Source organism: Cupressus sempervirens, chromosome 3 (genome assembly GCF_028749045.1).
Source record: "Cupressus sempervirens isolate cs-2001-9-10 chromosome 3, ASM2874904v1, whole genome shotgun sequence".
Classification (NCBI taxonomy): domain Eukaryota; kingdom Viridiplantae; phylum Streptophyta; class Pinopsida; order Cupressales; family Cupressaceae; genus Cupressus; species Cupressus sempervirens.
Genome location: NC_143120.1, coordinates 540,588,128 through 540,653,118, shown reverse-complemented (window position 1 = coordinate 540,653,118; position 64,991 = coordinate 540,588,128). Strand labels below are relative to the sequence as shown.

Below are 64,991 nucleotides of genomic sequence, written 5' to 3'. Positions count from 1 at the left end.
TTGGTCATTCCCATTGGCTCGGGTAATTCATATTTTAGTTTTATTTCTTTTCATTTCACTATCTTAATCATCCCATGGCTTCTTTTTGTCTTTTAAAAATATTTTTTGGGTTTTTTTTCTTGCTATTTTGTTCAGTTTTTTGGCTATTTTGTTCACCTATGTTTTGTCCATTTTCATTGTCTTGTCCTACCATGAAACCTTTAGAAGTGCAGGGGCAGGGATAACTATACATCGACAACATCTAAGATTTTTAGGTAATCTTTGACACTCAACCAATTTGCAACAGTACTACTTTTTATAAAGATAATTGTATATTTTGCATTGAAAATAGTTTTTATGCATTTAGGCAATATTTGCAAAACAACACATATGCCTTCTCCATCTTCCAACATCATGCATATATTCTAAATCCATAAAGGGACTACAATAGGCTTTAGTGAGTTGCAAGGTCTTTGAGCTCCCCTTTGCCAATGCATTTTTATGTATTTAGTTAGTATTTGCAAAATAACACATATGGCTTCTCCATCTTCCAACATGATGCATACAGTCTAAATCCATAAAGGGACTACATTAGGCTTTAGTGAGTTGCAAGGTTTTTGAGCCCCCCTTTGCCAATGTATTTTTAATTATTGTCTAATGTTAGTACATTAGTTTTAAAATTTGTTGCAATATTCTAGGCAATGGTCTATCCATATCTCTCGTGCATAGTAATATTTTTCTTGTCCTAAAATATAACTCAAGGCATTGTAATTCTTTGTTCAAACTACAAATATATCTTAATTCATGTTTTAATTTCTAATAGAACACGTTGCAACATCTTTGGTATAACTATATAGATAACCCAATAATCTATATAGATTGATTGTATACATTTAGTTCACTATTTGTCCTTTGGTTGTAAATGAATTTATTACATAGGTATAATGGTGTTGTTTGTATTCATTAGTGGCATGTGCATTGCTTTGATATAATATATAATTATGATAGATCAATAGCTTAATGTTCAAAGGAGGAAAAAAGTTTTGAAACTTTGAGGTGATGAATTGTCCTCTTCTATTATTTTGTAGGTCACTACTAGTATTGGTTATGGATCACCAAATAAAGAAACTCTTTAAGTATGCATAAAAGTGCTTTGGGCACAAAAGAAGTTGAGATAGCCAGATAGAATTTGGCTTGATCTCATGAGCCTATTCATGTTTGTAAGGATGTTAGAGTACTAGCACATGATTCAATGTCAAAACATTCACCCCTACTTAAAGGCTCTTCATACAAATATATTGTGCATGCTATTTGCCAAAGTTTTACATGGCTTATTGTTAGAGGATGAAAAAGTACTTTGACTAGACCTCCAAACAAATGTATTTACCATAAACTAAACAAATGTACTCAATGATTTAACTGATGATATGCTTGTATGCAATTCTATGTGCTTGGAGCAAGATTCAAGGACATAAAACAATTGCAAATAGGATAGATTCCAATATTACCCTTGATTCTTTTGACTTGGAGACTTGGTGCTCGGAGGCTCCACTAGACCCTCCAAAACAAAAATCTCAGCCAAGAGTGCAAATTTCTCTAGTCACCCTTAAACATCACACACTAATTGAAAAATTAAGCTTGGAAAAAAAAGTCAACTTTGACTATTTATCACTTTTAACCTAGGAATGAAAACTTAGTGTCCAATGTTTAAGAAGTCCAAATTTCTCCTCTTCTAAATTTTTTTGAAATTGGTGTCAACTTGTTCAAGCTCTTCACTAAGAGAAAACCATTCATCTTCTAGAAGAAAGCATTCTTTCCTTAAGGCACGATAATCATTACATGGTTTTATAGTAAGTGATGATGATTCACCCAAGCCACTATCTTGTGGAGATCTTGAAAGTTCAAATCATTTTAAAGGATTCTCATCTTTCTAACTCTTTTTTGATGAGTTTGGCACCTTTGGTGCATCTTCTTGCTATGCCTCATTATATTCCCGAAGTTGGCCTACAGGAGGTGTCTGGGTTGATGACTTCCATTTTTTTACTTTTGATTTAGAAACGTCCTCATCTTGCATTTATAAGAAATCTCACGTCTCCTACAAAACCTACTAATTTAAAAAATTCATAGGTCCAATGATCTATATGGAATATAAATATTTGGCCTTGCTTGCAGTCTTTAGAATGAGACAATGTATTTCAGTGTTGTGCATAATCCATGAACCAAACAAATAAAGAAATACATATACATCAAATAAATGCACGTTTTTGCAAAGAGCACAAACATCTTTAGGAAGATACTGCAATAGAAAATCTCCTCCAAGGTATACGAGTAAATGTTCAAAACACATTAATCAAGGTTTACAAGAGTAAACATTTAAAACATCTCACAATTCATACTTAATTATGATTAAATGTTAAACACTACATGATCTATTTCAAAAGAAATAGTAAAGCCACAACAAACACTATAAGACTAAAATCATAGGGTCACATACACCATGGATTGCCCTCAAAATTAAACTACATTTTATAATCATTATATTCAAGTAAATTTTTGAGATTTTTTTTCTTCCTATTATTAGTTCCTGTCGTGTAGGAAACGATTGTTGAGGGTTCTTACTTGTTATTAAACCTACATTCTACAACCACTCTCTATGCCATTTTATCCCCATTATATTCCTATTTTTATTCATTAATCTTCCTAAGACTGGTATTAAGTAGTGTTGATGTTTTACCATTTAATGTCAAAGAACACTTCATGTTTACCCAATAGTTTAGTATTATTTTAATTTTATAGTGTTGCTATGAAGCATAATAGACTAGTTCTTCAATCACTTTTTTTTAATTAATTGAGAGAAATGAAAAAGAAAAATAGAGAACAAGTAACATAGTTGAAATCAACATTGATCTCTATATTTTCTCGATGAGAGGGCTTCTTTCATGTTTTTTTCCTCGTACTTGTTTTCATTTTTCAAACATAGTGATCAATCCACCATGGTAGATCAATATCAAAGATTGTGAGGACTTAACAACCTAATTGTGAATAACAACAACACCAAATTTAGATGCCTAGCTATCTCTTAACTACTACAATCCAACTAATGTTTTATACTCACATCATCTTCCTTCCAATTTTGGTCAATGTTGTGTAGGAATATGGGGTCATTCTCCTCGAGAGGTACTACTTTACACTTCTTGCTTCGAACCTGTAAGAATTGATTGATGAAACTGTGAATAAATTCTCAGTCCAATTACAATGAAATGTAGAAATTTGATGAGAAAAAATATATAGTCTTTTACAACAATTGTGCTAGCAAAGAATTAAATGGGGCATATAGTGTATCTCTGCTAGTTAAGTTTTTGTCAATGTGGCAATATAAGGAAACTTGTTTAACACATTGCCACATATTTGTACTATCAAGAATTTTTCTTTGACATGTATGTCTATACCCCACACTTATACCATTTGTAATGTGTAATGGGCCCCACCTCTTCAACACTTTTAAACTTTACACTCAAATATGACACAAACAATCATTTTGAGGTGGACATTTTATAAATTTTAAAAAAATCAAATTAAATTCTAAACTTTATTTTATATTATGCTTATATTTATAAAAAAAAACCTTAATGTGTATGAGTTAAAATTGAATTTGCATTCATGATATATTTATTTTTAAATTACTTATTTTATATTCTACTTAATATAATATAAATCAATAAAGTTAGTTTCAAAATAATATAATATATGTATTTATATTATACAAATTTAATAAATTCTTAATGCATTTAGTAATTTAAGATTCTTAGCAATATTGGTAGGCAAGTTGTTATATTTGGAGTTCTTTGGAGAGTTTATCAATTTCCAAGCCTCTCTTGACTATGGTGAATATTTTGTATAGTCCATAAAGGTGAATAATGCAACTAAAAGAGTAATAAAAATATCGAACAAGTGTTGGACTGAAATCTTTCATAAATAACATAGATAATATGTAATTTTGTATTTCTCTAGCTGGAAAATCTGATGAAAATCTTAGTGTTTTAATTTTTAATTTTATGTTTCCTTAAACATTATTTCTAGATTTACATATACTTTATTTCTAACATTTTTTCAAACAAATTAAGTTAAAGATTAAAAAAAATTCTTAGCAAAACTCATAGAAGGTCATAGAAAAGTGTTACATTTGTTACAATCATATTTCATTTGATGTAATTAAGGAAAAAATCTAGATCTCCTAGTCACTAGGCCTCCTATGCAAATGTGGGTCTCCTCAGCACTAGCATTCCACTTCATGTTCACAATTAAATGTACACCTTAGCTCAAATCCTACCTCTAAACCCATCACATTAAAGGCAGGAACTTTGGCGCTTGCGCCCCTTGTCTTTTCTCTCCATCGTCTTAGGAAAATAGCCTTTTGATTGGTTTTTAGTGTATAGTTTTTCGTACTATATTTATCGAGCCTTCATTCAACCATTAAGATGTTACATAACAAATGATGTGGGAAGCTTTCAGAATATCCATAGAATAAGAAGAAGATTCCTTCATTTAAAGACAAGTTCCACGGAGTCCAAATGTGGTGGGACCACAAAAAGGTGGTTGATGAAAGACTAGGTCCCTAGTTCGATCCTACGTGTTTGCTTGGTTAGCAACCCTGATGTATCTATTTTTTTGGGAGTGGGAGTTTCAGATGCCCCCATGGATAAATGTGTCTACTCCCAAGGTACTTCAAGATAGACACATGCGACTTTGCTCCCACACTTGTTTTGTGAAAATAATATTAGAAATTCATATAGGCCATTGTATGATGACTTTAGTCTCCCTTTGGAGATATCTGATAGAATTGGAATGGTACAGAGAAAATTAGCATGGCCCTTGTGCAAGGATGACACACATAAATCAAGAAGTGGTCTAAAAACAATTTTGCTCCAAAATTAGAAAAATAAGATATATGTACTTAATATTATTTTCCTTGAGACTTAATATTTTCCAATATTTCATCCTACTTTATTATTATGGAAAACTAAATGTATTATTAGATCATGTGGGTCATTGCACATGGTTTCCAAGTACTTGTTTTACATACTAGGCCTTACAACAAGAGCCTGTCACAACTTGGCATGATATAAAATGGAAAATGAGTTATTTTCAAAAAATTACTGTCATTGATAATCAAATAAATAAAAAGATAATGAATAAGAATTATTTGGACAAAGTATGTGTTTTAAAGTGTGGCATGTACTTATTAGTATTTGATCCTGACTATGAATGATTTTGATAAGTTAAATAATTCATGTTTAGTTGTCAATCAACACTAACATCAATGGAGGTTTTACAATATGATTAGAGGACAATGGGCATTTTAGAATAAATAATGAAGGTGCTAGTAATAAGATTCAGTCAGTTCACAACCGACAAGTTTTGGTACCTGTGAAATAGCAAAATTTTGTAACCAACCTAATTGTGTACCTATGAAATAGAGAAATACCCCAATATTGGATGACCTTGAATACAATGTCAGTTTGGTTCTTGAAATGATGAGTTTAAAAAGAACCTTGAAGGTGGTTGTTTGGATGCATTGATTGAATGCTTGAGTTGTGGATTATGTTGATGAACCACTAATGGAGTTGGATGTTATTTCCTCTAACATTATTGTTCTAATATTATTTTGTGAATTGGATCATCAAGATCCTTGAGATTATGGTGTTTTCCAGGATACTTTGCATCACAAGGATGGATAAAAAGTAGAAGTTTAGACTCCACACTATACTTCATAGCAATGCAACCACTTGAAATGTTCACCTCCCTAGAAAACACCATTTTCATAGTGATTTATATGCTATGATGTCATTAGTTATTATGATTTTAATTAGAAATATTTTTTGTATAATGTTTATGTAATAGTCCAATTTCTTATCTAATTCAATTTGAATATGATGGATCAAATCCTCTATAGATCACTTCATTTAAAATATTATTATTAATAAAAATGAAGTTTTTCTAAAACAGACATTTGTTTTTCAAATATAAGAAAATCCTAGAAAAGCTAAAAAGTTAATCTTTTTTATGTGTTTTAAAGTGTGGCGTGTACTTATTAGTATTTGATCCTGACTATGAATGATTTTGATAAGTTAAATAATTCATGTTTAGTTGCCAATCAACACTAACATCAATGGAGGTTTTACAATATGATTAGAGGACAATGGGCATTTTAGAATAAATAATGAAGGTGCTAGTAATAAGATTCAGTCAGTTCACAACCCACAAGTTTTGGTACTTGTGAAATAGAAAAATTTTGTAACCAACCTAATTGTGTACCTATGAAATAGAGAAATACCCCAATATTGGATGACCTTGAATACAATGTCGGTTTGGTTCTTGAAATGATGAGTTTAAAAAGAACCTTGAAGGTGGTTGTTTGGATGCATTGATTGAATGCTTGAGTTGTGGATTATGTTGATGAACCACTGATGGAGTTGGATGTTATTTCCTCTAACATGATTGTTCTAATATCATTTTGTGAATTGGATCATCAAGATCCTTGAGATTATGGTGTTTTCCAAGATACTTTGCATCACAAGGATGGATAAAAAGTAGAAGTTTAGACTCCACACTATACTTCATAGCAATGCAACCACTTGAAATGTTCACCTCCCTAGAAAACACCATTTTCATAGTGATTTATATGCTATGATGTCATTAGTTATTATGATTTTAATTAGAAATATTTGTTGTATAATGTTTATGTAATAGTCCAATTTCTTATTTAATTCAATTTGAATATGATGAATCAAATCCTCTATAGATCACTTCATTAAAAATATTATTATTAATAAAAATGAAGTTTTTCTAAAACAGACATTTGTTTTTCAAATATAAGAAAATCCTAGAAAAGCTAAAAAGTTAATCTTTTTTACAAATATGTTCCTGCATAATACCAAGTATTACAAGCCAACTATATTGTATAATATATCAAATTAAATACTTATTTTTTTTATTAAATGATATTTTTGCATCCACACATGAAAACAATTGTTGGCATGTACCAATATAATTACTAGATAAAATAGAGCTTTTCATCATTACACTAAAATATAGTTTATAACAAGAAGACAAAATTATGTCCACATATATATATATATATATGAAAGCTAAAATACATTTAACACATAATTTTTAGATAATTAAGACTATACAATAACTCTCGAAAAATAAATTGTAAATTTTTTCTATTAATAATATAAACAAGGCCTTGGTCATTTACCAATTAAAAAAAAAGCTCTTGAAAAAATAAAAAATAAAAAATAAAATTTTTATGTAATGATAACATTTTTTATTAAGAATTAAAGTAATAAAAAATTTAGAATAGGCTTCTTTATTGTGGGAATGATAATGATCGAAAAAGTGTTAGATGTCAGATTAGTGTCTGATATGAAAAAAATTGCACTTTCTCCATTGACACTCTTCCCTAAACCAAAAACAATAATAAAAAATAAAGCACAATTCACTTAAAATAGTGTAAAAATATGAATTTCTTGTAGACTATTTACCAATCTTACATCTAAATTGTAATCTTTCTACAATGAAAGAGGTAAACCTTAACCGCCAATTATGTTTGTTAAAATATGATTGTGGAAGGGAATTACTATTTCAAATTCATATTAAAATAATTCATCCCTCAAACACTTTGGGTGATATGGATGGATTTGGAGGTTTCATATGTTGAAATTCCTCATTTTTAGTTTTATAAATAAAATATGTTTGGATAAATGGACAAAGCAGTAGAGTAGTTACATCTCTATGGGTGCATTTTCATGGACACTACACTCGGGATGTTAATCTCATTCAATGATTTCCTTGTTATCATACCTTCTATGTCCATCTTCTTATTGATAATTAGTATAAAAATGGAATTTGAATTTAGAACTTAGGATGGAAGCAGTTTGGGGGTTGTAGGTGACATGTCATAACAAATTTGGGATAAGCTCCTGTATTTTGGGATATGGTTTGGGTTTTGGAGATTATCTTCTCTATATTTATTTTTTCCCTTCCATTCTTGATTTGATTAAATAGTGTAGAGAAGACATTGTACTTGAGAAAAAACATTTGAGGATGACTTTTTTCTCCCATCACGCTTGTATGTTTGTGTAGGAGGTTATGGTCTTGTTGTAATGCCCCGCCCAGAGATCCTTGGAACAAGGATAAATAAAAGCCACTTTTTTAAAGCATGGAATTAAACAACATCAACATGTGACTGATCATAAGATCACAATAGAAGACTTAACCAACCAATCCAAGCTTCCAATGAATCTCCAAGCAACACTAAAACCAAAAACTACAATGCTACCGAGGTCATAACCACATTTGAATCCAAAAGACCCCGGATTCAAAAAGTCAAACACTAGAGTTCAAGAAATCCATAAAGGGTAGCCAAGTTACCTCTCAAAAAGTTTATGTGAAGTCAAATAGTTCTCGTGGTCGCCTGAGTAGGTTTTCTCACAAACCCATGTGATACTTTCCACTATAGCCATGTCATAATTCTCATTATAGCAAGGTGATATTTTAATACAATGATGCGATACTTGTGCAGTATCATACACCATTGCTCATAGCTACTAGGTGATACTTTCAGGTACCACATAATAGAGCTTGCTATAGTCATGTGATACTCTTCCAGTATCATATGATAGAACTTATAACTGTTGTGCAATACTTTCCAGTATTAGACGACATAACTCCCTAAGGCATGCAATACTTTACCAATATCACCCAATGCTGAAACACCATTGTCCAGGAATGCAAGGAAACATTTCGATGAATATTCAAAGGGAAAGAGAAGAGTTAGAACCTCCACATCAGGGAGTATCGGATCCACACACTTCAGGCATGGACACTTGAAAGCATGGAACACAAGATGGAAACACAATTATCCATCTAATCCGTAGCAACATATGAAAAACATGTAGAAATCAACATCACAATGTACACAAACAACTAAACTCATGCTCAGTTCCTCCCAGCTATAATAGCATCATGAGACCTCAAGGGCCTTAGACATCCCCCGAGCATAACATCCCAAATTGCCAACAAGATAATTAGAGTTGTCTTATGAGGACATTACTACTACAATGTGATAACATCATAAGAACAAGAAGATCTAACATGCTAATCCAACAAGCACAGATACTCCAACTAATAACGAATCACATCATCTAACCATATGTTAAATCATCATAATAAGGAATGCATCAGTGAAACTAACATCATCTAAACATGATATCCAAGCATTCCAATTAAAGCATAAATCACAAGGAAACATACTCTGAAAACCTGAATATACCAAGTGAACATCCAACATTGGTCTCAACTAGAAATAGATTATTTCTGTACATCGATCCCCAATAGTGGTATAGGTAGCTATGCCTCCCAACCATGTGGAACTTGTAGGCCCACTCCCATTATGCTGATAGAAATAGCGATCCAACCACAAACACACATTCAAAAAAATCCATGGCTAACACTCACGCCAAACAATAAAGATGACTGAATCTAAGATCATGAGATAGTGCAAGTACAATAGGTCCTGGTTAGACACTCTATGGGTCAACTATGTAGGGATTTGATGGAGGGTAAGTCACTTGACATCAAGCAACCCAAGCTAAATATCATGTGGAATCAAAACTCCCTCAAGAAGTCTATTACACCATGTCCTCGGGTCAACTCTGGGTGCTCACATTTTAAGTATCCTCGGATCAACTCTAGGTGCTCACATTTTTATTATCTTATATTTATTACCCAATAATTTATTTAATTATCACTTGTTTAGAACTTCTTCATGTCAACTTGGGAAATAGTCACCGAGGTTGCAAGAGAAGCCCCTCCACGGTGCTGCCCTACATACCCATGCTCATCACACGATGAGTGTTTGTAGGCAAATGCATATTCCCAACCCAACCCCAATGAACATAACTCCACCGATAACAACCGAGATATTGGGCCTTACAAGCACTTGACAAATACATGTGCGCATGATTGTGTGTGTGCGCACTAACAACATAAAGATCATAAAAACAAGGGTAGATGAGAACACGAGCAAACCAACACTCAACTAAATACAAGCTCGGGAGTATAGATGCGACATGCATCCCAATGCAAAATAAAAGTGCAACAATGGTCGGATTGACATCCTACAAATAATCCAAATCCACGACCAACATCATGCCAAGAAAATATGAGAGAACTGGGTGGCACATAAATCGAGGCAAAAACCTCAAAAAAACCAAAGTTGACAAAAATCAATGAAAATAAAACCCATTCTACCCTTGGGAAAATGAGCCACATAAATCCAATAAAAATTGGATTTGAATACCATATGCAAAAATGACCAGTATAACGGTGTGAAACCCTAAACCCCCATCTTGAAAATTAGGGAAATACTCATGCCTGACCAACCAGGTAGAATTGGCAATCATAAATGGAAGGGAACATGAGTTCTCAACCTCCTAATAAAAAACTACAAAAAATGGAAGTAGAAACGAAGCCAAAACAGGAAAACAAGAGAGCCCTACCTAATAGCCAAAAGGGCAAAAATGAGAATCTAAACAATAAAATAAAAATCCCACAAAAGTTATCAAAAATCATGACAATCCAATGTCTCCTTGAGCTAGATCCAACGAAACCAATGTCACGACAATCCCATGCCTATGGTTCCCACAACAAACAGAAACACAATCCTACAAAAGAGGCTTTGGAAATTGCTCTCAATTTTCTTATTTCAGAAACTGAGAAGTGAGGAAGAAAATTCTTTTTTTGGATACTTATTCCCTTTTTGAGTGAATAAAGGATTAGAGCAAATAACCAGGTCACCTAGTTAAACCCTAAATCAACCCAAACAAAAATAGGCTATTCCAAGTAATTGGAATTCATTTATGACAAAGCTCCCGAGAATCAAATTAAATTAAATAAAGGCCAAAATTCCCTTAAACTAAAATCACATAATTCCTTAATAACTTTTGCGACAAATTCGAACCTCTATATGCATAGACACGCTCACGGGTCTAATCACATAATGCAAATGAGTCCAGATTTATTAAATCACCAGAGGCTTTAATTTAAACAATTAAATATGATACATCAACCATACATGGATGACATTGGTTAAATATGAACAATTGAATCACTAACTCCAAGTGCCACTGCCAGGGACATAAATTCTACACACTAAAACACACGATCAAGTGCAATTGCATATAATAACATAGCCAAAGCAAAAAATGCATTAAATGACCTAATTTAACCATTTATTTAATTATACTGAAATATTCCATTTACATTACTCACTTTCACATAAAGTATCATAAAGAAAAAATGAAGTAAATAACCATAGCATCAAATCCAACATATAAACGTAATTAGAGGATATGTCCAAATACCGGATAACCATATATCATCATAAAATATACTATAATCTCAAAAAGGCATCATCATCCATATATGATCAACTGAATAACATAGTAATCTAACATCTATGATACTAGAAATTAAAGTATAATATCAGATCATCAAGTCATCTCAAATGTAAAAATAACATGAGTAACAAGTATCTCTTGGATCAAAATATAACAAGAAACATGAGAGACACTACACTTGTCACGACTTGTCCTATGATGTTCCTATTTTCTAGCTTGTCCCTAGCAACTTTTATGACTTTTGACTTGGTCAATTTATTTTGGATAATTATTTTAGCAATACTAGTTAAATTTGATGGTTATTTATGATTTTTGACATAATTATATTATAATTTTATAAATGATACCACAACTTAATGTGATGCATATGACGATTTTAAGTGAATACTCATGCCATTGATGATGCATAGGATTGATGTTGATGATAAATGCTTATTCTATTAGATATAAGAAAATATAATATGAATCAATATTATTTGTTTATGATGATGATTTTAGACATTGGTCTATTGATGCATCTTTGAGCGTGCCTGAGTGATTTTAGGAAGAAGGCAAGGGTGTGGTCGAGGTAGAGGAGGCTAACTTATCGAAAGGGGTAGGATAGATCATCTAATAGCCTCTAGACACCACATAGCAAATTTTGATTGTTTGATTTATCTATGTGAATTCTTGCATATACTATGTCATAATTCAAGTTTTGTTCCTACTTTAACCTCGTGTGATGTGTACGGGAAAGGATAATTGCTAAATTGTTTATTTTACTCATTATATTGTATGTTCCTTGACAAAGAGGAAGTAAATTATTGAAATGAATTAAATTCATTATTAGATTAATATCAATGTCTATTATATATTATATAATAATAGAATTATTGAAAGGTATATATGTTACACTTAATTCTCCCATATAATCAAAATTAGAAATTTAATGTTTAGTTTATTTTGAACTATTTTAAAATTTGTTATTTAAAAGAAATTAATATAAAAATGCATTTCACATAAGAATGGGATCTAATCTTGGACTCATTTTTTATTTCCCCTTAAAGATTGTCCTTTATAACTGATCGAATATGCATGGAAATTTTGAACAACGGTCACAAATGGAGTTCTATTTGGGAAATTAAATTAGAAAATTCTTGCCACTACCTGTCTAGTACGAACAAACCATTAATTGGGAATCTGCATGTATGTTGGGAAAGATAATAAAAGGAGGGAAGCTAGTCACAACAGGCGAGAAGGAATTTTAAACAAAACACAATAAATACTCGGAAGAATTTGGGGGGAGCAAGGAAAACATTGTTCTTTTTCTGGTCTGATTTTTGGAAGACTGGGAAGGAATCTCTGGGGAAGCTTGGAAGTTAAGGCGACACAGGTTGTTCAGCCATCTTCTGCTAGGTTTCTGTAATGTTTTATCATAAAAATCGCTGTTGTGTTTCTTTTGGAACTTACCGGATTACTATTAAAAAATCTATAATACAGTTTTAATTCTTTTAGCTGTTATCGCAAATTTCCCACTAGTTCGGACTCTGTGTGTGAGGCTGGAAATTGCTTTTCTAATATCTGGTTTGGATAGGTATGAAATCGTTTTATGTTATTGTATTTTCTACTCCTTTAGGGGCTGGAACCGTTGCCCAAATCGATGAACTATTGGATGTTCTACTTCTTTGGTTTGGGCACTAGTTACTGTTATTTTGAGACCATTTAAATGATGAGATTGCTCTTAAAACGTGGGCAAGCAGTAATTTTGTTGGGAATGTTGAAAATTGTGACAGCCTAGTGGTTTACCTGTTGGAGAATCGGTACCATGCCTTCATTTTTGTATTCAATAATAAAATAAAATTAAATCCTGTTTGAGTAATTTTGATGGACTACTTGCTTGGTCTATAAGAGCAGATATTACTTATAGAATTGAAATCCGTTCAGGATGATATGCAAATAAAATTAATAGTTGTTTTATTCATTGTAATAATCAGAAGTGTGTCTTATGTTACTTATACCGTGAAGAAGATGGTAAGGATAAAAATGTCTAGTATCGATCTGCGGGGAGATTATCTATAAATGTTGGACTAATCTGAATATGTCTAATGTGCAATTAAGTAGATATTGCCTGTTTTCACCCCTTATGCTAAAAGATAGACAAACTTGTAAAAACTCATATCTTTATGTGTGTGGCACAATATCATAAAGATTAGCTGGAGGCTATGGTTTATGTAACGGTTTCGAATAGGAATAAGTAACGGCTTTGACAGTGATGCCCAATCATTGCTGTTTCTTCCTCGTCTTCCACTGGGTGTGACTGATAAAGTAATATGTAAAACTAGTTTTGAAGCTGCTGATTATTATTGTACTGTGTTTTATCTAAATAAGAGATTTTTCCCCTATTTGAAGAATGGACGTAGTCTACGCATTCTGGATGAACCACTATAAATCCTGGTGCCATTCTTCGCATTTAGGTTGTCTGATATAGTTTAGATTTATTTTCATTTTCTGTATTTTGTTTTAGCTCAACATTTGGTATCAGAGCTGGTTAAGCTTGGTTTGATTTTTTGAAAATCGGTGGAGATTTCTCAGTGCCATGGATGATGCAGATAAAATGAAAAAGTTGAAAAATTTTCTGGGCAAAATTTGGGGCTATGGAAAGTGGAGATAGAGTCATTGCTTATCAAGCAGTATTTGCAACCTGCATTGCTTGGTAAAGCAATGGTAAAGCAAAAGACAAAAGTTCTATGTCGGATGAGGATTGGGACAAACTTGATTTGAAAGCAAGGGCAACAATTTTTCTAGTACTTTCGAGCAATGTGCTATTTAATGTTTCAGGAGAGAAGAAAACAAAAGAGCTGGTTAAAAAATTGTCTTCGTTAACTGAGATACCTTCATCATCAAAGTTTTTATAATGAAGTTATACAATCTGAAAATGAAAGAAGGGGGAGTGATGTCTAATCATCTAAATGAGTTCCAAGTATTAGTTACTCAACTGATTTCAGTTGGTATATCTTTAGATGATGAAATAAAAGCCGTTTTATTGTTATGTTCACTTTTGAACAGCTGGGAAGGGGTAGTAATGGCTGTGAGTAGTTTAGTAGCAGCCAAGAATAAGGTGAAATTCGATGAAGTTGCAGCCACACTTCTCAGTGAAGACATTTGAAAGACTAACCAAGAATCTTCCTCCGGTGATGCTTTGACAATTGTGAGCACAAGCAATTGAGGTAAAAGTCGGGAACGAGGCAAACATAACAACAATAGAAGAGGCAAATCGTCTCATCATTCAAAGTCAAGAGGCATAAATAGCACTGTTGGCTTTGTGCTAAACCAAGGCACACAAAGAAGCAATTTTGGAATTATAAAAAGGCCCAAAACAAAGTGATGAATGATGGTGTACATACTGCAATAGTTAAAGATGATGGAGTTTTGGTACTTGCATCTGGTGACACAAATGCAAGTTTGTGGGTTCTTGATTTCAATGCATTTGTTCAGGCTACTCCGTGTTGAAGTGCATTCACAAATTACCATGAAGGTATGTTTGGTAAAGTTTTTATTGGGGATAACAAAGAATGTAACACTATCGGTAAAGGTGATATTTTATTATTGCTGAAAATTGTAGTAAATGGCTTTTGAAGGATGTTAGGCATGTTCCTACACTTAAACGTAATCTGATTTTTGTGAGTTGGCATTATACACAAGGCTGTAATGTTAATTTTGATCTTGATTCTTGGAGAGTCACCAAAGGTAGGTTTGTTTTGTTAGAGATTAAGAAATTAGAAAGTTAATATGTTTTACAGTGCAATGGTGAAGTGAGAGCAGCTATGATTGTCATAAAAAGTAACGCTGATCTTTGTCACAAAAGGCTTGGTCATATGAGCAAAAAGGGGCTTGAAGTAACGCTTCAAAGAGACCAACTTTTGGGTCTTACATCATTTGATTTGGAGCTATGCAAACATTCTCTATATGGAAAACAAAATCGAACTGGCTTCATAAGGACTGGTCATGAGAGGAGATCTTCTCTATTAGAGCTTGTGCATTCTGATGTTTTTGGTCCTATGGAGGTAACTTCTATTAGTGGTGCTAATTACTTTGTCATGTTTCTTGATGATTGCATTCTAAAGTATGGATTTACATGTTGAATAATAAATGAGAGGTGTTTTGTAAATTTAGAAGTTTCAAGGCTATGGCTAAAAATAAGATTGGGAAGAAAATTAAATGTCTATTAACTGATAATGGTGGCAACTTTTGCTCTTAGGAGTCTGATAATTTTTGTGTAGACCATGAAATTTAGAGGATTAAAACAATCCCTTATATAGCTCAAGAAAATGGTACAACAGAGAGGTTAAATCAGACAATTTTGGAGAGAGCTTGGTGTATGCTCTCCAATGCTGGTTTGGAGAAGGAATTTTGGGCAGAGGCATTGATGGAGCCCAAATTTTTGAAAAATTCAAGGTCTCCATTTGAGTAATAATGTTGCCGATTCAATTATTTTTCTAAAGAAATTAAATTCAATTAGACTAGGATTTGTGTTGTCAATTGAAGTTTTAGCCCATAAAGTGGCAGGTGGTATAATACTATCTCTTAGGGTAGTAAATATGGATCTGAAGAAGTTTGACTCTATTCACCCAAGGTGGAATAAGGGATTGGTCTACATTTTATGTTAAGAAAATGGGTTAACGTCTGATGTCTTGGAGTTTGATATTCCCTCATATACATAATTCATAAACATTGTGCCTTCCATTCAAATAACATTCATTTCACAAAAAAATATGAAAGCATTCATACAAATTTCATTTTCAACAAGTTTTAAATATTTTGCCAACCTAAAAATCCTAAAGCTCAAATTCGCTATACAAAAGCTTTAGACTAAGTGATTAGGTTTGCAGTAAGGTTTACTCGCCTAGGTGTAGCGAAGCCTAAAGTGCAGGGGAATTGAAGTCATTCTTGTTCATTGGCCATAACTGATTGGGCATTCCTATTAGAGAATCAGCAAAGCCCCTAGATTTCCAATCTGTGGTTTTGGGAACCAACAAGCGTGTAATACTATTGCTTATTTAATTAATTGTGCTCCTTGTCTTGATTTTGACATTCCTGATGAGCGATGGACTAGTAAAATAATATCATTTTCTCATTTGCATGTTTTTGGTTGTAATGCTTATGTTCACATTCCCAAGGAAAAAAGAATGAAATTGGATTTTAAATCTAAAAGGTGTGTATTTTGGGGTATGGTGAAGATCAATTCGGCTTTCAATTATGGGATATGGTTGCTCATAAATTAATTTTAAGTTAGGATCTAATCTTCAATGAAAATCTTTTTCATCTTTGTATAAGCTGATTACTACTTCAAATAATGATTTCAAATATAATTTATTTGATAATGGCACACAATATATTTCAAAAGGCCAGACTTACAATGGTAAATCTGTTAGCTTTGTCCCCAATGTAACATTCTCCCCAATGTAACATTCTCCCCAACTCCTATAGTTCAACAATTTACTCTACCAATTGTCGAAAGTTCTCCTCAGTTTTACCTCACCATCGCCCAATACTATTTTTGAGGGACAATCCCCTCTTTTTGTTATTCTTCCATGCCTGTTACCCCGCACTGAGATCATAGACCACTCTCAAGTTGAGGCTTGAGTTACCTCTACACTTGGTGGTGACCAAATTGTAGAGCAAAATGATCTGTTGTGCCCATCATCTTCTTTCATGTTGTATACCATTCTTCATACATCCCCACCTTGGGGTCCATACCTTGAACATGTTGTTGATAGAGAGCACGATGCTTTGCTTTCAAAAATGCCCACTTTTTCTTCAAGTGCACAGGCGCCTCTTTGTTTCCACCACCACAGGATGAAGGTGAGCAGCTGCGCATGATAGTGTGGCATGTCCTAGACAATCCCACACCTTCCAATGTGGCCTAGCATACCATCCACAATCCCATGCAAGCTATTAAAGGTCCTCAAACTTTGTGCACTCTCTTTGGTGCGTTGAATCCACCTCAATTGTAGTTTGTGGTCTCTTTAATGCCACACATTGGACTTGGACATAATTTCAGTGATCACACAGTTCACTGTGATATTCGTGGCCCTACACAAACAAATACATATCAAGCTCCAAAACAGGGGACTGGTAATGTCCAAAGAATTTCTCACATTCAAAATCTAGACATTGAACATGGCAATGGTAATAATTCTTTTGCTGGAAATAGGGCATGAATAAAGTGCATTGTCCATTAAATGAATAGAGTATGCACCTCTGAAGATCTAACAAAGAACGCAAACATCCAAGGAGACTTGATGATTACGAATTACTTTTTTCTTTAAGTTCTGATTAGGAAGAGCCTTAGACATTTACACAAGCATGTAATGATGTCAATTCTAAGTATTGGATGGATGCCATGAAAGATGAAATGGAGTCTTTAAATGCAAATCAAACACGGGATTTGGTTCCTCTTCCACCAAATTGTAAAGCTTTGAAAAATAAATTATACTGGATAAAAGAGGAAGATGGAGGATGTAAAAGATGTAGGGCCAGATTAGTGGTGAAGGGATTTTCTCAACAAAAGGGTGTTGATTTTAATGAAATTTTCTCTCTAGTTGTAAAAATGCAAACGATTCATTTGGTTATGGGCATAGCAACAACTTGTGATCTTGAGCAACTTGATGTAAAAACAACATTTCTACATGGCAATATTCAGGAAGAGTTATACATGGAGCAACTTGAAGGTTTCATTAAATAGGGGTAGGAGCATCTATATTGCAGATTAAAGAGGAGTTTGTATGGGCTGAAGCAACCTCCACAATTGTGGTATTTAAAATTTGATAATTTTATGACACAAAAAAATTTTACATGTTACTAATCAGACCCGTGTGTTTATTACAAGAGGCTTGCAAATAGAGAGTTCGTTATTCCCTTACTTTATGTTGATGATATGTTGGATGTTGGGGATAGCGTTCAAGTTGTTCATGAGTTGAAAATTCTTTTGGCTCTTTGTTTTGCCATGAAAGATTTAGGGGCAGCGAAGAGGATTCTTGGGATGGACATAATCCGAGATAGACAAAAATGGATAATCATATTATTTGAAGAAAAATACATTTAAAAAGTTTTAGAGAATTTTAATATGTCAAATGCTACATTTGTTGCTACTCTAGTGGTTGATCATTTCCGCTTATCTTCTAAGATGTGCCCGTTCACTCTAGAAGAAGAACATGAGATGGATGATGTTTCTTATTCTAAAGTGGTTGGGAGTTTGATGTATGCAATGGTTAGCACATGTTCGAATATTGCTCATGAAGTGTGAGTTGTGAGTGGTTCTATGAGTAATTTGGGAAAAACTCATTGGCAAGCTGTTCAATGGATTCTTTGGTTTTTGAGAGGCACTTCCTCTCATGTTTTATGTTTCACTAGTAAGGCTCCTCATATTTGTGAATATGTTGATTCCAATTTGGCTAGAGATTTAGACAAAAGGAGATCTACTACAGGCTATGTTTTTACTTTTGTTGTGGCAATGAATAGATGAATTTCTCATAAGCAATAAGTTGTTGCTCTTTTGTTTACCGAGGATGAACTTTGTAGTTAATCTCACTTGAGATGGAGTAGTACTAAGATGGGTGACCTCTTGGAAAGTCACGACAATTCACCCATTTATTCTCATGAGAGATGGATTCATGTGTGAATCACTACTCATGAAACATGGGTCAATGAGTTTGACTCAAAAACTACATAGTTAAATCGTAATAGCAATATCATAATTTGATTTGTTGTGGAAATATCTCCTACTTATCAATTGATGAGCTTAAGGGGCTTTCTAATGAATGGTTCATAAGGAAAAACGCTTGGTGAATGTTTTGCAAATGGGGTTGTAGGTAGAATGGGTTTAACCATGGAGGGAACTTCGTAGTTAAGTGCGGTCAAGTTGGAGTAGTATTGGGATGGGTGACCTCCTAGAAAGTACCGCCGCTTCATCTTTGTGAGCATCACCTAGATCCAATGAGGCTAAGTGTTCCATTTATTCTCATGATAGATGGATTCATGTGTGAATCACTACTCATAAAACATGGGTCAATGAATTTGACTCAAAAACTACATAGTTAAATCTTGATAGCAATATCACAATTTGGCTTGTTGTGGAAATATCTCCTACTTACAATTGATGAGCTTAAGGGGCTATCTAATGAATGGTTCATAAGGCACAACACTTGGTGGAGGTTTTTCAAATGGGTTGCAAGAAGAGTGGGTTTAATCATGGAGGGAACTCCATAGTTAAGCGTGCTCGAGATGGAATTAGTACTGGGATGAGTGACCTCTTGGTAAGTCTCGGTGCTTCACCTTTGTGAGCATTGCCTAGATCCAATGAGTCCTAAGTGTGCCATTTATTCTCATGAGAGATGGATTCATGTGCAAATCACTACTCATGAAACATGGGTCAATGAGTTTGACTCAAAAACTACACAGTTAAATCCTGATAGCAATATCATTGCATTGCTCTCACTGAAGGGGCTAGAGAGATGATATGGTTACAATGATTGTTTGGAGAATTGGGTTATAAAAAATGGGTCAATGAGTTTGATTCATAAACTACACAGTTAAATCTTGATAGCAATATCATTGCATTGCTCTCATTGAGGGGGCAAAAGAGTGATATGGTTACAACGATTGTTTGGAGAGTTGGGTTATAAAAATTCCTACTTGACTCTATTTTGTGATAGTAGGAGTACCATTAATTTGGCTAAAAATTCAGATTTCCATAGTTGCACAAAGAATATAGAAACCAGATTTCATTTCATTCGTCATGCTCTTGTAGAAGGAAAATTACAATTAGAGAAGATTGATACTAAGGTTAATCTAGTTGATGGGTTAACAAAGGTAGTATCCAAAGAGAAGTTCGAATTTTATAGAGCTTCTCTCGCCATTGTTACAACATAGCCATAAGCATTCCAAGTAGGTGATATCTCTGTGTAGCTTTGATTGGACTTCAAGTGGGAGATTGCAATGGTTTTGGAATAGGAATAAGTGATGGCTCTGGTGGTGAAGCCCAATCATTTCCGTCTCTTCCTCTTCCATTGCCTTTTCATCTTCCACTAGATGTGACTGATAAAAGAATATGTAAAACTAGGTTTGGAGCTGCTGATTATTATTGTACTGTGTATTATCTGAATAGGAGACTTTTCCCCTACTTGAGAAGTGTATGTAGTCCAAGCATTCTGGATGAACCTCTATAAATTCTGGTGTTAAATTCTTTGCATTTTAGTTGTCTGATATAGATTAGATTTAATTTTGTTTTCTGTATTTTCGTTTAGCTCTACAATTTAATCTTTCAATAGGTATGTCCTTTTAAACAGATTTAATTCTTATTGAGATCCATGATTGCTAATAGGAATATGGAGTGGAAATTCTAGATGTTCTTTTCCGTCTTTGAATAGAATGTTTGCACGTGATTGTAATGTTGACACAAAAGAGTTTCACTTTTCTTGCACCTGTGAAGATGTTTCATTTTCTTGATCAGATAGGTGTCGAATGTGGAAGAATAGGGAAGGGTAGAACTGAAATAACATGTTTTCATTTTATCTGCGAGTTTTTATTTGGGTCTAAAGTTCTTTGACTAAAGGCACTTTTGCATATGTGTTAGATATGCTTGGTTATTTGTTTCACCTCCATGCCACATCTGTGATTATGTTCCACATCTTAGGCACATGTGCTAATATAGTTAGTTTCATGCCTACACCAAATCCAATCGAACCTCTTGTTCTAGTTTGCTAGGCTTCTCAAGTAAGGTCGGGGAGTTCTTCTTGTTAGGAAGAAGCCCTGGGGAGCTAACCACTTCATGGTTGGGCGGTAAAAGTCTCTAGGCTACACTCCCATCTCATGTAATAGATGGACAAATGTTCAAGGGCACATGAGACATGGACTTGTAGATGGACACTTGTTCGAAGGTATTTTGATGTATCATATGATTTGGTATTTTTTTTTATGATGTACCTTAATGATGTACTAATACATGTAACACAAGGGATGCTTGACATGTAGGTCAACATCAATTGTAAAATGTTATGATGTAACATTATAATATCATTAATTCAATTTATAAAATTCTTCTTGTATTTAAATGACTTGTTGAATAATCAATTGTGGACTCCATTTTATTTTGTGTGCTTTCTCGCATTTTATGCTCCTTGATGATGTGGCATGCATAGTTGGATGACAGTCTTTACAGGTCTGCTACAGTTGGTATATTTTATGCACAAAGAAGATTATAGTTGTATTTAGAGAACAATAGCAGTTTTAAGTTGTTTCTCACCTAATATTATAGCATATGAGATTTAATATTTTAGAGGATTATTCACGCCATTCACTGATTTCTGTGGATTTTACGCAAGGATCCAGATCTAAGCTCCAAGCTACTAGACAATCTGGAACATCCTATTAGAGACCGCATTGATTTTTTTTGTGATTGTCCAAGTATGTAATTATTCCTACTTTTCATGTAACTATTCCTACTTTTCATTCTCTGTTGTGATGGTTATGCAGTAACTCATTTCTTTAGTATGGTTTGTTAAAACTTGTATCAGAGATAAAGATGCATAGAATAAAAATTTTATCCAGGGAATAACCCTCTTTATAGAGACAAAAAACCCAACCCACACAAACAAGTACTTAATTGCTCAAAATAAAAGATTACACTTTTTTTATATATAAGAATTTGTATATAATCTGATCAAAATTATGATGCAAAACTATTATCTCTTCTTAGATATCAACTGAAAAGAGTCACTATTTCCCACTCAATACATATGCTGAAAAATATAGAATATATGATTCTAGAAAATTGATAGTATGAAAACAAACACTACTATATCCGTTTGGTTCATGGAATTAGCAAAATTGGTTTTGTTTCATATTCATAATTTGTCAAAATATGGATTTGTATTTCGAAAGAGAGTTTTGGGAAAAATAGTTGGTCCTGTTTGGTTCACTTAGAAGATGAGTGGGAAGATACATCTTATGTGTTTGGTTCTTGAAATTGGAATTGGAATCAGTCCAAGATTTTGTGGGAACCGATCTTGGGTTCAAATCTCTTGATTCCACTTCTGATTATGGCTGAAGATAAACTTCCTTTGTTTCAAAGTTGCAGGCTCTTTATTTAATAGAGGACTATATATTCCATCCATGTGAACAATCTTTCTCTGTGGCTGCCATACGAGGTTCTTGTTACATTGCGGCCTTCACTATGGTTGATCATCTATAGACGGGTCTATAACTATCAACATAGTTTTTTATGTTCAAAAGTTTCCCTACTTGGCATGTCCAATTCAATGGTATGTGTCATTACAGAAAGAACAATCATCATTTCTGGTTTGACATTGAAAGATAAATCTTATGTGCATAAGGAGGAGGTTAGAGCTTATTTGTAGGCACGGAATAATATATGCACTCTGTGTAAGCTCTAGAAATTATCTTTAATTTAATAGCATGGATGATGATGATGATAATGTTAATCTTTTGTATTTCGTGAGTTTGGATCATAATGTAGTTGTTTTTCGAGGCGAAGGGCTGAGATTGAACTCTAGACGCATAGACGTAGAACTCCAAATGCACGAACATAGAATGGTAAAATGGTAGAAACATAGAGCAGTTTGGACATTACAATGCTAAAAAACAATTAGATTACTCTCATTGGACTTAAAAAATGAATAGTTTCTAATTTTTTTTTATCCTCAAAAAGTGAAATTGGAAGTCAATTCCCAATTCCAAGTATTTGGAAGAAGAGTAGCAACTTTCTTTTGAGGAAAAATTAGAATTTTGAAATTCTAATACCATTTCTATTTTGTACACAATGCCAAATTAAACAAATCCAAGTTTGGCAAATGCTAATTCTAGTCAAATTCTTCATATGCTATGACTTATAAAACACCCTTGCAAATAATATACATATTGAATATGGAAGGCATGACCCCTCCTATGTTGTTTGAGGACAATCAATCATTCTTGAGAAGCTAGAGAGCAACTAAGGAAGTCAAGAGTGAAAAATGAAAAAATGCCACTAAGCCAACAAAAACTTTTTGGATAGGATAATCATGAGAAATCCATGATGAGAAAAACAAAAAAGGTAAAGTCACTTGGGTAGAGAATAAGGAAACTCCATGGTGGATGTAAGGCAAAGAGTCCATCGTAGATTGAAGAAATTCCTCTTGCTAGAACATATTGTAATGTCCCCATTTGTTACCAGCATCAAAATTTTAGGGATTAGCCTAATATTGGATCCTTGTAGGCTAATGAGCATGGTTAGAGGGTCTTTTGAGGATTGATTCATCTCCAACATTCAACGATTTATGGATTTGGTTTTCGTTTGATATCATTTGGACTCCATTTGCCATACTTACTATGTATGGTAAGTCAGGGGTAATAGAGATGGACCCTTTCTATTTTTAGAAAGTTTATTTGTTCACATGGGGAATTATGAGGAGAGATTTCTATTTTGGATGACATGGCAATCAAACAAGTATTTGAAGAGATATTAAAGTTCAAGTGACTTAAGTAATTTATTTAAATATTTTAATGTTATTATAAAGTTATTAAGTAACTTAAGTGACTAAAAGACGAAATTGGCTTTTAACTCCACATTGCCTAGTTGTTTGTGTCTTCCCTCATATTGAGGTTATAAAAGCGTGGAGTTACATCAAGATTGACACCAAAAATATATGTTATTTTACAAATCCTAAAGGTTGCTTGGATGTGATTGGATATTTCCTAAGGACGAAACCCCTTAAGGAAAAAAATGGGACTAGACGCAAACCTAGTATCTCACATTTCACTTTAGAACTATGATTCGAATTGATACATTGCAAGCTTCTTATAAGTTGGAACTTTAATAGTAGAAAGGAAGATAGGAGGCACGCACAGGTCAGTAACTGGGTTTTGTGCTTGGACAGTAGGAAAAGAGGTTTGTTATTCATAGCTGAGATAGTGGTGGGAGGACCTTGTGCATGTATATTTTCATGTGATATTGACTCAAACATTATCAGCGTTTTGCCTAGCGTCAAACCGATAGTAGTAGGGATTCACATGAGAGTTGGAGAAAGCTGGATGATAGAGTGAACAATTCCCATAACTGTGTTAATGTTTGGAGAGCCCTACAATAGTCCAGTTCTATGAATACATGTTTGGAATTCACTTATACCACTCACTCCAGCATTGAAGCGATAGTAGCAAGGTTCATGGAAGAGTGAGAGGTATCGGCCAACATTCCCAGTCTTTCCACGAGACCACCTTGCAAGGACACTGTCATCTACAGAAGTCACGGGCCAAGGACAATATGTTGAGACACATTTCTAGCGACTGGTGAACACACTGGAGTTACTGGGAGTTGATAGTTCAAAATTGAGATCATTGAGGGTATGTCGTAGATAGTAGTACAGTTCCCCAGTCATCTGCGATTATACTAGGTTCTACTTATCTTTTGTTTTGTAATGATCCCATTTTTAGCTCTCACGTTCTCCAAAGTCTAAGTGGAGGATAAGAAAAAATTAAATTAATTTTTTATAAAGTCATTCAATTTAAAGGTGACTTTGTATTTAATTAATTTAATTATTAATTACAAGGGAGTAGCTTTTAGAGTATGTATTAATTATTGGAAGGACGGAAGCCTCTCGTGATTTAATTAATTATTGCCAAGGAGGAATTTCTACGGTATGCATTAATTATTGGAAGGAGGAATCTTCTAGCTCTTGCAATTAATTAATGTTTTAGTTCCTTCCAGAAGGATGAAGAAAAGGATAAATAGGGCTGAAAGTCTCATTGCTAAGTATCAGATGATTATGACTTGCATTTGATAAGAGCTTGGATGTGTGAATCAAACTCCCTTCTTTTGGCAATAGAGGACGTTCATTCTCTGTTGTAACATTCTAGACATCATTTCCTTATGGTTTGGCCTTTGGAATACAACTCTTTGTAATTGATTGCAGCATTCTCAACATTAATATAATTTCAGCCTTGGTTTAGCTTTTGGGCATTCCTGGGTGTCCATTACAGTGGTATCAGAGTTATAAATCCTGCCATCCTGTGGAGATCATATTGAGAGATGGATAAAGATGTATATAGTCCAGATCAAGATGTGATGTTCAGATAGTTATTGGGTACATTGGAGAAGGGGCAATGTATGCAACAGGAGCAGAATAGGCGAATGGATATGATGTTGCAGCTTATGGCTAGACAGATGGGCATCAACATTGATGATTTGTATGTTGCTCCAGAGCAGAAGGTAGTTGATTCCTCAAGTGGGATCGAGACACGTATAGAGCCAGCCAGTTATGATGTTGGTGATATGGATGTTTCAGGGAAATCAGTAGAAACATGTGCGCAAAGTCAAGAGACCACATATGAAGCTTTTTTGGGAGATGGTTCTACAGTAATAGTGGGATTAGGAGAACATGAGGATACTACCATATCAGCAGCCACTTTTGTGTCAGTTGAACCATCCAATGAGGCTGATGTTGATCGTTCACCTGAGTGGAGTTGGGCTCAATTTTCACCATCTACAAAGATTCAGTTTTGTGTTGCAGCAGTTGGGAGGAAGAGGTTTCATAGATCTTCTATGGAGCCGCCCTCTGGTGACATCGAGACTTATACTTCATTAGCACAAGTCTTGGGAGCTAACTTGCAGGACATGTGGTTGGTCCTGATGATGCTGATTTGTAGTTGGTTTAATGTCCACAAGGATGTCACATACTACTTCAATTGGGATCCAGGTGGAGGTTGGAGTTCATTGTATTGCCAGATTGCTTGAGGACAAGCAATTTCAAGGAGGGCAGATTTGTAATGATCCCATTTTTAGCTCTCACGTTCTCCAAAGTCTAAGTGGAGGATAAGAAAAAATTAAATTAATTTCTTATAAAGTCATTCAATTTAAAGGTGACTTTGTATTTAATTAATTTAATTATTAATTACAAGGGAGTAGCTTTTAGAGTATGTATTAATTATTGGAAGGACGGAAGCCTCTCGTGATTTAATTAATTATTGCAAGAGAGGAGTTTCTAGAGAGTGCATTAATTATTAGAAGGGGGAAGCTTCTAGCACTTGTAATTAATTAATTTTTTAGTTCTTTCTAGAAGGGTGAAGGAATAGGATAAATAGGGGTGAGAGTCTCATTGTTTGGCATCGGATTATATATCGGATGATTATGACTTGCATTTGATAAGAGCTTGGATGTGTGAATCACACTCCCTTCTTTTGGCAATAGAGGATATGCATTCTCTATTGTAACATTCTAGACATCATTCCCTTAGGGTTTGGCCTTTGGAATACATCTCTTTGTACTTGATTGCATCATTTTTAGAATTAATATAATTTCAGCCTTGGTTTAGCTTTTGGGCATTCCTGAGTGTCCATTACAGTGGTATCAGAGCTATAAGTCCTGCCATCCTGTGGAGATCATATTGATAGCTGGATAAAGATGTATATTAGTCCATATCAAGATGTGATGTTCAGACAATTATTGGGTACATTGGAGAAGGGACAACGTATGCAACAGGAGCAGAATAGGATGCTACAGGAGCAGAATAGGCGAATGGATATGATGTTGCAGCTTATGGCTAGACAGATGGGCATCAACATTGATGATTTGTATGTTGCTCCAGAGCAGAAGGTAGTTGATTCCTCAAGTGGGATCGAGACACGTATAGAGCCAGCTAGTTATGATGTTGGTGATATGGGTGTTTCAAAAAAATCAGTAGAAACATGTGTGCAAAGTCAGGAGACCACATATGAAGCTTTGTCGGGAGATGGTGCTGCAATAATAGAGGGATTAGGAGAACATGAGGATACTATCATATCAACAACCACTTATGTGTTAGTTGAACCATCCAATGAGGAGTTTAATGGTATAAATGCAGTGGTTGATGTATTTTCTAATGAAGCCACACATGTTGATGATTATGAGTTTTCATCAACTACAAATTCGGTTCAATTTTTTGTTGCAGCAGTTAATGTTATTCCTATGTCCATATATTTTGATGTGACAACACCTATTGTTGATACAATTAGTATGAGTACATATGTTTCACCTGTAGCTACATCTTTTTCAATGCATGATGGTGATAATATGCATTCTAGTCCAATATATATTATGTGGATGGATACAGGGAAGAAGACATTTCATAGATCTTCTATGGAGTTGCCTTATGGTGACATTCTGAATTCATCGGCACAAGTTTTGAATGCTAGGCTACAGGGGTTGGTCCTGATGATGTAGGTTTGCACTTGGTTTAACTTCCATATGGATATCACATATTGGGATCTAGGTGGAGGTTGGAGTTCATTATGTTACTTAATTGCTTGAGGACAAGCAATTTCAAGCAGGGCGTATTTGTAATGATCCCATCTTTTGGCCTTCACGTTCTCCAAAGTCTAAGTGGAGGATAAGAAAAATTAAAGTCATTCAATTAAAATTAAAAGGTGACTTTGTATTAATAGCTTCTAGGGTTTGTATTAATTATTGGAAGGACGGAAGCCTCTTGTGATTTAATTAATTATTGCCAAGGAGGAATTTCTAGGGTATGCATTAATTATTGGAAGGAGGAATCTTCTAGCTCTTGCAATTAATTAATGTTTTAGTTCCTTCTAGAAGGATGAAGAAAAGGATAAATAGGGCTGAAAGTCTCATTGCTAAGTATCAGATGATTATGACTTGCATTTGATAAGAGCTTGGATGTGTGAATCACACTCCCTTCTTTTGGCAATAGAGGACGTTCATTCTCTGTTGTAACATTCTAGACGTCATTCCCTTATGGTTTGGCCTTTGGAATACAACTCTTTGTAATTGATTGCAACATTCTCAACATTAATATAATTTCAACCTTGGTTTAGCTTTTGGGCATTCCTGGGTGTCCATTACATGTTTGTAAACTCTTGTTGGTAATGCAAGCATAAATATGTATGTGGAATACATTTATGTAATTATTCCTTCATGTTTCAAGATAGAAAGATATTGCAAGAGGTCTTTTATAGTGAAATAATATAAATTTCGTATTGTTATGTTTTGAATTTTCACGTTGTTTACAAATTCCCTTGGTCATGTTATTGTATTTACTAGAGTTGGATTTCTAACAATAGTATTAAAGCTTAAGACCCGGGTTATATGCTAACTATTTGACAAAATACCTATATTCCAAACTTGATTTCTTTGATCAAAATAAGTAGGGATTATTACAGTGGTATTAGAGCTAGACTTCCTTCCAGCCTGTCGATTTATAATAGAGACAAATTTTTATAAGGATTTATTAGAAATAGTTTAAGCTGAGAGATGGAGATTGTTGAGTGAATTTGTAAGGAGTTGAAGATTTATTAATTTTCTGAAGCTATTTGGCTTGAGTGATATCATATATCTCTTCTTGTTTGATTACAATCATCCTTAATACCGGGTAGACTACTGATGTTGTGTTCTTATATATTTGTTGCAAGCAGCGTGAAATATCATAGAAACTGAAGTTATCTTTTACCATGAAGGAGATGCATGTATTGTGAATGGTTTAAATAGGTTTGGTAGGGTGAGGAGTGTTTATGCAAGTAGAAGTTTGTTTGTGAATGTAGTAGTGCAAAATTGTAGTGTTGGGAGATAGTGGTATTGTGATTTTTGCTATCATCATAGAGGTAATAAAAGCTAAGAGGCAATAATGTTATGAAATGGAGCATTTTTTAGTAGCAGGTATAGGAAAGAGGAAGTGAAACACATACAGGACACTCAAATGGCTTGTAATGAGAATGAACAAGAATGGGAAGTGAAGGAAACTTTGAGGGCTATTTGAGATGGTCAGAGCAATATAGCCACTGCATTTCAGTAGCTTACAAGTGCTATGCAATAGTTAGCCCCACTTCACAGGGAAATCTCAAGTCATCACAATGGAGGTGGTAGTGTGGCAAGATCACTCTGAGCTGCTAGGGCCCCCACACAAAACATTGATAGGCATTTGATGCTCATTTTTAATGTAGAGGAAGAGATAGCACCACCCACAGTACCAAACTTACTACCAAATAATGTTATGGAAATGTATGATGAATGAGATTTATTCCTTGATCTGGTTAAGCAAAATTTATCCTTTGTTTAATACTTAAATAAAAAAAGGGAGAGTTTGTTAGATCTAGAGACAATTGAGAGGACAACGAGATATATGGTTTCTGCCTTTAGAAGGCCGACATCGAGATTGCAAGGAAGGAAGCTTGAGTTTTCTCTGACAGGTATCTATGATGTAGATGTACCTGTATTTAGTACAACACCTGCTAGTCCTATTTATAGTGTTGATGAGGGACCTATTTCACAGGGATCAGTAGATGTGTCAGTACCCTTGGTGGATAGTTGCACTAAGCTTCAGCACATTGAGGCCCCTAGAGTTGTTGCAGTTAGTGTAGAGACAATTGATGTAGTTGTTACTATTGATACTTCAGGCTCTCTTGAGGAGGGAATTATTATTGGAGATTTGTATTGGTGTTGTCATAGTGTTGCTCTAGTGTAGGAGGCAGTTGCTTCCTTAGGTGGGACTGATGCATGTATGGAGACACCTAGCTGTGTTGCCAGTGATTTGGGTGTTACAACATAGTTAGTAGATGTGGGTTCATACTCTAGCATTATTGATTCACAGCTTGGCATAGAGTCATGTGTGCAGAGTCAGGTGACAGTAGTTGAGGCTCTATTAGGTGACGGGAATGCAGATAGAATGGACACCTCTGGTGGTTTATTGGATGATGCTATGAGTTGCATTGGGTATGATACCCCTTGTTAGATATTGGGTGATGACTTTGATGAGGTTTTAGATGAGTCCTAGGATCGATGTTTACAGGATCTTACTATTGAGGTGGAAGCTAAGACATGTGGGGAGATTGAGATTGCGAGGGCTTCTATTTCTTCAGAGGAGTTGTTTGAGGTACATACTAGTTGTATCTCAGATGCAGAGTTGTGCAAGGATGATAGCACATGTATGAGTGATCTTGTGGTGGAGGGTTCTGATTCAGTTTCCTATCACAGTGCAGTTAGTGAGACACAAAGCTTGCATAGGAGTCAGGGGTTACAAAGGCATCATGTGACTTATCAGCTGAAGGTGAGTAATAGTGACATTTCTTCATCTCTTGATCATTATGATGCTATTCAACATATGCTAGCTACATCTGGTTGGGGTGCCTCTATGTCAGATGAGCACGATGATAGTAGTCTTTCCCTAGCAGAGGTTCATGAGCTTCGAGAGGCTGTTAGGATCTTGAAGCATAGTTACTCTCAGTTAGTTGATGACAGAGATTACCTTCTGGAGCGGGGTGGCAACTGTTATGAAACATTGTTAGCGAAAGAGGAGGTGGTTGAGCTCACCTGGGAGCTTGAGGTGATGGTGGACTCTCTTTAGTATACTTAGTTTGGCTCTTCAGGAGTCATAGTCACAGTTGGGTGAGGTTACTGTGGGGTTTGAATGGGTACATTCAACACTAGTGCCAACTCTGTTTAGTTACATATTGTAGTTGGTGGTGAGTTTGCTTCTATGGTTGAGGATGAGGGACGTGATGATGTGGAAAACACGTTTGTCCAGGATATGAGTGTAGTATGTACAGAGGAGGCGAGAGCATCAGTGGAGACAAGCTCTCATGGTGATTTGCTTCCTTCTACTAGAAGTGAATCTATTTCTTCTTTTCATACAATTGGTAGCATTAGACAGTTGGCATTGTCACATTTTCAGAGAGATTAGTTGTGGATTGCGGAGGAGCAAATTGATGCTTCCACATATAATTTCTACTGTACTGAGTCATTCATGGAGTATTTGCTTGAGAGCTCGGATTTGCGGGAGGTTTCATACAATATATCTGAGGGTTCTCTCATTCGGGGCTCTCGTGCTATTTGACGATTGGTGAGGAAGATTGTAGAGACCTCAGCTGCAATGCTTCCCAATAGGGATTTTGTGGTTGGGCTTGCCGAGAGGGTTGTCTAGGATCCTGCCTGACCAATAGTTCAGAGTCAAAGATTGGAGCCAGCTTTTGATTTCCAGTTGGATGACGATGAGCCCTTGACAAAGATTGGGAGTTTTTATCAACATTACACTGTGAGGAGTGCTCATCACTTTTCTTTTGACCCTCAGGTCGAGGACTTGCTTTTCATTTTTATGGATGGTGATAGAAGGTTTGGTATTCATTACACCCGCAAAGGTTGCATGTCTCTGCTAATGGAAGGAGATTTTCAGATACAGGGTATTGTGAAACAATCGGATGTGCTAGTGAATGAGATGAATCAAAATCATAAACGGATGACCCAATCAATTTCAAAGCCAAGATTTGAGCAAAGAATGATATCACTTTTTCTAAGAGCAAAAGGTGATGATACAGTTTCGGTTTCAGATTTGTGGGACACTTCTTATAAGACACTGCATGAGTTGGGCACAATTGAGGTGAAGTTGGGCACAATTGAGGTGAAATGTGATGAGGATTTATGTCAGGTTAAGTTAGATAATGCGGTTGTTGGCATAAGTTCCCCGGATCATGTATTTGATGGTGATGCAGCAATAGTGGGAGTAAGAGCATGCGAGGATACTGTCATATCAGCAACCACTTTTGTGGTTGTTGAGCCATCCAATGAGGAGTTTAGGAGTATGCAAGTGGTTGTATATGTGTGCTCTGATGATAGTACACTTGTTATTGTTGATGAGGTGAGTAATGTAGTGATAGAGTAATGTTATACTATCAATCAACAAAGTGTTGATGTTCACTTCATGAATAGTCCCATGTTTGACATGGATGCAACATTATCTTATGATAATTTGTTGTTTGAGGTTGATGTTGATCACTCACGTGAGTGGAGTTGGGCTCAGTTTTCACCATTTGTAAAGATTTAGTTTTGTGTTGTGACAATTAGTAATGTTCCTGTGTCCACAAATTTTGTCGTGGCTACACCTATGGTTGATATAGTTGGCATGAGTGCATATGGTTCTCCTGTAGCTATTTCTCTTCAAGGGATTGTTGATTAGGATTCCAATCCAGTTTATATTATATGAGTGAGAACTAGGATGAAGATATTCCATGTGGGGGATTCTTCTGGTGATATTCTAACTCCCATCATTAGCACAAGTTTTGAGTGCTATATTGCAGGTTATGTTGTTGGTCCTGATGATGTTAGTGGTATACAATTGGTTCAATGTTAACAGGGGTGTTATGTACTACTTCATTTGGGATCCAAGTGGAGGTTGGAGTTCATTATGATTGTTGGATTGCTTGAGGGTAAGCAATCTCGGGAAGGGAGGATTGTAATGTTCCCATTTGTTGCCAGCATCAAAATTTTGGGGATTAGCCTAATATTGGATTCAAGTAGGCTAATGAGGATGGTTAGAGGGTCTTTTGAGGATTGATTCATCTCCAACATTCAACAATTTATGGATTTGGCTTTTGTTCAATGTCATTTGGACTCCATTTGTCATACTTACTATGTATAGTAAGTCAGGAGTAACAGAGATGGACCATTTTTATTTTTAGAAAGTGTATTTGGTCACATGGGGGAATTATGAGGAGAGATTCCTATTTTGGACAGCATGGCAATCAGACAAGTATTTCAAGAGATATTAAAGTTCAAGTGACTTAAGTGATTTATTTAAATATTTTAATGTTATTATAAAGTTATAAAGTAACTTAAGTGACTAAAAGACGAAATTGGCTTTTAATCCCACATTGCCTATTTGTTTGCTTTCCTTCATATTGAGGTTATAAAAGCGTGGAGTTACATCGAGATTGACACCACGAATATATGTTATTTTACAAATCTTAAAGGTTTCTTGGATGTGGTTGGATATTTCCTAAGGACGAAACCCCTTAAGGAAAACAATAGGACTAGATGCAAACCTAGTATCTCACATTTCACTTTAGAACTGTGATTCGAATTGATACATTGCAGACTTATAAGAAGTTGGAACTTTAACAATAGAAGGAAGACGGGAGGCACGTACAGGTCAGTAACTGGGTTTATGCTTGGACAATAGGAAAAGAGGTTTGTTATTCATAGCTGAGATAGTGGTGGGAGGTCCTTGCCCATGTATATTTTCATGTGATATTGACTCAAACATTATTAGTGTTCCGCCTGGCATCAAACTGAAAGTAGCAGGGATTCACATGAGAATTGGAGAAAGATAAACAATAGAGTGGATAGTTCCTATAACTATGTTAATGTTTGGAGAGCTCTGCATTCGTCTAGTTCTATGACACATGTTCGACATTCACTTACAACACTCACTCCAGCATTGAAGTGACAGTAGCAAGGTTCATGGGAGAGTGAGAGGTGGTCAGTTGACATTCCCAGTCTTGCCATGAGACCACCCCACAAGGACTTGTCATTTGTAGAAGTCACGGGCCAAGAACAACATGCTGAGACACATTTCCAGTGACTAGTGAACACATTGGAGTTACTGGGAGTTGATAGTTCAAAATTGAGATCATTGAGGGTATGCTATAGACAACAATACAGTTCCCCAGTCATATGTGATTATACCAGGTTCTACTTATCTCTTTTTTGTAAACTCGTGTTGGTTATGCAAGAATAAATAAGTACGTGGAATACATTCATGTAATTATTCCTTCATGTTTCAAGATAGAAAGATATTGCAAGAGGTCTTTTGTAGTGAAATAACATAAATTCCGTACTGTTATGTTTTGAGTTTTCATGTCGTTTGCAAATTCCCTTGGTCATGTTATTGTATTTCCTAGAGTTAGATTTCTAATAGTAGTATTAGAGCTTAAGACCCGGGTTATATGCCAACAGTTTGACAAAATACCTCTAGTCCAAACTTGATTTCTTTGATCAAAACAAGCAGGGATTATTACACATACTGGAACCATCGATAGATGACAGTTGGAGAATGAATTTTATTTAATGAAATAACCACCAAGAGGAAGTATGAGAACTCAAAACTCTCTTGTAGAGTTAAAATATAATAAAATGGAATTTGATAATCCCAGAGTTAGTGAGGAGCAAGATAAGAATAAAATAAGTAAATTATTCCAATAAAAATAATGAAATTTCTTATTAAGAAAAAAATTTCACAGTCTCTCTTAGTAAATATGAAATTTATTGCATTCATTAGTCATGGACCCACTCAACATGACTATAAGAATAAAGTAGCTTGATGCAATTCAGTAAGACAAAGCTCATCGTATCACTCAACATGTGGAATCAGTAAGGAGTACAACCAACATTCATCACAGACTCTCTCAATGTGATGTTGTTGTGGACTCTCTCAACGTGACTTCCAACTCCCATCACAAAATTTTTAAATGAGATGACATCATGGACTCTCTCTACATTATGCTCGCTATGAATCTCTCATAGGTGAAGGAATTATCAGGTTGACCCTACACCTTATTAACCAAACAAAAAATCACAATTGAGTCTCAACATCTATAATTCCCAACTTGTATTGAAACTAAGAGAATTTTACCTTGAAGAGAGGTTTGGTAAGAATATCAACATTTTTTTCATCAATGTTGATATATTGTAGCTCCACAAATTTTCTTAGAACCACATCTCTTAAACAGTAAAACTTGATTTCCACATGCTTGGACCTATCATGAAATACAAGATTAATACAAAGCTTTATGCAACTTTGGTTATTAGAGAAGATTATGGTAGGTTCAATAGGATGATCAAATAAATCAAGAAGAAGTTTTTGAAGCCACACAACTTCTTGAGCTATTGTGCAAGTTGCAACTGATTTAACACTGTACTTTTGACAACACATTTTTGTTTCTTGCTGCACTAGGAAACCATCGTAGAACCAAAAACTTGAAGTGCTTTTCCTGTCTAAAACACATCCTACCCAATCAAAATCTCAAAAGCCATGGAGATGAAGATCATTTAACTTAGAATATTTTAGTCCATAATTTAAGGTGCCTTGAATATATCTTAGGACGTGTTTAACAACTATAAGATGAAATCTTCTGGGCTCAGACATAAACTGACTTAAGGTGTTAACTGTATAGAAAATGTCAGGCAAGGTGTTAACAAGAGACATGTGAGTGAACCAATCAACTGCCTATATAACATGCGCCAATCAATTAAATCTGAACCAACAGAATCTTCTTGAAGTTTCTTCAAATTTGCGTCCATAGGTGTCACATTTGGTTTACAATCAAGCATACCAATTCTCTTAAGAATATCTACTGCATACTTCCCTCAACTAAGGAGAATCCCATTAGGATTTTTGCAAAATTTCCAAACCAAAAAAATAATGAATTTAGCCAACGTCTTTCATTTCAAATTCCAAAGTTAGCTCTTTCTTGCAATCAACTATAAGTTCATTTTCACTACTAATGAAAATATCATCAACATAAGTACAAGAATCAGCATAAGATCATTGTACATTTTGAAGTAAAGATTTGGATCAGCCTCATTCTTAATAAAACTCAAACTTAGAAGATAACCATCAACATGAGCATACTATGCCCGAAAACCTTGTTTAAGACCATATAGAGCCTTTTTCAGCTTTCATACATGAGATTCTTTGTGATGAATAATGAACCCTTCAGAATGTTCAACATAAACTTCTAAATCAATGTCACTATTAAGAAAAGAAAATTTGACATCTATTTGATGTAGCTTCCAACCTTTAGTAGCTGCAATTGCAATTATAACCCTAATGGAGGTATATCTGACCACTGGAGCAAAGGTCTCATCATAATCTATCCCTTCTTCTTGAGAAAAAAAACCTCTTGCAACAAATCTAGATTTAAATTTTTCTAAACTACCATAAAAAACTTACTTAATTTTGTACAACCATTTAGAAGAAACGACTAATTTTATTTTAGGACGAGGAACAATTTCCCAAACATCATTTTTCATAATGGAGTCATATTCTTCCAACATAACATCTTTTCTAATTGGATGAGATATAGTTGCATCAAAACAAGATGGTTCAGAATCAATAATATCACACATCACTGCAATATAACCACCAAATTTCTCAGCCCTTTTAGTTTCCCAAAAAGTCCGATGAGCAGCTCAAAAAATTTCAGCTTCTTGCATGATATGTCTTTCCCACAAAGGTCTCTTCTTTTCATTCAAATTGATACTAGGACTAGCATCTGAAACAATCTGAATTTTAAAAGAGAGAGGGGACAATCTGAAATAGAATCCTCCCTTTGAGAGTGACAAGGAGAGGATGGAGCAGCAAGAGATAAATCTTGAGGATTATTAGAGTCTTCCATTTCAAGCTCAAAAGGAGGTTCATTAGCTTTACCACAAACAATTTTTTTTTTTCAAAAGACACATCTCTTTTTAATTTAATCATCTTTTGACTAGGAATATAAATTCTATAAGCTTTCAAGGATTCTCTATAACCAACCAAAATCCATTTCTTCCCAAAGGGTTCTAGTTTGGATCGTTTGTCTTTAGGAACATAAATGAGAATTGAGTAACCAAAAACTTTAAGATGACTTAGATCAAGTTTAGAGCTAGTAAAAGCTTCTTTCAGATCAAGTTGTGTAGGATTTTTTGATGGCTCTTTTTCTAAACATATATTCTTGTCTTGCAAGCCTTAACCCAAAGAAAAATATGCAACCCTTGATCATGAATCATGGCTTTGGCTACCTCAATAATAGTCTCATTTTTCCCTTAGAAATACCATTTTGTTGAGTGTTGTAAGGAACACAAAACTCCCTCTTAATTTTTTCTTCAACACAAAAGGACTGCAACGAACTTGAGGTGTATTCATGACCTCCATTATGAGGTCTAAGAATCTTAATTTTCTTATCAAAAAGATTTTCAACTAGTGCATTAAATTCCTTAAACTTAGATTAAACCTCATCTAATTCTTTTGATTTGAGAAACTAGATCCAAGATTTGTGAGAGAAGTCATTAATAAAGATTACGTAATACCAAAAACTACTTAAGGAAGTAGAAAACATAGGCCCACATTAGTTAGATGAATCAATTGTAAGATTTGCTTGGCTCTACTTTCACTGGACGAAAGGGATTCTTAGTATTTTTACCAAAGTTACATCCCTTGCAAATACCTTCATGATCAGCACTAAGTTTAGGAAGACCTACAACCAGCTTATCCATTGCAGAGAGAGATTTAAAGTTGAGGTGACCAAGCCTTTTATGCCATAGAAGATTGTTGTTAGAGACATCATGACTTAAAATTTGAACTTGATTTGCTGAAAGTTTGTATAGGCTTTCATAATGCACTCCAATCACTTGAGCATAATTCTAATCAGAATTTTTTTCCCAATCAACTACTTTCCCATCATTAAAGGCCACATTATAACCTTTATGTTCTAAGGCAAAAAATAGAAATTAAAAATCCTCTTTATGCTTGGAAAAGATTGCTAAGATGTAAAGGAATACTAGAATCTAGATTGAAGGAAGTGTTACCAAAACCTTTGACTGATTAAGAAGCATTATCACCAATCATGACTTGCAAATGAGAGTTTTTTTCAACTAAGTTTGAGAGATGTTGCTTGTAGCTTGAAATGTGATGAGAGGCTCCACTATCAATAAGCTATGTTTTGCAAGCAATTGGAATATTACTAGACAAGAATGAGATAATAGAAATCCCTAAGAAAAGCCACTAAAGTTATTGGTTGTAGGTGAACTCTTGAAATTTGAAACAACAACATGATGATTTATCTTGACTATGCAATTTATAGGGAAGTCTCCATACTTCTCACATCTAATTCATTTCACCTTGGATATATCTCTTTCTTTAAAAAATATGAGGAGAAAGATAAATTCTTATCTTCAAACCTTTTGAAATTTCTTTTCCTTACTCTTTTGCTAGAAGTATGAGGAGAAAGGACTTGATCTTCCTCATTGCGAGATTTACGAAAGCTTCTCTTGCTTCCAGTTTGTGTTCCTCTTGAGTGCAATCAACCTTAGCCTATCGAAACCTATCAATTCATCTCTACCACTGATACCTTGAATACAAGGATTCCCATGCATGTGGAAGATCATTCATGGCAAGCATGACAAGTTCTTTTTCATTAATTGAATCTCCAATAGCACTCAACTAATCTTTAAATTCAGTAATCTTAATGAGGAGACAATGGAGTTTCCTTGATCCATCTTATGTGAAGAATTTGTCTTCTTAGAGACAATGCCTTACTAGTGTTCTTGAATTCATACATGTTCAACCACTAGTACATTTTGGCAAATATGTGACTATGTGACTAAAACTTTTAGTTACGTGAGTAAAACTGATAAGATTTCACTATTTCTTTGCAATTTATAGGTACAGGTGACTAAATAAGTGACTAAATTGGTCATTGAGTAAAATTATAAGACCAACCAAATATAAATGACCAAATCAACTACCAAATGATTGGATAATTAGTCACTAATAATTAGTCACCTAAACACAAGTGACTAAAAAATACCAAATAAATGACTAAATAAGTGACCAGATAATTAATCACTAATAATTAGTCATTTGTACTTTTTCTCTTCACTTTCTCTAAGGTTTATTCATTAATGGATTAGGTAATTTTTATTTTCCATAACTCATTCATGGCCCTTGGGCCTTCTCTTTCTCATACTAATCGTGGTTTCACTTTGCATTTTCCCGAATACAAGATGCTTTGTTAAATGGCTTGGGATATTTTATGCACCATTTTTGGGCTCTTCGATCAATATTAGAAACTAATTCAGTTTTCCTCTAGTAAGAGGTCTATCAATAAATGAGTTTATTAGTAATTTTCTTGGATTTTACTTATATTACTTAGACTCTCAATTAGTTTTTCCAATAGTCATAATTGATAGTTAATTTTTTTGACAATTTATTAATAATTAAATATATTTTTAATAAAATGTAAATGCTATTTTTTAATAAAATATTAGAAGGCGGGTATGCATTTTCATTTGGAAGGAATTTCAAGCGATTTCTTTTCAATGTGAAAAAGGTTGGAGGATTTTTTTATTGTTTTCCCTTTGATTAAGTGGAGGTTTTCTCCACAAAATTTTATTTTGAAGAGAAGGGCTTATTCTTATTTGGGATTTTCCTTTGTTGAGAAGGGAAAAAGGTGAATTGGGTGAAAGAAAAGAACAGTGGGGGGTAATGGACCCTAATGCAATGGCAAAGGAATTTGTGGATAATTATTGCAACATATTTTCTACAAATGGGGTAGGATTGGTGATCCCATACCAGGATGGATCCATGCTAGAAGATTTAGGGTAACATTGGGAAGCTTACCATCATGCCCTTTTAGCAATTCAAGAACAACATCAAAACTGTTGATTGCTACCCCTATGGCCTACCTAGTAACATGCCCATATTTGTTAGCAATACAATACAATTGCTCGATGAACAATACCAATACAATTTTAGCCATGCATCCTCAATTCATATTTTGATCTAGTCCCTATTTCCAAAGACCAAAAATATTTTTCTATTAGAAGATGTATCATTTGACCTTTTAAAAGTGAGAGTTGGACTCTAAGATTTTTTTGTTGATTTCACTTTTTTTTTCATTCCAAGGTAGGTAGTGCCTCATATGGCTCTCCTTGGGTTGCTTAGTTGATTCAAGCATACATGACTATTATTCCATAATTTGCATCATCTCATATTCTAGAATTCTAATAGAAAATGAAAAAATGATAGGACCCTAAACAACCCACCAGTGTTGCTAGTTAATTTCATGAATTAGGAGCACCCATTGCCTAAATGTTCATTTTTTACAAATTTTAAGGGTGTGCATTTTTTATGTGTGCTAGATTGAGGGAGAGATATTTTTAGAATTATTGTTTCTTTATTTGTTTTATTTCTCTTGGTAATGCAAAGATGTCTAAAATCATGGTTTGTTAAGAAAAGAGTATGTCACAGTCCCTTGCCTTGACATTTTTCTTTGTCAAAATTTTGGTCCAAAATATAGTGTCTTATTTCTTGAAGTGAGCCATTTATCAAAATTTCTTGTGCAATACTATTCTTTTGTATGTTTTAGTTCTATCATGTATGGAAGGTGAAAATATGTTTCCTATCAGTAAATATCAAGTCTATCTTTGATTGAGATGTGTCATTTTATGAAACAATATTCAATTTTGTTGGCCCTGTTAATATTAACTCTTAAGAATCTTAGTGTGCCCCTAGTTGAAGATAAACATGTTGCATGGCTAAAATGAAACTAATATAGAACCTCAAAAAACATACTTGGAGTTAACAAATGAAGTTATAGAAACATTAGTGGACAATGTCATTATAATTTGGCAAGTGCTTGGGAATTTTGGACACAATTAAAAAAGATTAGCATCATTGAGGCTAAGAACTCATACTATTGTAGTGTTTAATTGTCTTTTCAAGTTCCTCGATACTTCATTCTTTTATTTTTTAATTTAATACAAGACTATGCTCAAAATTTATATTAGTCTAGTTGTTTGCTACTTCTAGCATTCTTGATGTGACAACCAATCTTGCTTCTTACCCCAAGCTCTCCTAGGGTCTCCTTAGGTCATACACTTGTCCAAATGGGGCTTCTACTCACCCTATACTCCTTAGGACCCTATTCAATAGATCCTAATCATTCAATTGGTCCACATCAATAAGGTAGAACAATCTTGCTTTCTAACTCCCTTCAACACAAGTAACCCCCAAATGTGCATAACCTCCCAAATGTGCATAATCTCCCAAATGGTTGCTAGGTCATCTAGGAAGGCATTTGGACTTACTTTAACATTCCCAATCATAATTTGGCTTGAATCCCTAATCGAGTTCCATTAACCAAGCAAAAGTGCATTCAAGTTTTTGTTTAGGGCTACAAGCAATTAGCCCTCCAAATAGGGTAAAATCCAATTAACTTGCAAAAACCCTTAATAATTGGTGAAACAAATTACCATTCCAAAAAATATTTTCAAAGTTCTTAAATATTTTGGGGGTCTAAGAGCTTCAATCTATCCGTATAGTACAACCACAAAAATAGCCTTAAAACAAGGGTTTTGAGAGCAATCTGATGCAGTTTAGTTTTGCCTTCCTTAGAACCTTGTCCAATGCTACCCACTAGGCTTAGGATTACTCCATAACACCTTCTAGCATATTCCAAACTCAGGTTTGAAGTATCAAACACATTCAACCACTCTACTTCCACTTCCTTTGCTTTGTGATCCCTAACCAAGTTACTAGGACTTGCCTAGGGCATCACTTCATAAATAGCTCATCAGCTTTCCAGGGCCCCATCTCCATTGCACAAAATGTACATGGAGTAATGTTCCAAATCCCCCAAAAATGTATAGATTCTACAATGGGAATTAGCCCTATTACTCCATTTGTGTGGATAGCCTGATTCAGAACAACAGATTGATTGAATTCAAAATAATTAATTCAAGCAACCAAAACCTTGTAAAACAACAAACTAAAATTGTACAAAAACTCCAATTAACCTAATCTAACACCTCCAAAATAAAAAGTTCCAAATCTAATCCATTTGCCAACCAAAATCACACAAAAAAATAATATTGTTTAACAATAACTTGCTGCTCAGTCCATGTACAATGCAAAACCTAACTTCTCCAACCCTTTGAATAGGTTGAGAATGGCCTCATATAGGCTTTCCATGAGTGCTTCTAACTATTTCAGACAATTAGAATGCTCCAATCGAAAGTTGCTCAATTGCAAGAAAAGTTGCCAATGACAATATTGACAATTTTGAGCAATTGACTCTCAAACTTGCTCCCAATTATGTCAAACCATGCCAAAGGCCTTAAATGGTTGAAAAACACATAATAAGGTCCTCTAATACTTGTTTGATTAGTCTAGCCTCCAAAACCCAAAAATACTCCATATAGCCAAATTGGTAATTTTGAGCAACTAAGAACAACTTAGCCTGCACAAACTCACCTTAGGACTAGATTAGCCCTATTATTCACCTAGTGGCGTGGCTAGCACCACTAGAAGCCAAAATCCCAAAGGGAGTCCTAGGTCTTCCTTTAGCCCACCTAGGTGCCCTTGCAACATACTAACCCGCAAAGAAAAGCTATGTCACTCTTGTGGATAGTAGATCATTGCTAATGCCCAGTTTGTTGAAGTCTTCCTTAGCAACCCAGGTGACTTCTGAGTCTAGTTTGTCCTTCCACTTGAGAATGTGTTCCATGTAAGTTTTGTTTCTAGTGGTTTTCTTGATTCTTGAGTTTAGAACCTTTTCAACCTCCAACTTGGTATGGGAAGGAACTACTGTGGGTGCCAAGTCATCCTGAAGTCCTTGACTGTCGGTAGCATTGGTAGGCAATGTTCCTTTAAATTGAACCAAGTCTTGCACATTAAAAACTGGAGATATGCCCAAATTTGATGGTAAATCCACCTTGTATACATTTGCCCCATATATTGCTATGAACTTGCAAGGTCCTACCTTCTTCATTTGCAACTTAGTAGGCACTCCTTTCTGCAATCTTGCCTTGTTTAAGTGCACCATGACATAATCCCCAATGAAGAATTATATGTCCTTTCTCCTTTCATCTACCTTGGTTTTTAGCTTTTGGGTATTGTCTTGAATACTCTTTTTGACTTGCTCTTGTATCTCTTTCATCTTTTGGGAAAAATCTTCAGCTTGTCCACTCCTATGCTCCATTCCTCCAAGATCCCTCAACTTAGACACACCTCTAGGATGCATGCCATAGAAAATTTCAAAGGGGCTTCTACTTGTGGTCCTATTCCTACTGTCATTGTAGGCATACTCCTTAGTTAGGCATCTTAAAAGGTTACCTAGCACCTTGTTGACCACCTCAGTCTGACCATCAGTTTGAGCATGGTATGTTGATCCAAATGACAAATTTGTGCCAAGTCTACCCCACAGAGTCTTCCAAAAGTGACTCATGAATTTCACATCTCTATCTAAAACTATGCTAAAGGAAGGCCATGAATCCTTAGCACTTCTTTGAAGAAAAAATGGGCAATGTAGCTTGCATCATTGGTTGTTTTACATGGGATGAAGTGCCCCATCTTGCTGAACCTATCAACAACTACATAGATACTATCATAGCCCTATTTTGTCTTTAGGAGCCCCATAATGAAATCCATGCTCACACATTCTCATGGCCTATTTGGGATTGGTAAGGGCTGATAAAGACTTGCATTTCTCATCCATGCACTGCTCCACATACTTGGTCACATCTCGGACTAGTTTTGGCCAATAATAGAATCTTTGGACCAATTCCAAGGTTTTACTAACACCAAAGTGTCCACTTAGACTCCGATTTTGTTTCACTTGTATTAGGTTCTCTCTTATTGATCCCCTTGGCACACACAACTGATTACCCTTAAAGAGAAACCCATATTGTAAGGTAAACTTAGAAAATTTTTTGTGAAAGTGGTGCTCAAAATCTGAACATACCTTGTAGGCCTCTCCAAAGTCTCCATCCTCCTTATAGAGACTCTTGAAGCTCTCTATTCCAATGCTATGTAGCTGAACTTTTTGAACAGTCAACACCCTCTTGCTCAATGCATTTGCCACTTTATTCATTATTCCTTTCTTGTGCTTGATTGTGAAAGTGAATGCTTGCAAGTACTCCATCCACTTCAAGTGCCTATTGCTTAACTTCTCTTGAGTGTTGATGTAGCTTAGGGCCTGATTATCAATAAACACAACAAACTCTTTCGGCAATAGATAGTGCCTACACTTCCTAAGGGACTAAACTAAGGCATAGAGTTCAAGGTCATAGGAAGAATACTTCTTTTTGGCCTTATTAAGCTTTTCACTAAAGATGGCTATTGGTCTACCTTCTTGACTCAATACCCCCCTTACTGCTAGGTCACTTGCATCACACTCTAGGGTGATGAGTTTCTCAAAACTAGGTAGTTGCAAAATAGTTTGGGTAGCTTTCTTCTTGAGAATTTCAAATGATTTTTCAGCTTCTAAAGTCCACCTAAACTTGGACTTGATTCCACCCTTTATAGTCTCTAGCAAAGGTGCACATATGCCACTAAAGTTTCTAAAGAACTTCCTATAGAATTGAGCAAGACCATGAAAACTTCTTACCACAGTTGAAGTAGTAGGTGGTGGCCAGTTGAGGATTGCATCAACCTTCTCTTGGTCCATCTTCAAGGTTCCTTAGACACCACAAAGCCTAGGTACACCAGCTCTTGCTTAAATTAGTCACACTTCTCAAGATTGATGGAAAGCTTCTCTTCATGCAACCTCTGCAATATTGCCTCCACATGCTTGATTTGCTCCTCCTTAGTCTTGTTGAAGATGAGTATATCATCTAGATACAAAACTACAAATCTGCCTGTGAAGTCTTTAAGCACTTCATTCATGAGCCTCATGAATGTGCTAGGAGCATTTGAGAGACCAAATGGCATCACTAGCCATTCATAGAGCCCATCTATGGTCTTGAATGTTGTTTTCCATTCATCTCCCTCCTTAATCCTGATTTGGTGGTATCCACTCTTCAAATCCAATTTAGTGAAATACATTGCTCCTCCAAGGCAATCCATGAGATCCTCAATCCTAGGTATGGGAAACATATACCTGATTGTGATCCTATTTATGGCTCTTAAGTTTGTACACAATCTCTATTTCCCTCCTTTCTTGGATGCCAATACCACAAGGACTGCACATGGGCTTATGCTCTTTTGAATTAGACCTTGATCCATTAATTCTTGCACTTGGCTTGCCACTTCCAAGTTTTGGTCTGGAGTGAGCTTGTATATTGCCTTGTTAGGTAGGGATGCACCTGGAACAAAGTCAATTTGATCCCTTATGACCCTTCTTGATGGTAGGGTAGGAGGAGCTCCATCACTTACAACGTCTTTGTATTTCTCAAGCAACTCTTGTACTTCCTTTGGTAATAGTTCTTTAACTATATTCTCCTCTCCTTTAGACTTCAGTACTACTACATAACTCTGGCCCTCCTCATCCTTGAGGTCCTTCACAAATTCCTTACCACTACACAACAAAGCACTAAGTACCTTGGTTTGTGTCTATTCTCCCTCCAACAAAGAGTTGATTTTGAATGTCCTGCCTCCCTTCTTAAATGAGATGGAATTTGTCCTCCCATCATACAATGCTTCTCTATCAAATTGCCAAGGTCTTCCTAATGGCAGATGGCAAGCATCCATCGGTAGGATGTCACATAACAATTTGTCCTTATAACCTGCAACAAAGAAGTCCACCCAAGTCTACTCATTGACCACTATACTTTGTCCTTTGTTGAGCCAAGTCACCTTGTAGGGATTCACATGTGCCACCTTAGGTAGTTTAAGCTTTTCCACTGCTTCCTCTGATATTATATTAGTAGATCCAAAGCCTACTACCACTTTGCATACCTTCCCTAGGATCTTACATCTAATCCTAAATAGAGCTCTTCTATGTTTAGGCTCATCAGGAGCAAGTTGTTTAATCAACATCCTTCTAAACATAAAATTCTCTCCCTTTTCTGACTCTATATGGTCCACTTCAGAATCCTTGCTGCAATTGTCCTCTTGAACATATGCTATCCTCTTGTCAGGATTAGAAGAAGAGGACTTGTTAGGGTTAGAAGAAGAGGGCTTATCAGGGCATCTATATGCAAGGTGGCTTAATTGTCTGCAGTCATAGCATTTTATAGTGGCAAAATAAGAACTACTTCTGCTTGATCCTCTACCTCTGTTTAAGCCTCCTTGGTTACTCTTACCTCTGCCATAACCCCCTCTAGGAGTTCCTTTATTGGTTTGCTCAGTGAGCTTGTTCTCACCTTGATTCCTTTCCTCTTCTCATTACCTCTACCTTGGTAACCTCCTCTTTGTCCTCTTTGGTTTCTACCCTTACCTCTGTCTTTAAAATTAGTCTCCCTTCTTCCTGTTCTTTTCCTCCACCTTTAAGGCTAGCTGATGACACCTTCGAACCATTTGGATGTTCCATTTTAGAATTCCTAAGTATCTAGCCCCCTTTATTGGCTCTTCTTCTTTATTTTTGGACCTGAGTCACAATCTCTGGAACTCCTCTATATAAGAGGTTACATCTAGGTCTTTTTGCTTTAGTCTTTGCCTTCTTTTATGGACTTGGATCTCAAAGTCCTTAGGTAGGAAGTTCTCCTTTAACTTAGTAACCATGGCATTCTAGTTGGTGATAGGATTCTATCCCATGTTGATCCTTTCATCTTGTACATACTTCCACCATGTCAAGGCTGAGCCCTGAGTCTTGACTTAGCCACTTTGACCTTCTGTGTCTCTGATACCCCTTCACACTCAAAATGGTTCTCCATGCCATCCAACCAATCCATCACTACATCAATGTCCATCTTTCCACTGAAAAGTGGCACACCTTCTAAAGCTTTTCCTTCTAGGGCTTTGATAGCATTCAAGAAGGGTTCTTCATTCAAGACAGGGTTAGGTTGAGGTACAACATCCTCTTTTGCTACCTCCTTACCCTTCTCATTGTCTTCTTCTTCCTTATTTTTAGTTGCATCAACAACTTCCTCTAATTTTATCTTCACCTCTTCCAAGGCTACTTCAAGGAGTCTATTCTTCTCCTTCTGCCCATCAAATTCTTTAGCTAGCTTTGCCGTAGTCACCATGCTTGACTCACCTATTGATTCTCCAGTAGCTGTAGACATACACCATTTTTCTCAAGTCTTTAATTTGCTCTGATACCACTTTGATGTGACAACCAATCTTGCTTCTTATCCCAAGCTCTCCTAAGGTCTCCTTAGGTCATACACTTGACCAAATAGGGCTTCTACTCACCCTATGCTCCTTAGGACTCTATTCAATAAATCCTAACCATTCAATTGGTCCATGTTAATAAGGGAGAACAATGTTCTACCCTATTAACTCCCTTCAACACAAGTAACCCCCAAATGTGCATAACCTCCCAAATGGTTGTTGGGTCATCTAGGAAGGCATTTGGACTTCCTTTAACATTCCCAAGCATAATTTGGCTTGAATCCCTAATTGAGTTCCATTAACCAAGCAAAAGTGCATTCCAATGCATCTTTAGGGCTACAAGCAATTAGCCCTTCAAATAGGGAAAAATCCAATTAATTTACGAAAACCCTTAATAAGTGGTAAAAAAAATTACCATTCCAAACACCCTTTTCAAAGTTCTTAAGGATTTTGGGGGTTTGAGAGCTTCAATCTGTCCATACAATACAACCACAAAAATAGCCTTAAACAAGGTTTTTGAGAGCAATTTGATGCAGGACAGTTTTGCCTTCCTTAGGACCTTGTTCAATGCTACCCATTGGGCTTAGGGTTACTCCTTAACACCTTTTAGCATATCCAAAACTCAAGTTGAAGTATCAAACACATTCAACCACTCTAATTCCACTTCCTCTGCTCTGTGATCCCTAACCAAGTTACCAGGACTTACCTAGGGCATCACTTCATAAATAGCTCCTTAGATTTCTAGGGCCCCATCTCCACTATAAAAAATGTACATGGAGTCATGTTCCAAATCCCCAAAAATTGTACAGATTGAACTGTGAGAATTGGCCCTATGACTCCATTTGTGTGGACAGCTTGATTCAGAACAGCAGACTAATGGAATTCAAAATAATTAATTCAAGCAACCAAAACCTTGTAAAACAACAAACTAAAACTCTACAGAAACTCCAATTAATCTATTCTAACACCTCCAAAACAAAAAGTTCCAAATCTAATCCATTTGCCAACCAAAATCACACAAAAGCATAATACTGTTTAAAAATAACTTGCTGCTCAGTCCATACAATGTAAAACCCAACTTCTCAAACCCTTTGAACTAGTTGAGAATGGCCTCATACAGGCTTTCCACGAGTTCTCCTAACTGTTTCAAACAGTTAGAATGCTCCAACCGAAAAGTTGCTCAATTGCAAGAAAAGTTGTCAATGACAATATTGACAATTTTGAGCAAGTTTTGCAATTTTGAGCAATTGACTCTCAAACTTGCTCCCAATGATGTCAAACCATGCCGAAGGCCTTAAATGGTTGAAGAAAACATAATAAGGTCCTCTATACATTTGTTTGACCATTCTAGCCTCAAATTCCCAAAAATGCTCTATATAGCCAAATTGGCAATTTTGAGCAACTAAGAACAACTTAGCTTACACAAACTCACCTTAGGACTAGACTAGCCCTATTGTTCACCTAGTGGTGTGGCTAGCACCACTACAAGAAAAAATCCCAAAAGGAGCCCTAGGTCTTCCTTTAGCTCACCTAGGTGCCCTTGCACCAATTCTCCATGAAAATTTCAAGTATTAGTAAAGGTAGCTTTGTCATTCTTCATTAATTCCTAGGAAACTGATTACTTCTACATAATATAAACACCTTAGCTCCTTTGTTGATCTTTACAAGACAATTTCATACATTTCCTTTGCAGAATTTAACTCAAAAATAATAGGGACTAAATGTTCCTTTACAAAATCAATAAGAATCTTCTTTCCCATGGTGTTTTTCCTTTTTCAAGTTGTTTTCTCTGCATTATCAGATGGCATGGTAACATTAGACTCCACATAGTTAAGAATATCATTTTCTTCAAAAACCATCAAAATTCTACACTTCCAGGATGTGAAGTTTGAGGCTTCCTCTAATCTATCTTCAATTTTAAGACCGAGCACCATAATGAAAAGTATTGATCAGACAAAGATGTGATAAAAATACACAAGAATAAGAATTCTGCTTCAAGCTTGAAGGTGCAAACTAGGCTCTGATACCATGTTAAAACTTGAACCAGAAATAAAAATACATAGAACAAATTTTTTATCCTAGGAATTACCCTCTTTGTAGAGGTGAAGAACCCAACCCGCACAAATAAGAACTTTATTGATCAAAATAAGAAATTACACTTCTTTTCTGATCTAAGAAGTTATCCTCTTTTGATCAAGGGTACTGCATATTAATTTTTAATGAACTAATATTTTTGATTAGGTAAAGTAGGTTTTGAAGGGACCTTGAAACCCAAATACAAAGCAGGTGCAAAGCAAGACAACTTGCAGACTAAATCGAAAGATATACAATGAACTCTTCAAAGAAAAAATAGTGCATAGATACAACAAGACACAGACAAATGGAGAGGATCCCAACATCTCATAACCCCCACCCACATGGATTGGTTGTCGAAAAAGAATAAGCCCTTAATAAACTAACCACCTAAAAAGAAAAAAGACAATAGAACTAAGATTTTCCCTTAGCCCCCAACTTGTGGGCTTTAGGAACAAAATTGGGTGGGAACTTCTTTGAATGTTTTCCTTTAACCGTAATCCATCCCTCCTCAATCTTGACTGCCATAGAGTGCTAGAACAACAAATCAACAAAGTTGTCATAGTTAGCAGCTCCTACACCTTTAATGAAATAATGTTTTTGATTAAGAAAAATAGGTTTTGAAGGAACCTTGAAACCCAAATAGAAAGAAGGTGCAAAGCAAGACATGCTGCAAACTAAATGGAAAGATATACAATAATCTCTTCAAAGAAAAATAGGGCATAAACACAATGAGACAGACAAATGAGGGGGAGCCCAACATCTCATAACCCCCACCCACAAAATTGGTGGTCAAAAAAGAATAAGCTCGTAATAAACTGACCATCCAAAAAGACAAAAGAAGAGAGAACTAAGATTTTCCCTTACCCCCCAACTTGTGGGCTTTAGGAGAAGAATTGGATGGAAACTTCTTTGAATGTTTGCCTTTTACTGTAATCCATCCCTCCTCAATCTTGGCTGCCATATAGTGCCAGACCAAGAAATCAATATAGTTGCTGGAATCAATAGCCCCTACACCTTTAATGACATGGATAATGGTATCACAACCAGGAGCACCCGATCCACCATTTTGGACAGGGCCAGTAACATTAGACCTTCCCTTAGAAGCCTCAAAACCAATACAATGGTCATTTCTAGCAACAATAGGCTCTTGAACATCATGCTGGGTAGAGTCAACAACATTATTCTGATCAGCAGCAACAATTAAAGTAACTATAGAGGCACCACAACTGGAGCTAACCACAGGATGGATTGCAACAACATCATCCATCTGACCTTGACCAGCTGCTAACAAATGATCAGGAGAAGGGACAATATCCTGGCAATCAGCAATTACCTCAGAGGGAACCTCCACCTCAGATGAAGGCATCTTGGACAACGTAAATGTTGCAACAAAGCACCCATCTACCATGAGGAGGGTTTCTTAGATTTGACTTCACACTTTGCCGTAACACGCCTAGTGTTGAAGCGGATCCTACATTTGAACAAGAGACCTTTATAATCTAAAGACTGAATCCAAGAGACCATAGGACTCCATAGTTTAATATCTGCTGGAAGGCCTTTGGACGCATCAATATCGACAAGAATCCGAGCATAGGTAAAATGCAATATATCAGAGGATTTCGAGTCCACCATTAAAAAATCGTCTAAAGCCTCACCTACTTCCTCAAGAACATAATCATGCCGAAGATGAAGAGGGAGGTTAAGAGTCATACCCAAATAGGCATTTTGCAGAATGATTCAGTGGCAGGGTTGAAGTCTTTGTGCCAAGGTTTGATCATCAAAGGGAAGTGGTTCTCCCATGTGAAGAAAGGGTCACATAGAATGGTTTTCCCATCATCCGCATTATCAAATCTAGCAATAAAGAAACCTTTCACCATAGGAAAGATCTGAACAATGTTAGTTAGATATGGTTCCCAATGCTTAGCAATCCAAGCGTGAAGCTTCTTGAGAGAGGGCCAGAAGCCCCTGAAATGACAAATAACTGCATCACCCTCAAGGGTAGTAGAGCTTTGCTCAATCTTTGAAACTGTATCTTTATCCAAATCAATAGTAATAGATTTATAGGTCAAGAAGGGTTTAACAAACTGGGCATAAGAGGGCCCATTTGAAACCCTCAAACCCCCCACCACAACCTCCTTCCATTCTACAACTTCCCACATAATTGCTTCATCAACAAATGAATGAGATAACATAGACTTGACTAGAATCCTCTCCGGTTGAGATATCTCAGAACCAACAATGGAAGGAGAAGTGCTAATACCAACACCCCCCTCTACAGAAAAAGGAGAGACAAAGCGGTTGGCATCAAATAACTCTATATCCTTGGAGCCCTTGGAAGCGCACAAAGGCCTGTCAAAGGTTGACCCAACAACCTCAACAACCACACCAACACATCCCTTGAGGCCAAAACCCCACCACCGTCACTAGCAAGGGAGGAAATTCAGTCAATGGATCAGAGGTTTGCGCCTGAGTACGCATCAGAGATTTCAAATTCACCATCACAGATTAGAATGACTACAAAAATAATGTTATTACAAAACAATGTCGATTTTATAGTTGGAGTTCCAAGAAAATAGACTTTTATGTACTGCAGTGTAGTATTAGAGAAAGACTTAGTGACATTCTTAATGCAATTCATGGTGTAGTAGTTATATTACAAAAACTTACTCATTTATGTCCGAACATGGTGGACAGAAAATATGTCGCAGTCATAGATTCCTCTCTTTCTAGTGTGTGGCATTGTTTGAAAGTTCCAAACATATGTTAGTAACCAATAAAAAGAAGTATTACTAAGGAAACAATGATGTTTACAAGAATTGAAAGTATTCTCTTTAGGAGCAAATTATGTTAAAATTTATAAATATATGCATTCAGCCCATACGTCTTCAAGTTTGTAACATTGAGGTGGATTACATATGCTCTTAGGTGACTTGGGGAGTTAATAATATGGAGTGGAGATATTTTTGATCAATTCTGTTGGGAATTATCATTTTGTATCTATTTTTGTATAATCTTACAAGCCATGGGCTTTGCTTGATACATTTGTAAAGTACATGGTGGCAGTTATAGCACAAGTTTCTTAAGGTATTCTTATTATTGTATTCAATAATTTTTTCTTCATCATATTACTCTATTTGTGTGCATTCTTACTGTAACTGTAGTGCCTGCCCTTGGTTTGCATTTTGTTATCATTATTGAACTCTTTTAGAGCTAGTTTCATGTTGATGATTAGTAAGATGATTTATTATCATATGTGTTTTTTTTTGGATACTTACCCCATACTTGCATGTGTATGGTGTGCGTGTTTTCTTTGTGTGTTTTCTTTTGTATGGTGTGTCTGATGTGGTTAAGGAAGGGAGTCGTAGTCACCTACTAGTCGGGATCTACACGATGCACCACTTCCTGCCATTGCCTGTTTAGTTTAGTATATATTGTGCTTGTACATGCATGGTTTTTATGCAGGTTGCAGGTACCGGGTATCGACTTCCCTAAATTGCCAGGATGAGCGTACCCTATCACATTATCTCAATGATAAGAGAGGGGAGATAAATTCTCAAGTCCAAATCCCAACCCTTTAAGCCATTTGTTCTAATTAAAAATTAGGACAAGTATCTGAGTTGAGTACCCTTCGAATGCGTCAGATGATGTAATTCGTGATATAAACCCCTTGGTCTGATTTGTATGTATATTGGCTATGATGGATTTTTCGTATTTTTACCTTTGTGAGTCTTTGGAGTATTTTCTATTAATTAAGCCTAATTAAAAGATTTAGTTAATGGTTTAATTTAATAGAAAATTAATATGGTATTTTGACATTTATTTTATTTAATTAATTGGAAGATTAATTAAATAAAATAATTAAATTGGAAGATAAAAGTTATAATATTAAATTTAGAATGTGACAATATTTATTTTAATAATAATATATTTGGAGCTTATTTTTAAATAGATGACTAAAGCTAATAGATATTTTAGCAATAAAGTTTTGAAAAATAAAATTTAAAAAGTGGAAAATATATTTTAAATTATTAAAAGATTCTAAATCTCATATGATTAAAATATAAATATATTAAGATTGAAAAGTGGAGATATTAAAGTTAGTACATGAGACTTAATAAATAAAATTGGAAAGAGTAAAGTAAATTGGAGTTATAAGCTTGCATGGGAATTAACATGTGTCAACAACAAGGGGGTTACTGCATCAATTAAGCACAAGGTGTCTACAATTCTATGACTCATCAAAAAAGAATTGGAAAAGACCCATGCTTAGTTGGTGACACCTTTTAGCTGGGTTTCAAGAAGCATTTCAAAAGTTTCTTGAGAGCTCTTGATATTCAAGCATTCATAGAAGCTTAAAAGAAAAGTTTAATGGAAGCTACAAGCTTAATGGAAGCCAAGAGCTACAAGCAAACATAGAAGCTTCAAAGCTTACATGCAGGGGTAAAGATTCATATGCTCATATATTTTCTACTTGCTTCTATGCTCCTTCTACCACTTCTAATCACTTGGAGGATTCGATCGGCTTGGATTCTTGGAAGAATTGTGAATGATGGAGAAGGAAAGAATTTTCTATGGACTTCTGAGACATGACAAATTAGCATCAGTGTCCAGGTGCACTCGTGATATTCTCATTTTTTTTTTTGCACTCTTTCTCTTCCTGTCTTCATCATATCTGTTTTATGTATCTGAATACTCTCTATGATTGAATCTACTATTTGAAATTGGAATCAAGATATTTTATTTGGTTGAGAAGAAAATAATAGAAAAAAAAAATCTTAGATCCAATTAAGGAGAAATAATTAGATCTTAATCGAGTTTGGGTTCGAATTTATATTGTGAAATTAGATAGACAAGATTTGGAATTAAAATAGAAATTTTATGGTGAAAATTCGAATGATTAGATGTAATCTTTTTATCAATTATATTTTTAGATGCATATGAACAAACCCTTTTATGGTTAAATTTAGAGAACAATTATTTTAAGAAGAAATTCTTAATTCATCACAAATTGTCCTATCGTTGCCTCTTGGATAGACCCAAATTCAGTCATTCATAACTTTTTATCGGAATCAAATTTATTCGATCGCTCCAGTCAGAATCGACGCAACTTGACCCTCTCCAACATATTTAAATTTCAGTCCGATCCAACGGTTCATTAGGGAGATATGGACGTTGTACTGGGACTGTTTTATTCAAGAACGGATGTCTCTTCATTTCCCATAATCAAGAGTTCTTTATGCTTAAACTTCACAAAAATAATATATCAAAGTAATATAATTAGAATTTAATAATTATTTAATTAGTCTAAAGACTAATAAGAATTTTTTAAATGAATTAATGAAGATTTTTAATGGAAAGTTTGTGGATGGAGCTGATGGATAGAGATATTAAATTCAATAGAGAATGGATGACTTTTAATATTAATTATTTAATGTATATTAAATACTATTTAATATATAGTTAAGGGGTGGTAAAAGTGTTTAATGATGATTATTAAGAGACTCAAATTTTAATGATATTAGATTTAGATTTAAATAAGAATTATTATATTGACAAGGAGTCATAGTTACATTATAACATTGTTATAACATAGCTACGATTTGAATTATTGATATGCCTTAAAGGTTAGTTAAATAATAACTAATGGGGCTTATGAAAATATAGTTTGATGAGTTTATTATTTATTAATATTTGTTAGATCTAATAAACTATTAATAAATAATGATTTAAATAGTTATCAACAAATTTGATTAGAGATAATCTATTGGAGATTATTTAATGAATTAAAGATATTATTGCAATCTTCCCTTATTAGAATCTTATTAATATGCATTAGTTTTATATGGTCTATTATCTAATCTAATTAAATCAAATTTAATTAAGATTAGTTAATAGTAGAAGAAGTATAGTTAATTATTAGTCAATCTAAGTAAATGGATTAAAAGAAAAGAGATTTTAATATAGTTTATAGAGTGGACTTTTTATAATGTATATTGAATACTATTAAACAATTTTAAAGTTGTTTAATGAAGATGATAATGCTAAGAATTTGAAAATTATTCATGTTAAAATCTACAATGAGTCTTATTGGTTTGTGATAGGGATATTTTTCAAACAACTTTTGTATAGACAAAATATTATTAGAACAATTAGAAAATGGAGTCTAATGGTTGATTTTAATTTTGAATAAATAATTGTAGGATGATAAGTTATATTATGTTGATTTAAATTTAGAAACTCTAAATGATATTGGATTAAGATTGAATTATTATGTTATTGGTTAATATGTTTGAATACTTTAATGGTACTAAGAGTTAGCTAGTGAAGTTCTATGTAAAAGTTCTCTAGATTGATTATTTATAGTTGTGATAAGTTTATTATTTATTAATGTTTGTTGAGTCTAACAAACTATTAATAAATAATAGTATAAATAGTTTAAATAGTTATCAACTAATACGAACAGAGTTACTCTAAAGGAGATTAGTTAATGATCGAAGTACTGTAAAAGATATTAATCAAATTGAATTGTTTAATAATTTGGAAGATTATCAGTTAACTGAATCAACGTACATAGGGAAAACCTATTTGAGATAATAATACCTGGTATTGAGGATTTATTATAACTTATTATTAAAATATAAATGAGAACATTGTTGCAGAGTGATGTATGTGATCATTAAATATTTAATAATAAGATTCTCAATATAGCTTGTCATTAAATATTAACAAGTTATTATTATTGAATTATTAATATGATCATTTGAGTATTGAATTATAGTTGACTTTTAACTTACAGAATTCTAGTTAGTTATTAGTCAACTGATGTTAATTAGAATGTTCTTGTGGTTATGCAATTATTAATTAAATCAGTTAATAAGAGTTAATTAGATTTAATTAATAATCAAGTTATGTAATAGAGATTTATTTGATATAATTCTTTTAACGAAATTGTAGATTATCTATATCGAAGTTGATAAGTCTTATGACTTGAATTATGAATTTAGATATTATATGGTTGTCAATGATGATAATGATTAAATTCAAAGACTCAAACTTTAGTAATACTTAATTAAGTTTCTAATTAAAAACTAAAAAGATGTTAATAGGTCATGGATGGTGTACCTATGGATTGAGATAAATAAAGTTATAATCTCTTATTCGAAGAATGATAATTGGTCCTCTTATAATATAACGAATAATGATCTTAGAAAAGTTGAAAGGTTAATCAATTAGAATATGGATCATGGTTAAATAAGAGAACAATTTAATTAAAGGTCAATGATGATCAGTTTAGTAAATATTTACCCTTAAGCTATTCTTAGAATGTAATTTTTAATAATGGAAGGATAATGTTATCGGGGAACAAACGGGTTGACTTGTAGGTCAAATGATGAAACATGAGACACTTGAAAATATACTTGCAAACAGAAAACTGGAAACCTCTACACTTGATTCAACTATGTAAGATAGCAAAACCAAAACATGTGTTTGCATCGTGTATTCTTTATGCTTCTTGTTTTGGGTTTTGGGTTGACTAGTGTTGACCAGTCTTAGGTTGTTACCAGAGGCTCGGGGGTTATGAGATGTGTTGGCATGTTGATCTTATTTGATCTCGATCTTTATAAGCCCAACCATGGTAATGTGATCGTATGCTCTATGAAATGTTTGTATTTACTGATTGTTATTGTTCATCAGTCTTCATGTGTGAAGCTGAGATGTATGCGTATGAGACACTTGAGCTAATCATTTTTGAGTCATCGATCAGTTATCCTTGGAGGATTACTTTCTAGTCACCATGATGGGACTAAAATGTGGATTTATTCTTGATGATGTCATGTTGTGACATGTTTGACTCAACCATTTTGGAGTCTTCGATCAGTATGATTTTGATATATTCTTGGTTGCTTGTTGAGAACCAATGATTATGGTGATTTATTTTGAGATATATTTTGGTTATTGAGAACCAATGGATACTTATGATTATCAATGATGCCTTCAGTTGCCAATAGAGAACTGTTGTGGTCATGATTTTCTATGGATGCTTTTTGGATGCTCATGGAGATTTGATGATTCTTATCTTGGAGATTTGATGATTCTTATTATGGATATTTGATGCTTATTTGATGATTCTTTTTATGGATTATCTTTTGGATTTTCTTTACAGTTGCTTGTACAGGACTGTGGTGATTTATGATTCCACGAGCCTAGGGTAGGTAATCTACTTATAGTGTTGGGAAGTGGCTTGCAATGGGGGCCGGGGCCTTAAGAGGCTACCAGGGTAACTCATTGTAAGTTGGATTAATAAGTGATAACATTCACACCTAATACTAACTGAATGAACCTAAAAAGATAAGAGTTTTTGTTCTCGCCCATGCCTTGAGTGCTTGTATAGGCTAGGATGGGAGTAGTGAGAACGCATGGTTGCGACCTTGCATTCCATAGTATGCCTCGTCAGTATGAGAGGATACTAGTGGCCGCATGAGATCTGTATGGACCCGTGGAGTTTAGCTAACTGTCAAGGTAACTTGTACGAGATAAATGCGATGACACTTTTTCGCTTGCATAGTAGGTTCCTACATGTCTTTGTGTGCCTCTGGGAATTAGATGTCGATTTTTTGTGTGTGATTGGAACCTTTGAGTTAGTATACTTTTAGGATTCCTGGATTATAGGGATTTATGCTATGTGATTTTGATAGCCTGCTTGGGACTTGAGATTATCTCCTCAGCATGGTGGGAGTGGACCACTTAAGTTCCACACGGTCAGGTGGTAGTGTATTTTACTCTTATCATTTGAGATCCGTTCGAGACACCATGGTTGGAGTATTCTTGGTTGGTATTTATCTTCATTCTGTTCTTGGATCATTATGATTGATGATATACCTTATGATAGATGTATTTATTGGTATGTTTCTTATATTGATGATTTGCATATGTTAGATGATGTTACCTTATGCTTTACTTTGCATATTAGTAGGATGTTTTTAGGAGTGACATTCCTACTATGTTAATAGCCGATGATCTCTTCGGTGCTTTGGAATGTTACGCACGGAGGGATGGCTAGAATCCACGATGGTCTAATGATGCTATTAACGGTTGGGAGGAACCGTGCACTTAGTTTATTTTGTTTGATCTTTATGATGAATGTATATGACTTCTATGATGATGTATCATGGATTAGAATAGGATGATGTACCTTATTCTACATATGTATTTTTTTTGAGCTTGCCATACCCTGTGACATGTACAAAGGATGAATGAGCATTTGAAATGTAATATTTAGACATTGGACTTTCATTATTACTTCATGTGGATGTTGTACTAGATGGATTCATGTATGTAATTCAACGTTAAGGGATCTTAAAGAATGTAATCTGTTGAGTATGTTATGTTTACTCTTTAGATGGACATTGCTATTGCTTCCGTTATTGTGAATAAGTTATATGTGGTACTTACTTTCATGTAATTTCTAAAAATAAAAAAAACTGTTACCAAACTTAGTGAAATTCTAGGTTAATTCTTTGGATCCCTTGACGGGGCATTACAGTAACAATTAACTTTCTTGTTAGTCCTTTGTTTTGGGATTGATACTATTGCAAAGCACATGGTGGTAGTTATAGCACCAACCTCAAGGTATTCTTATATTGTATCCAATAATTTTTTCTTTATCATATTACTCTATTTGTTTGCATTCTTACTGTAACAGTTTATTTTCTTGTTAGTCTTTTATTTTGGGATTATTCATTGTAAATGTTGGTTGCTTATGATGAAGCTTGTCAACACTGATATGATCTTGGAGGAAAAAGAGGCAGCTTCTGCTTCCGACAAGATAGGTTTAGAGGAAAAATAGAAATCTGGAAGTGGAAGTGGAAGTGAAAATGAGATAGGAGGAGTAGCTGCCAGGCGTGAGATGGTCTCTCATTTATCATAATTTCTTTTTAATGTTATATAATATAATAGGTTGATTGTATACAAGTGTACCTCTCAAATATCAGAGAACATATGTTGCTCTCTACGTAAACATTGCACCTCATTATGTGCTAATTATATTTCAAACTTTATAACTATCTCTTATATATATATATATATATATATATATATATATATATATATATATATATATATATATATATATATATATATATATATATATATATTTCAAAGCCATACAATCAATGATAATGAAATGATCATGTACATGATTTAAAAAATTATAGACAATAGATATATTATTGCATTCTATTTCACTATTTTACAACTTCACTTGACAAGATATATATTTGAAATGGAATTTTTTTTTTGATGAATAGTCCTTTTCTAGTAATAAATAATATATTATGACTTTTCAACATATTCAATTTTGGTAACTCTTGTAATACAGGGAATCTGCGAATTTGAAAATAGTGCAACTGAGGGAATCTCCCAGGCTTATCGAACACTTGAGGCAATGCCTTGCAAGAAACATTATCCTTCAACTCCAACTTTATTAAGTTGGGCATCATTTCTAGTGCTGGATATTCAGTACAATGGCGGCTCAATTTCAATTACATCAGATTTGAGAAGCCACATATCCAATTTGGAACTGCAAAGTTGTCTAGGGCAAGGTATTCAAGATGCCTTATAGCTAACGTTTTGTCCGACAGATTACCTTCAATAGAACAACTGTTGCTTATTGTCAGAGTACGCATCTTCACCAACATCACAAGGATCCCATCTTCTATACTTTTCAAATTGACCAAATTGACAAAATGCTTGAACTTTAAGAAGTCATTCTCTTCCACAGATAGTTTCTTAATACCATCTGATTTCAGTACCTGTAAAGAGACAAGCTTTGGTATTCCCCTAGGCATGGATTTCTCACTGGATAAAGTACATATATCCAGATGTTCAAGGCAATTAAGTTCACTAATCCACTCAGGGAACTGTTTTAGATGGTTGCAATAAGAAATGTCGAGGAAGCAAAGACTCTTATTACTTCTTACACATGCTGGCACCTCGGTAATATTTGTCACACTTAAATTCAAAACTCTAAGCAGCTTTAAATTTCCAACACAATCTGGCAATGATAAGATACTAGTGCTGCTCAAGTCAAGTACGTGTAATACTTTCGCACCATTAAACAAGATTGCTGATGCCTCTGTTTTGTGCCAATGACAGAGTGCAAAGACATGATACAGAGTATGCCCTGTTTCTTGACATGACATCTACATCATTATTGCCAATGCTTCTCTTGCCCATTAAAATTCTTTGGTACCTCCTACCCATTTGCACAGTGAGATCTTTATTGGTGTCTTCCTCCACACTAAATGCATATCGACCTTCTTTTGCTATGCTAATGGCCAAATCAAGTAATAAGTCATGCACTTTGAACATTCTGTCAGACAGTTCATATCTAATATCATAACCAATGTAGTCTACTCTTTCAACCAGACATAGACTTTGAAGATGACATATATAGCTCCATCCCAGATCTAACTTGTCCTCTCCCTGAGGAACATATCCTTCTGCTGCGCACAGGTTTATGAGATAGCGGTACTCTATTTGCACATCTTTGGGAAAGAAAGAAAGATATGCAAAACAGGGCTTGAGATTAGCAGGGAGAGAATCATAATGCAGCTTGAGAATCTGCATGATTGGATCCTCTGTTGAAGATGCTTCTCTTAACTGCTGCAATTTCAATTCCCACTCTCTTGACAATCTCTTACCCGCCAGAGATGCTGCCATTGTTTTGACAGCCAAGGGCAATCTCGCACATTGCCCTTCAACTTGGCGAGCAATCTCTTTAAGATGATGTGGCAGCTGATTTTCTTGGAAGGCAAAAGCACAGAACAGGTTCCAACTCTCTTCTTCAGACAAGGGCTGCAACTCGTAAGCACGGGCATTCATGTTGCTGCTCACCTGTTTGCTTCTTGGTGTGACTGCAATCTTGCTGTGGGGGTTATTCCCCCTTGGAAGGCCAAGTGCCAAAACCAGGTTCTCTTCCTTGCTTGCCCTCCACACGTCATCCGACACAACGAGGAACCTTTTGCTTTCCAAACGGCCATGAATCAGCTCTGCCGCCTTCACCTTATCTACCTTCTCATCAACCACCTCTTTCAACTCCAGTTCCATGACCAGAGCAGGCTGCAACTTTTTCAGTGAGTAAGTCTGAGAAATTGCCAGCCATATGGATTTCTCATACTTGTCCTTTATTCTGCTGAAAACATTTTGCATTAGAAATGTCTTGCCGACGCCGCCCATACCAACAATGGCAATGACAGGTGCGGCAGGGTCATTCAGCAGGTGGAGGACTTGTTCAACCTTGTGCTCAATAGCCACAGGATGGGAATCCCTCTCCATTATATTTAAACTCCTCAAGTTTACAGTCTGTACAGTACTTGTGGAGGGTTGGTCTGAATGAATCACATTCGCAACCAGCTTCAGCTCTGTTGCCTTTTCCACAATGGACCTCAGTCTATCTTTCAGGTCCTTAGTCTGATGTGCCATTTTATAGCGAAACAGTAACTGCAAATAGCTAAAAGCACAGACACAAGAGGATTGAGAGATTTCATTATGAGTACTTTTTGATTGAAGACCACATTCATCCACTACGTCCTCTGCATCCATGGCGATTTCTGCAACATCCAGCAGCCATCTTCTTACGGTCGCGCTGTGTGCACTCTGGGCATCTGCATCTCTGAGATACACTTTTATATCTGTATGTTTCTTCCTCAGCCATTCAAAATCGCTTGTGAAATTACAGACAAGTGAAACTTCCTTTATTATCTCTTCTATCAGAATTCCTCCAAGCTTCTCAAGAACAACATCAATCACAACAGATGCCATAGTTGATTTGTAGGTAACAACTGAGAAAATGAAGCACTCTCTAATATACCGTGGACTACACAGATAAAACTTAAAGCGCTCTCAAACACTATTATGAGCTCCGAAAATTTGTATCTCCTAATAGCTGCGACCAATAATCAGATTAAACTTGAAGGACTGTAAGATATTACTATGGACAAGACAGATATAGCTTGGCGTTCGTAAAAAATTGAGAAGCACCGTCAGATATTACTACAAACAATACAGATTTGACCTCAAGAACTCTCAAACACTACTATAAACTTTCACAATTTTATGTGGATAGCCGTTAAAAGAAACAAATTTATAAGAGAGCAGATTGGAAGAGTTCCCAGGTTTCCAAAGGCAGAAGTTATTCAAATCACCTTGCCTTTATTTATTCTGATCTTTTCTTTCACGATTACTCTAATAATTCTTTAATTCTTTGATCTAGAATTATTCCCCAGCTTTAGCTTTGCCTTGGAACACGGTAGAGACAAAGTCAATCAAATCAATTTCACTTTAATAATTTTCTCTTTCTTTTTGACAGCGCTTGTAATAATTGTGGACTTTAAATTATTTGACAACTTGAACTCTAGCTGTGAACAACATGGTAGATCTATCTTATTCGATTTGTCGGACTACTTTTTATTCTTTTATCAAGAGAGTGGAACAAAATGACATCCCTCCTTCAGGTTATGTTATTCCTCTTTACTTTTCTCTTCTTAAAAGTTATTTTAATGCTTCTATGGCTCCATAAACTTCATCTGTTCACATTTCGGTCTTATTCATATGCTTCTTATGCTTTCTCTCTTTGGTGGAATCAATAAATGCAGCTTTTTTCTTATTAATTTAATATTGTTTATTTTTTTTCTTTTATTTTTGTTTTAGATATTTCATTAATTTTAAAACATTTTTAATGATATATCATAATATTAACTATATTGAATTTTTACGTTACCATTTTCTAAGTTATTTTATGTAGATTTATTTTAGTATATGTTTAGTGTATAAAATTTATAAATTACAAAAAATGGACAATCAAAGAAATGAATGAAGATACAAAGTATGTATTTTTCTCACTTAATATTAAATGATATTAAATAGAGGTGTTGACTCTTCGCCAATACTTTTTTAAACATTTAAATACATATTTTTATTTCTTATTAATCATAAATATGTGTAGTCTAGTTTGATTTTTCATAATTATTTAAAAAATGACAATGAAACAAAAACATTAGGCACCAAAAAATGTAATACTTAAATTTATCAAAATAATTTAAAACATTTTGGTACAACAATCTTACATTCTAGTTGGAAGGTGATTACAAATATTGTCAAAAATATTAAAGAAAAAAAGGACTCGTCGTTGGCAATAAGGCACATCATACAAAAAATTAAAGTCATAGCCCAAAGCTTCAACAATTTTTTTTTTTTTCCAATGACTTTAGAGAACTTAATAGGGTGGTGGACATAATGACTAATATTGGAACTAAAAGTGACCATATATGAAATGAAGAGGCATTATTTATTAGAATGAAGAGGTGATTAAAATCATCAATTATGAAAAAAATCAACCTTAGAGTAGGGTTCATTCCAATTAATGATGGACATGATAGAACGAGTGGTAATATTTTTGGCAATGCCAAGTGCTTTTGGGCTTGTTTCTCGATTATTGCAATTCTCATCTCTCACACTTTCTAGGTGTTTTATTATGAACTTTGGTATTTTCTTAACACTTTTAGAACAATTTCCGATCACTTTGCAAAAATGGGAGGGAAATTAAACCACGAGGAACTGGATACTTGTGAATGAAGGATTAAAAAGTATGGAACTAAAAGTGACCATATATGAAATGAAGAGGCATTATTTATTAGAATGAAGAGGTGATTAAAATCATCAATTATGAAAAAAATCAACCTTAGAGTAGGATTCATTCCAATTAATGATGGACATGATAGAACGAGTGGTAATATTTTTGGCAATGCCAAGTGCTTTTGGGCTTGTTTCTCGATTATTGCAATTCTCATCTCTCACACTTTCTAGGTGTTTTATTATGAACTTTGGTATTTTCTTAACACTTTTAGAACAATTTCCGATCACTTTGCAAAAATGGGAGGGAAATTAAACCACGAGGAACTGGATACTTGTGAATGAAGGATTAAAAAGTATGGAACTAAAAGTGACCATATATGAAATGAAGAGGCATTATTTATTAGAATGAAGAGGTGATTAAAATCATCAATTATGAAAAAAATCAACCTTAGAGTAGGATTCATTCCAATTAATGATGGACATGATAGAACGAGTGGTAATATTTTTGGCAATGCCAAGTGCTTTTGGGCTTGTTTCTCGATTATTGCAATTCTCATCTCTCACACTTTCTAGGTGTTTTATTATGAACTTTGGTATTTTCTTAACACTTTTAGAACAATTTCCGATCACTTTGCAAAAATGGGAGGGAAATTAAACCACGAGGAACTGGATACTTGTGAATGAAGGATTAAAAAGTATGGAACTAAAAGTGACCATATATGAAATGAAGAGGCATTATTTATTAGAATGAAGAGGTGATTAAAATCATCAATTATGAAAAAAATCAACCTTAGAGTAGGATTCATTCCAATTAATGATGGACATGATAGAACGAGTGGTAATATTTTTGGCAATGCCAAGTGCTTTTGGGCTTGTTTCTCGATTATTGCAATTCTCATCTCTCACACTTTCTAGGTGTTTTATTATGAACTTTGGTATTTTCTTAACACTTTCACTTTGCAAAAATGGGAGGGAAATTAAACCATGAGGAACTGGATACTTGTGAATGAAGGATTAAAAAGTATGGAACATACTAAAAAAAGGTAGTATGACTCCTTATCTTAAGAAATTCCATGGTTGTGACAAAGTAATCACTAAGCCATTTGTGGAAAGTTGGAATAAAGGTGACTGCATGGAAAAATCATAGACATCACTATCAACTTGATTGCGGAGATTACAGGCATGTTGAACAAAGGTATATAATTCTACAAGGATGCTTCTATCTTTAAGGATTTTGTGAAAATAGCTAAAAATGTAGTGAATACAATTTTGAAGAAAAATAATGAAGGGC

At 34.8% G+C, this 64,991-nt stretch overlaps 1 long non-coding RNA gene and 2 pseudogenes across 3 annotated transcripts; 2 read left to right on the top strand and 1 right to left on the bottom strand.

The window, feature by feature from the left end:
* Positions 1 to 4,792: 4,792 nt before the first annotated feature.
* LOC149567555 (U6 spliceosomal RNA) lies at positions 4,793 to 4,901 on the top strand (annotated as a pseudogene).
* Positions 4,902 to 12,773: 7,872 nt separating this feature from the next.
* LOC149567554 (uncharacterized) lies at positions 12,774 to 59,141 on the top strand. 3 transcript variants are annotated; one of them, XR_016361638.1, is made up of 4 exons: positions 12,774 to 13,017; positions 21,189 to 21,361; positions 21,813 to 21,887; positions 58,836 to 59,141. It is a non-coding gene; the product is annotated as an uncharacterized LOC149567554 (long non-coding RNA). The 3 variants fall into 3 exon arrangements; XR_016361640.1 differs by lacking the exon at positions 12,774 to 13,017 and adding an exon at positions 13,207 to 13,243; XR_016361639.1 differs by lacking the exon at positions 21,189 to 21,361 and having other exon boundaries at positions 12,778 to 13,017.
* Positions 59,142 to 59,265: 124 nt separating this feature from the next.
* LOC149567553 (disease resistance RPP13-like protein 4) lies at positions 59,266 to 62,159 on the bottom strand (annotated as a pseudogene).
* Positions 62,160 to 64,991: the final 2,832 nt, after the last annotated feature.